Genomic DNA, 57069 nt, shown 5'->3' with positions numbered 1-57069 from the left:
CATCTACAATTTTCAAATGGAAATAATTTGTTTTTAAGAATGCAGAGGCGGATTTAGGGGGGGCCCAGGGGGCCCGGGCCCCCCTTTTTGGGAAAAAATTTGGTTGCTTATATAGGGAATCACTGAAGCGTGACTGGAGTGGACCCCCTCTTAGGTCAGTCAGTGGGCCCCCACTTATGAAAATTTCTGGATCCGCCACTGGAATGTGTTATTAAAGCTTAAGACATCGGCAAAAAGACTTTTGTATGCTTTCAAATAAAGGGTTGTCTTTGCATTGATAATAAATAAGCAATTAGCATTTAAAAACATTTAAACAGATCAACTTTTTTGTGATTTGATATATATGCTTAACAGCTTATACCCTTTTGTGTAAATAATGACATTAAAAATCAAAATAATTTGTACATTTATTGTAACAGTTATATTGATACACAGAATTTTAAACTGAATTTTTAGTTATTTTATCATGATTGTATGTGTCAAATACAGTAAGTCAATATTTTTTGGTGCAAGAATATTCTTTTATTTATTTATAATGAAATTTTTATGAAGTTGTTGCTGCATGGTAGTTGGATTTTACATGATCACTGTATATTGACCTATGCAATGACTGTGCAAGGGTTTTATAGCCAGTCAAGGTCATCAAAAAAACAATAAGGCCATAAGAACTTTGTAGAGTTACAGAAAAAAAAAATGTTGATTTGTTGGACTTAGAAATGTGAAGGGTTATATAAGATGTTATCGTTTAAACTGTATCATGTTATGGTATGTGTGTTCTTTTATTAAAGTATTTGAAGAAAGCAAATGTAAATATTTTATGCTACCAGCCTTCAGGGTATAAGAATAAAAAATATTTATTATTCCAATCAAATGCCCTTGATTGGCAGCATGACCATGATGACATATATACACACGAAACCATACATTGTGATTTGTAACATACAAACATTAATGTTAATTGAATAATTTTAAAATACTTGGGAATAAAATAAGTTCCCTAAAAAAGTTTTAGTTGTTAAATTTGGGCATAAATGTGCATGAATGTAGTTAAACAATTTTATTAAGAGAGGTTTCTTGGGAGAAAGCAATATTTAATAATCAGAAAAAGATTATTAAAAAAACAATTCAATATTTTTACAGACAAATTGTGATGGTTTTGATCAATAGAATTAAGTTGAAATTCTATTGATAATTTATTTTTGTTAGTTTCACAACACAAAGTGTGCTTTCTTTCTCTGCGACAGCAAACACAAAAAATAAAATATACACATGCAATGAAAACAAAGGAATTGCAACTTGTAATGAATGTTAATAAATTATTTATGATGATGTTACTGAGTAATAAAATAGTTTCTGATTGTTTATATTTATATGTTTTCATTGAACAGACAATTGTGGAAAGAATGCACATTTTATCAGTCAGATAGTTGTCATATAAAATTGAGAATGGAAATATGGAATGTGTCAGAGAGAAAACATGCCAACTAAAGAGCACAAAAAGGCCAAAGGCCACCAATGTGTCTTCAACACAGCGACACCCCCTCTTTTCAGCTGGTTTCTAAACATAAATGTGTAGTAGTTCAGTGATAATGGAGGCATAGTTTATCAATCAGAGATAGATTTGTCATTAATGGACATAATGTTATATGTTGATCTATCCTTAGTTTCCAGATTATGTATTATCTTCATTTTGTATCTGATATCTAAATTAAAAGATGTGGTAGGATTGTCAATGAAACAACCATAGGTCTCTTTAAGGTCTGTTGAAGGTAAGCAACCAGAGGACTGTTGAAGGTTAGCAATCATAGGTCTGTTGAAGTTCAGCATAGGTCTGTTGATGGTTAGCAATCATTGTACTTTTGAAGGTAAACAACCGTAGGTCTGTTGAAGGTTAGCAACCATAGGTCTTGTGAAGGTTAGCAACCATAGTTCTTTTGAATGTTAGCAACCATAGGTTTGTTGAAAGTTAGCAACCATAGATCTATTAAAGTTAGCAACCAAACGTTTGCTGAAGTTTAACAACCGTAGGTCTGTTGAAGGTTATCAATCATCGGTCTGTTGAAGGTTAGCAACCATAGGTATGTTGAAAGTTAGCAGCCATAGGTCTGTTGAATGTTAGCAACCATAGGTTTGTTGAAGGTTATCAACCATAGATCTATTAAAGGTTAGCAACCAAACATTTGTTGAAGGTTTCCAACCGTAGGTTTGTTGAAGGTTAGCAACTATAGGTCTGTTGAAGGTTGGCAACCATAGGTCTGTTGAAGGTGAGCAACCATAGGTTTTCAAAGGTTAGCAATCATAGGTCTGTTAAAGGTTAGCAATCATAGGTCTGCTGGAGGTTAGCAACCAAACGTTTGTTGAAGGTTAGCAATCATAGCTCTGTTGCAGGTTAGCAACCATAGGTCAGTTAAAGGTTAGCAACCATAGTTCTGTTAAAGGTTAGCAACCATATATCTATTAAAGGTAAGCAACCAAACGTGTGTTGAAGGTTAGCAACCATAGGTCAGTTGAAGGTTAGCAACCATATATCTATTAAAGGTAAGCAACCAAACGTCTGCTGAAGGTTAGCAACCATAGGTCTGTTGAAGGTTAGCAACAATAGATCATTATACTGTCTGTTAATCTGAACTTTGTTCATGCTCATCTTGTCTTTAAAGCAGGGTGAAAGATACCAGAGGGAAATTCAAACAAATAAATCAAAAATTAACTTACAACCCCATGGCTTAAAAGAAAAATACAAACAAACAATTACACAAAACAAAACACAGAACACTAAAGACTAAGCAACATGAACCCCACCAAAACTGTGGGTGATCTCAGGTGCTCCAGAAGGGTAAACAGGTCCTACTCGATATGTGGCACCCGTCCTGTCGCTCATGTTAGTACAAACCTAATAACAAGTCTTATTCAGTAGGTCACATTCGTGTAAAAGGACTAAATTGTAATTATCGTTATGGAGTCCGTAAAATTTTAGAAGAGATGATTTCAACCTCACCATTTAAAAGATGGCATGACTGTAAGGTATACATGGCATTTGACAGTTTCGTCTGGCCTAGCTAGAACTCATTTTCATAGTGCATTAGACATTTGTTGCTGTTGCATATTTAACGCACGTTTCAAGATCTTATAAAAGTTAAACTCCAAGACTATTGCCTACTTTTTGCAATTTGACATTGATTTTTTTAATGGAATTTGTGAAACAGGAATATTGTAAAATCTTGTAGGAATTTCTGATTTCGAATTCGTTTCAATTAGGATTGCAAATTTTGTTAAGGATTTCCATACAGACACTAAATAATTTCATGGGAATAATGACAATTATATATGTTTTACATAAATACACTATAAAAGAGAAATTAAAACATCAAAGCCGGCAGTAAGATAAATCAACCCGTTGTAGAGGAACTTTGGTCTTTTGAGGTTTAATAAGAATTGCTTGAAGTTATCTATTTTTTACCGAACCATAAATTTGGGTCATTTAGAGGTTGGTCCATGTTGTGTGTGTTGTTTGCCTATCTTTAAAAAATTATAGGCAAACATCACACACAGAGGTAAATGTTGTGTGTGAGCAAAACAACTATAGTGCCACATTTGAGCAACAAATTTGTTTGCCTTTGTAAGCACACGAGAATACTCTTGATTTTTCTCTCCTATAGACCTGATGTTCAGTCTTTCCCTTGTTTTCGTAATCATTTTAAAGACGTTTGTTTTTCCATTCGAGTTTTTTTTCCTTTTTTATTTGCTTTGATTTTGTTGGTCTCTTTTCGACTAATGAGGTTTGATTGGTTCTTTTTGTACTTCCGCATTATATCATTTTTTTTCAATTTGCGTTGTTGAGTTTAATGTACGTTTCATAGCTACTTAACTCATGTTTGTTTTTGAAACGTATATAGGCAAACAAAAATTGGGACACTAAATTTAATACGTTTACCATTTATAATCATTGAAAAACCTCTTCAGGATTGTATTAATCGCTATTAAATTATAACAGACAATTTGATTACTGACGATAAAACGGGGGACATATTACTGGAGCTCTTTAATAACGTAAAATGAAAGATATTTATGATTATTATTTTTTTTTTTGTTGGCTAAACCTTTATATAAACAAACCAAGTTTTGAAAGAATACATTTTTCTTCGGATATTTGCACTATATTATTTAATTAACTACAAAGTCATTATTGTTTATTGCTTCCTTGTTGAAGGTTTTGTATTAATGAAAAAAAAAAGATTAATGTCAAATTTCATGTCAATGATTTATTCAATTCGCCAAATCGAAATTAAGACACTGATATCTGCTATCAGAAAATTACACAAAAAGGCATACAGACAAACGGCACATCAACAAAATGAAAGACACGAATATAAAAAGTTATCATACAACAATAACGAGTGATTCCGGCTTTGAAACTCACACGAAGTTAGTGGCGGATCCAGAACCTTACATAAGGGGGGGGGGGGGGGGGGGGCGCTCACTGACCTAAAAAGAGGGGGCACTTCAGTCATGCTTCAGTGATTCCCTATATACATGTATATAATCAAACCAATTTTTCCCAAGAAAGGAGAGGGCGGACTTCCAGCCACCCTTCCCTGGACTGGATCCACCTATGGATTCATACAGAAAACGCGAAACATTTATTAATAATTTTCTACCATTGTCTCACATATGTTAGGTGAGACGAGATCTAGAGTTGGTGCTAAGAAACGAAAGTTTAACCCCGCGAGGTTCTGTACGTGTGTCCTCAGTCTGCAACCTGTAATTCAGTAGTTGTCGTTTGTTTGCTGTTTGTTTTTTATTCATTATTTTGTACATAAATCAGGTCGTAATTTTTCTCGTTTCAATTGTTTGTCACAAATAGTCATGTCATTTCGGTGTCTTTTATAGCTGAATATGCGTCTTACGGTTTTCTCATTGTTGAAAGCCGTACGGTGAACTATATATTTGTTAATTTTACTATCATTTGGTCTCTTGTGGACAGTTGTATCATTGGCAATCATACTACATTTTTTTTTATATATATACCATATAGAAAACTGATGAAGAAATTAATCAGTGCATATCATAGCTAGGTGTGCTCTGAAAACAAAACAATATTTTCCGAATGGTATCGATCATCTACATCAGCATCAGAGACATATAAAAGACAGTGTAAAAAAAGATGTAATGAAATTTTTTTTATTCAATATTTCAATGAAAAAATATTTTTTCAATATTTCAATTTTTTTTTTATTTATTTTTTTATCAAAATTTCAATATTTCAATACAAAGTATTTTATCAATATTTCAATAAAATATTTTATCGCTATTTTGTGCATTTTTCTTTTGATCTTTTTTTGTGATAATTTTCATATCATGCTTCTTGCTTGAGATGGAAAAATTATCGCTAGAAACTAAGGAGGCCACGTGGTGTTGCTAACGAAATTGACATGAAATTGACAACGTCGTCATAGGTAAAATAGCGATAAACAGATTATCATTGGTCATCTCAAGACAACTCGATTGCTTTTCTCACTTTCGCTGTACCAGCTCAAGCGAGAAAATCAATCTCGTTGAGATCGATGATCAACGATAATCTATAAGTATACAATTATCGTCTGTTAGAACTTAACATCATCACTGGACTACTTCTACTTCTACCGGATAATGGCCACAATCAACTAATTGAATATTTTGCCATGACTTCGGTGCGCATACAGACCCCACCCCCCTCCCCCCATATTGTTTGAATTTAGTTCAGCTTTGTCACCGAGGCTTTAAAAGCCTCGACTGACGGCGCTGACACTACCCCAGGAGGGAGACTGTTCCAATCTTTGATGGTTCGTGGAAAGAAAGAAACTTTCCGGTAATCATTTGATGCTGCTGGGATTTGGAAGCTTCTGTCATGCATATTTCTTGACAATCGTTTAGGTGGAATCAAACGATCTTCCTTTGTCACAGCAACTTTCTCGTTTACTATTTTAAAGAGCATGGTAATTAGTCTTGCATCTTTTCGTCTTTGTTCGAGTGATCTCCATTCTAGGTGGTTTAGCATCTTGCTTACACTTGAGTGATTTTGGTGTTTATTCATCACATAACGTGCTGCACGTCTCTGGACCATCTCTATTCGGTCTATTTCTGTTTTGTTGTATGGATCCCATACAGGACTGGCGTATTCTGTTATTGGTCTAACAAGTGTTTTGTACGCACTTTCCTTTACAGACTTGATCCGATGTTCAGGTTTCGTTTTAGGAAGCCGATTGTTCTATTGGCTTTGTTGCAGATGTTGTTAACATGGTCATTCCATTTCATTTCGGACGTGAATGTGCAGCCTAGGTATTTTGCGCTTTTGACAGGTTCTAAAGTGTGACCATGTAATTTGTATGATGTTGCAATGGTGTTGTTTTTCCGGCTGATGGTGAGTACATTGCACTTGTCTGGGTGGAAGGCCATTTTCCATTTGGTTTCCCATATTGCCAATTTATCTAGATCTTTTTGTAGGTCGTTGGAATCTTTGTCGTTTGATATTGTAAGGTAGGCTATGGTGTCATCAGCAAATAGGCGAATAGTAGATTTAATTCCATCAGGCATGTCGTTGATGTAAAACAGGAATAGCGAGGACTAAAATAGCTTCGCCTTTGTGTGCAATGATGTGCCACAGATGAGGGTTTCAACCAGATTTTTTTTTTGAATTATGTAACGTCCCGGCCAGCCTGGCCCTTTTAGGAGAATATCATGGTGCACCCGAAATCGATATCGGTATTTTTATTTATTATTTCCGGTTTCACTTTCGGTTTGTTTTAAACCAAAAGAAAAGTTTCCTACTTATTTTGTTAACATATAATGTTTTGTTAACTTGCATATTTAAGTTATACAATTCGTGTTTTCCGCAGTCTATATTGAATGAGACGACAAAATATATTATCCACAAATGCCGTGTCACATGACACACTTCGATGTTCCGCTAGCTAGAGTCAGCTGACTAATGTTATAGTCTTGTGACTTATACCTAATCAAATAATTGTAATAAAAACGTGTAAACATTATCAGAACGATACCATTGATTAGAAGATATACCAATAGGTAAGTTGACAATCAGATCATAAAGGTGAACCAATGATGTGTAAAGTATTGGTATTACTATTTATTGAATTAATAATTGTTTATAAACATGATAAATGCAAGTACCAATACCTGTTATAACATTGCATAACGATTAACGTATAATAACGCATTATTGCATTCATTTTGAATTATTGGCTTGACTGTTTGACACACATATATACATGATACAAGTTTGAAATATTTTCCATTGGACATTAATTGGAACATGAAATACATTAACAGTGTACCCTGTTGCAAGCCATATATATACTGAAAATAGCAAGTATATGCTCTGTTGAACGTGAACAGTTTAAATATATGTTGAATACTTATTTGGGATGCAATGAATATGAATTCAGACATGTCCGAGTAAACAAAGGGGGAGGGGGAGTTGAGACAGAGATGAATATTATTTATTATCATATGTTTCATGCAAAATATATATAAAAAAGGAAAATGAGCAAAATATATAAAGTAGAGAAAAATGACCTAAATTTTGTAAGGAATATGTAGAAATGAAGGACCTCCATAGCCCATTCAGATCTCTCTTCTGGTATACTGTAATTCATATATGGCTAAATAAATTCAAATAACATTGTACCAGTTTCATTTAATATTCACTTTACTACATTGCAATTTGTATATTTTATGATTAAAAAAAGTTAACTCTTCTAAGTATGAACTTTAGGTATTAGCTTTTGTATTTGCTCATGAAAGCAATTTAAGGAAATATATAACCAAAGATCATTGAAGATGCACTCCATTGAAAAATACCAAAACAGTAAGTGATACTGTAGCCATTTGGCAATTCACTCCAGCCTCAGATCATGCATATTGGAGAGTATTTGTAACAAAGCAAAGTCACTAGTTTGAATTTGTTAATCCATGATCCTGACAATAGACAATGAGCACTTGTACGGTCTTACTGTAGAATAAGTGGACCGATAAATTTTCAATTTCTCTTTATAATTGGTTTTATTTTTTACGTAATCAGGTAATAAACCACTTAATTTGAGCTTACATATACCATGTATACCGTATGGGTTTTGCTCAGTGTAAAAGTCCAATGACCTACAGTTGCTTACATCTGCTTCCTGTAAGTCCCTGATTGATAGTTGTCTCATCAATTGACCAAAATATCCCATCTCTTTTATTTATATCTCATATTTGAAGCATGTTAAAATAATGTTCGGACTGATACGTAACATGCTTAAGTTTAAACTGGCAACTTGATTTAATTACATTACCAGACAATTTCAGAAATTGTTGAAAATATACAAATGCTGGGTTTGAGCTTACATATCATGCATATAACATGTATAAAATTTAAATAGAGAAATTATATGTTCATACGATCAAATAAAACAATATGATTGTCAATGAAACAAGTATCCACTTGAGACTAAATGTATATTTATATCAAAAATGCAAGTGCAGTTTTTGACAAAATGTTGAGTAATCAATGGTAATGTAAATGTGACTTATCAGCTGATTGGAAGTCAAATATTCACAACAATTTAAAAGATAAAGCAGATTTGTGAAATATAGGTTATCTTGAAATCATGTGGTTAGATTCTCATATGATTTCTCAATCAGCAATGATCAGCATAATCTAATCCTTGACTGTCTTAATTCCAGGTGAAGTCATAGTACATGTAATAACTAAGGTTCAATTTCCTTTTAAGTTCTGCCTGGAAATAAACTTGTCCAAATATGACATAAAATATGTGAATACTTTACAATGCTTTACATTCAAATTTTGACCCCATCTTCTTTTCCATTTTTCATGCTTTTGAAAAAGTTGAAATAAAAGTTTTTCTCATAAATCAGTTTAGCTTTTAAAAATATAAAATGTGTGGTTAGTGCTGCTTTATTTATAATGCACTCTAATCTTAACTTAATGACATCCATTGATTTCAGTTAAACTTTCAGAAAATCTTCAGAACCATATGCAATGTATGGCAGTGATGGCACAACGTTCTAATTCTTACTGTTTATTTTATTCTTTTTATACACCGGTTTACGGGATGTATTAAGGTATACCATTGTCCGTCCGTTGGTCTTCAACACGTCGGCCAATAACTCACAAAGGCTTTAATCAACATGATCAACATGATCAATTTGCTTGAAACTTTGGTGAATTATTTATATCTGTTGAAGCTAGCTATAGTGGGTTCCCTTTTGATTTTTATAAATTTCAGATTTTATGTTTCAGAGTTATCAATGTTCATGGATGTTAAAAAAAATTATTAATAAAAAAGGGGTGATTTTCTGGTTTTCAGACATTATTGTTAACGTGCCTTGACAAAAAAATGTTTGAGCAGTTTTCATTTAACTTTGGTGACTGGTTTACATTGATTAAGATAACCTCCCTTTCGTAATAAGTTTTTCATTAATTTCTGATATGACTTAGAGAAATTATTCAACTTCTTTCTTTTTTTTATGTTATCAAATCCAAAAAATTGTCATTTCCATTATCGATTACCATGACTACATCACGAATAAGAAAGTTCTGCTCATAGATGTTTTTATGCAAAACAGAAAATGAGTTTGACAAACATTTGACATAAAGGGAAGCAATAGATCTGTTAGGTTTTGTATAATTTTCAATATATTAATTTTGTAGATAATGAAGTTACTAGCAGTTCTATGTGTGCTGGTTGTGTCAGCATGGGCTGTTCCATTGACAGAGGAGAACTTTCTCTACAATGACATAGTTGATGCTGTCAACATGCAACAAACATCATGGAAGGTAATTATATACACAAATGTATACAGAAACTGAAATCCATGAAATCTGAACAAAGTTAGGGAGCTACCATTTGATTTTTATGGGGGGGGGGGGCTAGGATGAAAAATGTTGTCCTGCATTTTTCTTTAGTTGTAATCTCTGTCCTGCCTTTTTATTTTTCACTCTATTCAGTCCTGCCTTTTTGTTTTTGTTTATCCTGACTTTTTTTTTTACCTAAATCATCATCCTGACCCCCCCCCCCCCCCAAAAAAAAAAAATCAAATGGTAGCTCCTTTACTTATTTAAATGATATCAGGAAGAACAACATACAAAAGTAAAGGGTCACATGTTCATATTTTTTTTAAGAAGTTTAGGAAGTAATTCTTTTTATGTCACATGATAATTTATAACTGATTTTAAAGATACCATTAACACTCCTTTATCATGTTCATGTCCTTTATCTTTTTAAAAGTATCATCATGATCATAGTTTGTATTTATAAAATTGTATTTTTATAATTGTTGAATACACATATTGATTTATCTTTTATTATACATGCACATATATCATGTATATTATGTATCATATATTCTGGTATGAATCTCATTCATGTATTGGAAAATGTATTGCCCAATTTTATCATATATCTTAAGTGATAGTATCCTTCCTGTTGTTTAACAGTTTAAGTACATATGTTTTAAAGGTCACCAAGCAGTCATACATGTATCTATCTTAGATAGTACTTATTTGTATAAGTGATAAAAATCACATAACAAAGAAGGAAGGGACTTCATAGCTTCAGCCCCCCTCCCTTCAGTTCCCCTCCCTTCAAAGAGAACACAAAAAAGCAAAAGAGACAACACACATGCCAAAAATAAAAAGAAAATAAGAATTAACTGTAAAAGGCAAAGGAGACAATGTTTTCTTCTTGAAGTATTTTCTTACATTTGTTTTTTCTTTCTTTCTTTCATTCATTTGTTTATTTCATTTATTGATTTGTTTTTTCTGCCATTGATTTTTTGTTCTTTCATTGATTTGTTTTTTTCTTTCATTCATGTATTTATTCCCGCTATCATTTTAGGCTGGTGAGAACTTTGAATTCATTCCAAAACAAGACAGACTTGCTTATGTAAAGAAACTTTGTGGTGTTATGCCAACACCAGAACACATGAAACTTCCAGTCAAAAATATTGTAGCTGCACAGGATCTTCCAGACACCTTTGATTCCAGAACACAATGGCCAAACTGTCCAACAATCAAAGAGGTCAGAGACCAAGGAGATTGTGGATCTTGCTGGGTAAGAAAAAAAAGATAAGAAAAATGATATGAAAATAGGAGATGTGGTATGATTGTAAATGACACCAACTATCCCGTACAGTTCCAACGAAAGGGATGATAATAAGATGAGGCAATGGTGCAGCCTTCAATAATGAGAAAAATCGTTAACATATACATGTAGTTGGCCAAAAATCTAAAAAAAAATCAATTGGGAATACTAAAGGCAAATTAATAATCAGAAAAACATATATGACAGATCAAGACTAACCAATGACAACGACTAAACTGCAGGCTCCGAACTTGGGACAGTCACTTCAATATTGTGGACCAGTTTTATTAATAGCCATAATCATGATAATGTCCATGTATGTTAAACCAAAAAAAAGAGAACTGAAACAGAAAAATTACCGAAAAATATATCTTAATGTAACAAAAATTAAAGACTTTTTGTCATTAAATTGTTTTTGAAATGATTCCCATGTTGTTTATTTCATTCAGCTTAATGTTAACAAAATAAACAGAGTTACAAAATTACACTACTTACACGACTTAAAGATATATAGCAATAAAGGTAAAGACAATTGTTTTTTGTATTTTTTAGGCCTTTGGTGCAGTAGAAGCTATGTCTGATAGAATCTGTATCAAATCTGCAGGAAAAGTTAATGCTCATTTGTCAGCTGAAGATATGAATGACTGTTGTAGAACTTGTGGAAATGGGTAAGAATAGTTTATAAATAAACAATGCAGGGGTTGCATTTATAAATATCTTGAATATTTGTTTGTAATTTTGATAATTACTAGATATAGCTTTCTTGTAGATGTATAATAGTTTCTATGAAAATATTTAAAACTTTTTTTTTATGACTTAGGTTTATTAAGAGTTTGACATAGTGTATCATGTGTATAAACACCTCTTTTCTGTTAACCTCTAGATATATTAGAGTGACTGTAAAAGCAGAAAATTTCGTTTATTCTGAGAAAGAATATATTCACTAAATTAGAAAACCCACCAAAATTTAACCTACATATAAAATCACTTTCTTTAATGAAAACCACGAAATTAAATCCCCCTGAAATCTAATATAGAGACAAAACTAGGCAATTCTAACGCAACGAAAATAAATGTTTCTACAGTATTCATGTTTTCTGTTTCTGTATTATTGTCATATGTACTCCCTCATCTCTATTCATGCTATTTATTCATATTTATTTATAAAAAGAAGAAAAAAAAACAATATAAACCATTATCTCTCCTCTTATAAAATAAATTCATTAAACTTCATGAACTTATAAAAAAAATGTCAAGTATCACTGTCAATCAACAAAAAAAAAGAATTATTTGAATTCAAAGTATATGTTGTACATAAGAGTTTGTTTAACTATAAACTTAGCAAAAATTAGTACATTTTATTTTATAGAAGCATAATACTTTATCTGTTTCTGTATAGAATTTTAATTTCTATTCATGGTTACATTTAATTTTATTTAAGATGTAATGGAGGTTTCCCCGAAGCAGCTTGGCAATACTGGGAAAAAGAAGGTCTTGTAACTGGAGGTCAATACAACACTAAACAGGTACTTATAAGCAACTGACATGTCTAATTAAACTGGTGAAAATTTTTACTAGCAGTCATTCTAGATGGTAGGAATGCCTTTTACCGTCAGGCTTCAAACGATCATTTTCAGCTACTGTTAGCGTCAAATTGGTTAAGACTTTACCGTGATTAGCCAAATTGTCATTATCCTGATTCGTTATAGGTCTCAAATAATTATTGTTATTATTTTTGGAAAACTTTTAACATGATTCGTCAAAATAAGTCGATTTTTATGCCCCATTTATGGGCATTATGTTTTCTGGTCTGTGCGTCCGTCTGTTTTTTTGTCCGTTCGTCTGTCCGTCTGTCTGTCCATCTTCAGGTTAAAGTTTTTGGTCGAGGTGGGTAAAAGTTTTTGGTAGAGGTAGTTTTTAATGAAGTTGAAGTGTTCCCTATGATATGATCTTCCTAATTTTAATGCTAAATTAGAGATTTTCCCCCATTTTCACGGTCCACTGAACATAGAAAATGATAGTGCAGCATCCGTGTACTGGGGACACATTCTTGTTTATTGTTTAAAAAAAGGTTTACATTTTATTGCCATGAACCATAAATTACTGTTTACATCATTTTGCAAGAATTTCGACATATATTGGTCATGAAGGTACCCCCAGTACGACCCTCATTCTATTGACTATCCATGTTACAGGTATTCTAATGTACAAACCGTAGTAATAAAGAACTTTGCCATGAGCACATAATACTATGTTTTTTTTTTCTTAAAAATATTCCATAACTTGGAAAGGTTTAACCTAACATTTATGAAAATCGAAAGGGACCTTACGTCAATAAATATAAACAATTCACCAATGCAAAGTTTCATGAAAATTGATGATTTTTTTTTTTAATTATCTTCTAAGTGTTATCAACAGATGAATGACTGACGGACAGACAGTGCTATATCATAATACGTCCCTGAAACGGGCTTAGAAAATATGGCAGCTGATATATTTTTATGTAAAAAAAAATCTTATTTTATCTCAATTCAAAAATATTGGTAACCACAAAATAATACGATTCTTCATTATCGCATATAATTTATTGTTGTTTGTCTTTTCCTCATGCTTATTGAAAAATATTTAATTTTATAGGGATGTCAGCCATACACCATTAAGGCATGTGATCATCATGTTGTTGGCAAACTTGAACCATGTGCAAAGAAAGATTCTAAGACCCCTAAATGTACTCATAAATGTGAAGCTGGTTATAATGTATCTTATACTCAAGATAAACATTTCGGTAAGTCTGTTACTATTGATATATACATGTATATACTTAGTGAAATTATTTTTTTTAGCAACAAATACTTTTTATATCATATTTCAAAAGACTATTTATTCTTGTAAACACAAAAACAAAGAAATTATTGTACAAAAAAAATAAATCATCAGTTGCAAATTCTGAATTGACAAACATTTTTTTATTAATCGTTTGCAAGCCAAATATATTATCTAGCTGCTGTTATGAAAGATCTCAGACATTTATTTTAACATGTTTGTTTCCAATACCAATCTTCTGAATTACTACTATTTTGAATCGTGGGTTGAAATTTACAAGGCTAGGTATGAATAGTTGTTTAATATGAATACATAGTAGTTTGTTTTTTCAAACTCCTTAATCTACTGTTATAACTTCAATTTCCATAGTTCATGACTTAGTGCAGATAATCTTGACATTTGCTGGAAATGGTACATTTGTATTCCATTTTGATTTTTAAGGAACTCAGGAAGTAGTCAATGCAAACATTCCTTGACGTCATTCAATAGTATTTGGACTAGGACTCTCTTTCATTCAATACAAACATTCTGGCATTAAGTTGATCAAACTAAAAGTTCTAACTGTAAGCATATTTATGCTTTATACTGGCTATAGACATCTAATTTGTTAATTAACTGATGGTTTAACATTTCTCAGATCTGTTTGGTGGAATTCAATTGTGATCTCATATTTCCTTGCTAATCAGCAGTTTAGTTTTTTTTCGACATAATGTTTAAGATTGAATGTTAGGATATCAAAGGAGAACCGCACATTTTTTCCCGGTTACTTGTACCATGATTTTTGTATCCTATTATTTTTAGATGATATTTTATTTATTGCAATTTATTTAAATTTACTTTACATGCTTTAGGTATGTCTGCTTATGCTGTCAAAAGAGAGGAGACACAAATTATGACAGAAATTATGACTAATGGTCCAGTAGAGGGTGCTTTCACAGTATATGCTGATTTCCCAACTTACAAATCAGGTAATTGTTAGTTTGTTCATGTAGTAATTATGGATCAGTCCCTATAGGGACTTAATATGTAAATAATTATAATGTGCTTGCATTTTTTTCTGATCTGAGCAATTAATCCTGCCTCAATCAATGTTATGTCAAGGTTTTTTTAAATGAATAACATTTCATTGCAGCCTTCTTTTGTTGGAACTTATAAATGCAAGAGAATTATGAAAAATGTGTTGATAAGCCATGAAAATAGGACTGCCAGTGTTCTCCTCAGAAATAGTTTCATATTCTAGCAATATAGCATCACATTACTGTGATGCTAAAAGGACCTGGGGAGAACACTGAAACTGCTATAATTATAAGATTTGGAGGATATTGATGATAAAAAAAACCAATACCTTGAAACAGGAATTATTTTTTTAAAACAAAAATAAGTAACTTGAACGTTGGACGTATGATCAGCTCACAATCACAAATCACAATGAATGGTCTGCATCTCTATGGAAATTTTTTAATGATAACAGATTTCATCATGATCATGAATTTTAAAAGATGAAATCAGTATGCATGCAATATTTTCTTCTAAGTATTTAGCAGCAATCAGTTAATCTTCCAATGATATTTTTCCAGGAGTATACAAGCATACAACAGGAAGTGCTTTAGGAGGACATGCCATTAAACTTATTGGATGGGGAACAGAAAATGGAGATAAATACTGGCTGGTTGCCAACTCATGGAACCCAGACTGGGGAAGTGCAGGTTTGTGCAATATTTAGTTTTTCTTTTCAAAATATTATGTATCTTTTACAACTAGAGGTAGGATATGTAGAAATATTGTCACCTAAACTTCGTCCATCTAGCAGTAAAATCCATGCTAATGAGAGGTGTTTGTTTGGACTTAAGGAACGTATAAGTAGCTCAGTGAGTTCCCATATGTAACCTGTGAAATAAGAGTGTCATTTTCTCTGCACAATTCTGAAGACTTACTAGACTGTTATGATCAAGAACAGCAATGCAAATGCTGTTCCATTGATTTATCAGTACTTACATAATTTGCCTGTTTTCAATTTTGAGTAGACATGAAATATCATTCATTTGTCCTTTCTTTTTGTATATTTACTTTTATTAAAATGTTGAATTATTCTAAAAGGTAAAAATTTTCTACCCCCAGACGTTAATTGATTTAGCCATATTTGACACTTATCTTAGCAAATTTAAACAATTTTCAATATCAAGTTTTAATAATCTCTGGCTTATCAAAGTATAAACCTTGTATCTTTAGTCAATAATACATCTAGTCATTCTAACACCATACATGTAATTGTCCTAAAATCTGAGCTGAAAAAGAGAGACGAATGATACCACAGGGACATTATAATATTATAATAAACTGACAACACCATGGCTAGAAAAGAAAAAAGACAAACAGACAAACAATAGTACACAAAACACAACATAGAAATCTAAACACTAAACAACACGAACCCCACCAAAAACTGGAGATGATCCCAGATCTGAAGGGTAAGCAGATCCTGCTCGACATGTGACACCAGACATGTTGCTCATGTTAGTTCAAACTTAAGGAAATTTTATCTTTACAGCCTTATTATGTGCACTTTGCAAAATCATACAGAAAATTAAACCTAAAATTCAATAAGGGAAGCAAATTATGATATACGGTCTCTTGGATATGAGACTGCCCATGTACCTTTTTCCTCATATAATTTCAATTCTATTTACAGGTTTCTTCAAGATTCTGAGAGGTAATGATGAATGTGGAATTGAATCCGGTATTGTAGGAGGCGAACCAAAATTGAGCTAAAAATAAAACAGAATAATTAGACTTTTTATAATTTGTTAAAAATTACTTACATTTATATGAAAATAATATATTTTTGTAATTAAAATTAATGTTTTGAATAATGTTGTTATTATGATAAACAATTCACAGTTGGTCAACAACAATCTGTACTGGTAACTTTAGGTTTTTTAAAGCACTTGACAGGTTTTAAGCACTGGACAAGGCAACTAAGGCTGACTTTCCAGTAATTTGCATAAATAATATTGTGCACTCAATGGAGAATATGGTTAGTGGCCAGACTCTTGCCAATTATTTGCAAAAATAATATTGTACATTCAATGAAGCATATGGTTAGTGGTCAGACTCTTGCCAATTATTTGCATAAATAATATTGTGCACTCAATGGAGAATATGGTTAGTGGCAAGACTCTTGCCAATTATTTGCATAAATAATATTGTGCACTCAATGAAGCATATGGTTAGTGGTCAGACTCTTGCCAATTATTTGCATAAATAATATTGTGCACTCAATGGAGAATATGGTTAGTGGCCAGACTCTTGCCAATTATTTACATAAATAATATTTTGCACTCAATAAAGCATATGGTTAGTGGCCAGACTCTTGCCAATTATTTGCATAAATAATATTGTGCACTCAATGGAACATATGGTTAGTGGCCAGACTCTTGCCAATTATTTGCATAAATAATATTATGCACTCAATGGAGCATATGGTTAGTGGCTAGACTTGCCAATTATTTGCATAAATAGCAAAATGCACTCAATAAAGTTTATTTATTAGTGGTTAGACTTGTCAAAATCATTTGCATAATAAACATTGTGGACTCAATCAAGTTTGTTTGCTAAATATTAGACTCTTTGAAATTGTTTACATCAATTACATTGTGCACTCAGACAAATTTATTTGTTAGTGTCAAAATCTTTCCAGTTTTTATCTAAGCTGTGACGAAAATTTCTATTGGCAGGGACACCATCAACAATTGACAAGTTTTCTAATTAGGTCAGTTTGATAGGAACTACTTGTAATAGATCAATGATATTTTCTTTAAAGTTGAATTACTATCAGTACATATCGGTTTAATGTCTTTTTAGAGGCCCCCCCCCCCTAAGTCATGGTCCAGTGACTTTCAATTTATAAGCAATTTTCAATTTTAAGATTTGTGCTCAAGTTAATTTTATAGAAACTACTTGTGATAGATCAATGATATTTTTTTTTATGAAATTGTATTTCGATCAGTTTGATGACTGTTTTGAGACCCTGCCCTCATGGTCCAGTGGCTTTGTATTAATAAGAGATTTTTAATGTTAACGTTTCTGCTTAGATCAGTTTGATAGGAATTTTCCGCTGACAGGCGATACATATCTCTGTGTCAACAGTTTATTTGCATAAATAACATTGTAGATGCAATCAAGTTTGTTGGTTAGTGACCAGACTTTTTCTAGTTATTTGCATGAATTGTAACATGCACTCACTCATGATTCACGTGACAGAGTTTGATGGTTAGTGGTCAAGTTCATTGTTTTCCAATTCCATTCTATATGAAATTGAATACCAGGAAAATGATCAAGTGTTTTACCTGTGTCATAGTTTGGAAGACCAATGGTTTGATGTAAGTATATTGGCACTATACTGAAAATTATGGTAAATATTTCAGATTGTTTAAAAATTATACATTACTCTTATATTACTGTCATGATACAAATATTTGAAAGGTTTGCCTCATTATTCAATAATATGCAAACTAGTTTGCTAAGGAAATCTGATTTTGAGATGAAGAACAGCAATATAAGAACTTCTCTGATTTTTTTTATCGCATGTATGACAGGATTTTGAGTCGTGAATTTATACATCATATTTCCTTTAAAGGGATGTACATGTAGTAAGTTTTGTTTTATTAAGAATAAAAATTTGTAAGGGTTCCATGGAACCCAGTGTCTCGCCTACTTTTGCTGTTAATCACACACTCAACAAAAATGATGAAAGAAATCAATTAAGATCTTCCTCTTGATACTATCTTTTGATTGTCAGAAGCTTCTGTCCAAGGTTGGTAAAAATCCAGGATAGTTAAAGGATCTTAAAAATGTTTTAAAAACTTTAACTGCAGACTTTATGTAATGTTAACTGTAAGAAATACTAAGTCCATTTATAAGTAAAAAACGGGAAAAATGGGAATCTTTTTTTTACAAAATTTACTTCTGGATACTATCTTGTGAACATAAACAAGCTCTATCCAAGTTTGGCAGAAATCCACGATAGTTCAAGAAAGTTATTAAAATTTCAAAAACTTTAATCACAGAGTGAATATTTGTGGACGCCGCCGCTGACGACGACGCCGACGCCGACGGAATGTAGGATCGACTAAAGTTGAAGGCTCGACAAAAATCGCCCTAAACATGCTTAGCAGTGAGGTGAGAGGTTTTTTGTTGTACTGTGTTAAAGGCCTTACTTTGAATTTGAGAGGAAGAACAGAAATAAAAGCGCTGTTCCTTTGATTTTTTGATGCTGTGCATGTACAGATTTGTTTTCATGGAAGAATACCAAATATCCTGTTTTTCTATTATAAAATATTTGCCATTGAATATTAAGCTCGATCAATTAAACATATACAATATCAACCATGGCATAAATGCTTGAAGAGTTAGACAACAAGCCAACAGTACAGTTCTAAAAAAATAGACATGCTATATATAATACATATAATCGCCCCATTATGTGCACATTACATAATACTATGTACATTTAAACAATAAATTAAAATAAGGAAGCAAAATACCAAAGAAAGTCTGAGAATTTAAGTATAGGAATATTCATTCTTGCTATACCATGGTATTTCCTGCATTTCACACATTTGTACACATTTAAAATCAAAGATGGCTGTCATTGTTGACCTTAGTATTTGTTAACCTAGTGACAGATTAATTTTTGCATTGGTTAAATCAATGTGTGCATTTGATCATACAGACGGAGAGCCATCATTGATTGTGTGTGGTTGAACTGACCAAAGTCCAAAGTTGTTATATTCAGAATAAATCTCTTCCTGTCATAATGCTGACTTTCATTCAGATGAGGACCCGTCATTGTTTCTGTTATATCTGAACTGATCCTAAGTCCGAAGTTACTATTTTTTTAAATCTTTTTTTTGTGACCTCCTGTTAAGATTTTTTTCTTATATAAGATTTAATTAATATGTAAATGCTTTCATTCAGAATAGGAATTTAAGGTCACTTTATTAGGTCTCTCCACTTTTGATTTTGTTCTGATAATTTTTTTCGTCCGCCAAATTTTTGTCTTGTGCTGTATTGTTTCAAAAGATGTAGCTTATATATTTGGTTTATGATTTTGAACAGTTTATCATGACTTTTTTTAAACTGACCCTTCTTAACCAAACGCTTTACTTTGTAAAAGTTATCTCCTCGAACCCTGTTTTACGTATGTGCACTACTTCTTCGCAACCGTAAAAGATTACATTGATTGATTGATTGTTGGTTGCTTTACGCCGCATTAGCATAAAAGATTACAAAAAAAATATTTTACCAGGTGCCCGTTATAGGCTCAGGTTGTTGAGAATAGTTGTAATCGAAGAGATCTGAAGAGTCCATATCTGAGTTATTTCCCTTTATATATTTGACATATTACATGTATTAAGTGAAATGTTATAGTAACTCATAAACCATAAGTGATAGAGACCTAGGGTCTTTTGTTTTGAGATTCTGGGTCCACCAAAAAGATCAAGGTAAAATGTAAAGGTCATGTTTTTTTTGCTTTTGCTTGTGTATGCTACTTCTAAGACACTGTTATATATTTTCAACAAATTTTTATTTGCGATATGTCGTAACAGGAAATTTTTTTTACAAAGCGGTATGGTTTCATTTATTTGGACTTTTCCCCCCTTGAATGTTAAAAATAAGATTTAAGATACTATATCTTATTAACAATACATAGTAGAGACCTGATGTCTTTTGATATGAGATCCTTGCTTGATGACCTTATAATTAAGGTCAAGGTCAAAGGTGAATTTTACGTTCTAGATTTTGACCTTTGCTATAACTTCATATTGATACAGGATAAAGGACATGATGGTATTTTGCATTTGGTAGAAATACAGATGACATTAAAAAGTCAACCGGAAGTAAAATTAAGTAGACCGGAAATAGTCGTTTTTTCGTTAATTTAATATAAAAGTATATAGAACCATATATTTTCGAAATCAGTGTCAAGTGACCTATCATATGATACCAAAAGTAACATTTTTTAAACCGGAAGTAACAAATTATCAACCTTAATTTCAAGCAAAAATGTATAGAAACCATATATTTTTGAAATCAGCTTTAATTAAGCTATCGTCTGATACTATCAACGACATTTTAAACCGGCTTTTAATATTTTCATATTCAAATATGTGTATTCGGGGTGGAGACATAACACATTCTGAAAAAAATCCCTTACATACACAAAGATATTTAAAATCCCTTAAAATAATCAAAAATTTGTATAAGAGGCTATATTGACACCCTGGAACATACTGGTGTAATTAAAAGTACTTATTGGTTTGAAATGCACATTTCAAATTGTAAGGTTAAACCAGGTTTACTCTATCATTTTCTACATAATGAAATGCCTGTACCAATTCAGGAATATGACAGTTGTTTTTCATTCGTTTGATGGTTTTGGTCCTTTGATTTAGCCAATTGTTAAGGGTCTTTTCGTTTTGAATTTTCCTGGGAGTTCGGTATTTGTTGTTTTACTTTTTAATCAATAAATTTGCATGTAATCGTAATTTAATCGATTACAGCCAAAAATATGTAATCATCGATTACTTTTCAATCGCATTTCGATTACTTTAGTACAATAGCTTGAAGAAAAAGAACCTAGTTTAAATGAAAGAAGACAACTACAGGTATTCTTCAGTTTATACATGTAGTACATAAAAAAACCAGAATGTATAAATTGAGACACTTGAAAGTTCTATCACATGTCTTATTCAGATCTTTTGTACTCTCAAGCTGCCTTTTAATAAACCAGATTTTCTGACAAATTTTTACTGTACTTCCAGATTTTGAAACAAGTGACTCCAAATTCTCGAATAAGAAAATAGATTTGAAATAAGAAAAAAAGTCGTATAAGTTAAGTTCTCAACTTCTTTGAAATAAGAAAATGAATTGTATTAAAATTCCTTAAAGCAATAATTTTCAATATCAGTTGTAGTGTTAGCTTACAATAGATTAACCTTTGATTCATTATAATGTTATGATATAAAAATTAAGAAAGGATACAAAATACTTTTGATAATGAACCAATGCATTGAAATTTTTGTTCAGTAATAGATACATGTACACTGTATAACATATTGACACTAAAATATATATTGCTTATAGATTTCAATAGAGCATAAAGAATTCCCAACTGCCTTCTGGTCTTTATAATAATGAGTAAAAGTAAAACAAAAGACAGCAAAAATGTGCTAAATATGGAACAAATGGCTCAAATATCCTCCTCTAAGTTACGATCGTCCTTTTAAAATCCAATGATAGTAGCTGATTGAAAAATTTCTCTAGTCTAGTCCTAAGATATTATCAAATACTAAGCCATAATCGGTACATATAAATTCTCAGACCCTTATGACCAATGTGAAAGATCAAGTCAAATTCCAGTTAATAAATGAGAAAAAAAGTAGACAATTCCGTAGCATAAACAAAACATATATTGAAATATTAAAACATCATAAAATACGTCACAGAAAAACTGAGGCAAAAGCAACACAGCCCATTTTAAAATACATATTCGTCCGAGCAGAATAGGTTTATTTCATCGTCTTTGTAGCTCATTCAAGTGCCACTGATACAGTCTTATGTTACCTAAATGCGCGTCTTGTGTATAACATTTTACGCCTGGTATCGTGACGAGTTTGAAATGACCCGAGCAAAAAAAAAAAAAAGGAAGTGGTTTAAGATTTAACAATATTCTTGTCAATTTATTATTCTCTGACGTTTTCCAAAGATATTTCATAATCCCCTAGCCTTGGACAGAAGTGGGTTATCCTCAAATAACATGGTAGAAATTCGAATGGATCATATCATCTAAACTTCGATCGTTCACGGCATGAATAATAACTATTATTGATTCCCTTTCATTATAGGATAACATTAACGGTTCCAACTTTACCAGATTAGCATTTAAGAAAATAATGTATATTCAGTAATTCACGAGACCTAAGTATTAGATCCCAGACCCTGCTTACTATATTATAAAGGTAATTTGGTATTGTGTATATGTTACAGTGAATTTGTATAATCAGGGATTATGTAGAATCCCTGATTTTTCAGGGAATATGTAGAATCTATAAAATCATTAGTAATTATATATAATCCCTGAAAATGACCAGTGATTTTACATAATCACTGAAAATTTTAATAATTATTCTACAAATTCCCTAATATTATTTCAGGGATTATGAATAATTTAATGATCCTTTGTTTAATAAAAAAAATTAATATAGACAAATTATATATTTTTTTCTTTAATATTCCTTGTCAAATGAAATAATTTGGCTTATAAACACAGAGGATGATATAAAAGATATAAACAACACAGGGTTTCGAGATAAAGTTTACGAATTAAAAATTAATAATATTAAGATTCCCTTTATAGCGATAACTTTACATGTATTGTTTGTTTATTAAAAGCCAGCGTCAAATGGATATGCATGTTCTATTTGTAAATCCACAAAGCATCTTATTTGAGACACATGTAGAGCAAATGGTGAAGAGTATCAGGGAACATCTGTTTTGTGGTGTTTTTTTTTTGTTGTTCAAATGAACAAGAAATTCAAACTGTGAGAAGTTAGGCATCTAAATGTATAGAAAAAAAAAACCAGGCAGAACTTAGGATTGACAAATAGAACAAAATTTAAGAGGAAGCTTGCATTTGGTGAAATATTCTCATAGCAATTCCACAGGGTAAAAAAGGTAAGGGAAACCCAAAAAACATAACCATGGCAATTGTTAAAAAAAAAGTCTGAAAAAGGATATCGCCTGGCCACAAAACATGGTATCTTTCTTGCACTAACCAGTTCAAGGTCACAAATTCCCATATTTATTTTTAATTATTTTTTTTTGGGGGGGGGGGGGGTACCTTCAGATGTTTTTACTGAACACTTATTTTTCTTAGGCGTGTCGTTAAAATCTTATTCGATATGTGCAGAAAAATGTTTTTTAAAATGTGGATATTGTGGTAAAAACAGATGTGAAGCATATTATTTTAATATATTGTGTTTCACATTTTAATATAGTGTGCCTAACATTTTGAACAATTGTGGTTATCATTTTTTTTTTATATATTGTGCTTAACATTTTACAATTTATGTTACTTTATAATGATAATGATAATATGTTTTTATTTGATTTTATCGGATAATTGTTTTTTTTAATCATTTTCTTTATAAATAAAACTTTTTCTTCATTTCAGTTATTATGTAGAATCCCTGATGTTTTTTGCTAGTGATTATACATAATCCCTGAAAATTTTAGTGATTATATATAATCCATAAACTACCCAGTGATTCTACAGAATACCTGAAAATTTCAGGGATTCTTCATAATTACTGATTATACAAATTCACTGTAACATATATACAGCTGCCATTAATGTGAGCAAAACAATTCTCATCATCCATAGTTATGATTATAACTTAGTTCACTTTTCTAGTGTTCACAACTATCTAATGACATAGTCTGATTACGAAGAGAGAAAAGAGATGCACCTTCAAGTATAGCCTACCACGTTTATTTGTGTTACCTTTACAAATTAACTATGATTAAAAATAAATCAAACAAAACACATTGATGCTGAAGTTCAAACTTGCTCTATCAACATGTAGTTCCGTTCAAAAGATAAACAAAATAAATCACAGACAATGGCTTAATTGTTTCAATCAATAATATATATATTATATACATTTTACAGCCAAGAGTGTTGTAATAACTATTGTATCGTTCTGTAATGTTAACTCCTTTATTCTCATTCAATGTTTCCAGTATGTTATATATTTAGTCTTTTCCCTTTGACTCGCACATTGGTTTCTGCTATCTGTCGCTCCGTCATTGAGATAGCAGTGATTGCCGTAGTAAAAGGTGCTACTTCGTTTCGGTTTTGTTTACTGCAAATTGCAAGAAAGTAATTTCTGAGTTCCCTGTTACCTATTCCATATATCAAAGGATTGACGGTCGAATTAAAATAAGCTATAAAGATCGCTGGTGTATAATAAGTGGCTATCTGCCCAGACATACATTCATCTATAACAGATACACTAAACGGAGCCCACGACAAGACAAAGTACATCACTGTCATTACTAAAACAATTAATGCCTTTAATTCGGACGATTTAAAAATCTTACCCTTTTGTTTCGGGATTCGAATTTTCCTCAATTCTTTGGCATGCCTGTATGCAATTTTCATAATCACCGTGTAAAGAATGGTCATGAAGACGCAAATCAAACCAATCATGCCCAGTACAGTATTCAAGTATGAACAAGGTAGCATGTCTAAGCCGGAACATGCGCTATCCGTGTTGTTAGTCGACCCCATGTTTTGCTAATAAGAAATGTGATAGCTCATCAAATATAATTAATGAAATACTACTGAATGATGTAAATAGAGAATATAAATCACAACATAAATGAAAAAGCATAGACATTACTTTATCAGAGCCTCCCTAACAAATGCAATATAATTATAAACTCATAAGGTAAACAAATAACTGTTTGCAGTTTTACAAAGGTATGTATCAGCTGCTTGATGTCAAAACAATCCAATAGCCTACCGTTTGAGATCTGCATTAGTAATGGAGGCCATTAATAGTATTGTACACAAACAACTCCGACATTTTCCTGTTCTGTATGCATCTTTGTTCCTATATCTAAACATTCCTACGAGTCTTTAAATTCAAAAGTTTAGAAACGCAAATACGTTATATCTCTATACTATATTATGTTTTCTTAAAAAAAAATATTGACCAATCATTGTAGATCCTTTATAAGGAGGTTTAATAGTATACTGGAGTTGGCAAATATTCCAATGTTCATTCTTTATTTCACGATGTGTATAAAATGTTTAATTGACTCTGCTTACCATGCTAACCAATGTACTAAAAAGCAAAAAGAACATGTAAATTTCGAGCGTTCGAGGCGCTTTTCTGGATATACCTTCACCAGAAATTGGATATTTTAATTATTGTCCCTTAGTTAACATTTTACCTACGTAGTGTTAATAAGAAATGTGATGGCTCATTAAACATAATTAATGAAATACTACTGAGTCATGTGAATAGAGGATATTATTAACAACATAGATGACAAAGCATAGAAATTATTTTATCAGAACCTCCCTAACAAGGCAATATAGTTATAAATTCATAAGGTAAATAAATAAAGGTTTGCATTTTTATAAAACCATGTATCAGCTGCTTGATGTCAAAACATTCCGAGAGCCAACCGTTTGAGTTTTGTTTTGAGTGAAGGCAGTTACACACCCATTAGTAGTGTTGTGCAACAAAAACTCTGACCTCTTCGATTCCTGTTCTGTATAAATCTTTGTTCATATATCTTAACATCCTTACGAGTCTTTAAATTCAAAAGATTTGAAACACAAATAAGTGCTCTCTCTATACTGAAGTCTACCTTCTTTAGTACAAATATTGACCAATCATTTGAAATACTTTTCAGGAGGTTTCATAGATACCTGGATTTGGCAAATAGTCCAATTTTCATTCTTTATTTCACGACGTATATAAAATGTTTAACTGACTCTGCTAACCAATGTACTAAAAAGTAAAAAGAACCAGTTATGAATTGAAAGCATCCGCCGCGCTTTTCTGGATAAACCTTTACCTGGAACGCTCAAAGCCAAATATTTGAAAGCCAAGGATGTATAAGAACCGAAACAGTTGAAGAGCTATATGACCAAAAAGGACCTAAAAAAAGGCTAAATCCATCCAAGGTCAACTTTGTCTGAGGGAGTTAAAACCTAAGTTTCTTAATAATTTCAAAATTTATAAACGGACAATTTTAGAAAGATTTGATATAAATCATGTCAGTTCCGAAGTAATGACAACTGTGACGACGATACCCTTGGGGACAGATAGTTCACCAACAGAGGTATCGACCCAGTGCTGTAAAAAATCAAAACAACAAGTTATACATATCATGTCTTCAGAGCGCTAATCTGCGTTAACATTCATGAGGAACGCTCATAGTCGAATATTTGAAAGCCAAGGATGTATAAGAACCGTAACAGTTGAAGAGATTTCTTTATAATTTTCAAAATTTATAAACGGAAAGATTTGAGAAAAGTTTGTTATAAATCATGTCATTTCCGAAGTACTGACAACTGAGCTAATGATACCCTTAGTGTTTAAGGTCAAGTAATGAGCTTAAAAATCTACATACATATAAACTCTATACGAAAGTCCACATGGAAACAATTGACTACTACAGTCCTCAATTGGTAAATAAACTTTCACTTGAAAGTGGTGGATTTAACTAAGTTTTATAGCCAGTTTACACGCATTTAATTGATTCTATATGCCTAAAATTAAGATATCTGAAAGACTAATCCTTTGATCATACATGTTTAAAATATGTTTTTATGTAGATTTTATATTGCAATGTGATTTTGGAAATTACGGACTGAAAAAAAAACCAGTGACAAATTTAAGAATTCTATACAAAGTCGATATACAAATTGGATGTATTTAATCTCATGAAAGAACCCAGGTTCATGATTTAGGATGCCATCAGCACAGTTGTTTACATAATTGTCATCCTTTGCGCTCGAATCAAAACAAGAGAAATATTTAGTCAATAACGAAGTTGAAGAGAATTCAAAAGACAAACATGAAAAAAGTGCCAAAACTGGCTAGAGTCGATTAAACTTGGAGTAGAAATACCTTAGTCTTTAAAACGTTTTTGTTTATACATTGACAATTAAAAAACAAGTTGGTCAAATACCGTCATAAGATGTGCTTTACACAAATCTTTTTTTAATTGTTGTCATATAAATGCAACGTGAATTCTTTAGTAAGGGAAACGACAATTTATTTCTCACAAATAAAATGACGATCACGATGACAATTTAGGTCATCAAATGTCATTGATGAGACCCAAACTTGAGCACAATGCTGATCCTTGTTCTGATTATCAGGTTGCCCATTCGCCCATTTTAGGAAAATTTGTCTTCCCAGCGTTGTCGCCTTTTGCCAATCACCCTCGCTGAATAAGTCGGTCAATCCAATAAAAAAATCGGGAAAACCTGCAAAAGTACATACTATACATTAAAAAACACTGATATAAGAAAATACTGGTCGGCAAAATGGCTTTGATGGTTATTTGTAAAGGTTTCATATTCCACTCTAAACCTTGCACTTTTTACCATGCATTTTAAGATTGGTCTATACACTAGTTTAATGCAATGGAAATACTATATAGTGTAAAACACTTACCACTGTACAGTCCTTGAATGGTGTAAAATTCCTAATTATACCGTACATTATTAGACCATGCATCATATAACTTTTCAGCCTACAACCCCCTCCCCCATCCATTACACCATATATCATCCACCCTTTCCTTTTAAAATCTCGTACATGATTTTTACTATACACAGCAATCAATAATATAACTTGTTTTGAGTTAGTGACAATATATTTTTAATCAAACGAACTAAAATTTAAAAGCAAGTCAAAATTCACAATGAACAACAGACTATTCCCGATGCACAATACACAGTTACACCATTTCCTATTACATCATACACTTTAACACCGCGATACACACTTTTTATTGAGACGTTTATGATTGTAAAGGTTGATATGTGACCATCAGATCTATGAAACGTTGAGTTTGATACCCCTTTTTTCTAAAATTCATGACATAATATTTTTGCTGCAAAGTCTACGGATTATTCTACTTTTTCAAAATTACGACGGTAATTTCGAATTTTTGGAATGCATTTATTATTGCGATTGTTGAACAACCAAAATAAATGAGAGATAAATATCCGACATATCTTCATGTTCGCACTTGGTCATGTCATATGGTTGAGAAATGACACATTTACTTACATTTCAACTATGGTTTGAAATCCTTTTCACTGATATTGATCGTCATATTTTCACATTATCAAAACGATGTGTGTGTTTATTGTTATGTAGGGATCTGTGGATTTATGTTTGTCTTTTGTTTTATTTTTAGTTTTGGTCATCTGTCGTTTTTCATTTACTAATTGCGTTTAGTAATTATATTGTTTCTCGATGGTTTTCTTGCAATTTTAACTATTTTCTTTTTGTAATATTTATTTTCATTTCACATGTTACATGTGTTTTCGTGGAGACATAACCCTATGAGAGCATAAAACAACTAAAACACATATTTCGGGGACGACCATTTAATTTTTTAGGGAGAGGAAAAGGGGGGGAGGGTTTTATTTTTTTTGGGGGGGGGATTGGAATCGCAAATATATCATGGTCTAGTAAGAGCTGAAAATTAACAAATTTGCCCAATACAGGATGAAATGAACAAAACACAAAATACAGGAAATATATGTGTATAAAAGTAAAAAAATGTAAATGAGTAGTCAATTCGCAATATTCCTCCCCGTCCAAGAATATCAAATATCCGTTCATGAAATTCAAGATTACATGAAATTCTTTAGCATATATTGATAAAAATGCAAAAAGCAAAACAATAAAGAAACATTTAAAAACCTCCTTATTTTTTTTACAACACAAACACTATCAATTTATACTTACGTCGACCCTGTACATGCCTTTTGATCATATCCCATTCGGATTGGTCGTCAATCTCAATCAATTTCCCACCAATTATTTTGCAAAAACTCTTACAAAAAAAAAGGAGAAAAAACGGTAATGCAAATATAAACATCGAATTGGACGGCTTAATGTTATAAATATTGCAAGGTCTACAGTCAACAACAGAATATTTATGGTAGTTTCTCGATCTAAGCTACTTAGAACTACATTGCACATATTTTTCTTATTTAATTTTACTCTGTTTGTGTTGTATATTTGTACTTTTTTCTCTGTCCTTGATACTAGATAATACAAAAAGCCAAATATGCATCGGGTGATTGTATGCTACTAAAAATAGAATATATAATGGCATCCTGTAATTATACTGAAGAGATGAGTAAAGGAGTTTTCATGTACACTTAAAAAACTTCATTTATTGTGTTAGATGACCTTGTTTAATTCCTACGAGAAGGTAACACCGCCCGGAACAAATGCTGATTTGTAATCAGCTATAGTCAGAGGAGGGGATAAGGCGTCTGCGCAATGCTAGTTGGTGTTGTAGTAAAATTGAAAAGAATCGGTTCCAGCGCGCTCGGGGAGGAAGAAAAGAGTCAGAGCTACTCTAACATTGTTAGGCTGATTTTCTAGGCTCTTTAAAATTGAAACAGTAAATATATTAATTGTTTACTGAATTCTTGGAATTATAAAAGTTAAATAAGAAATGTTAAGATTTAATTACTGTAATTCATGTATAACTGTGAAATTTTTGTGTTTAGATATTTCTTTTGATTCATTTTTCGACTTTTTTAGTATATACATATTATTTTGGAAATGCTCAGCTCTTCCAGAAAATTGTGTAGATAAAGAAAATAGTGTTTGTGAAAATTAAATGAACACATACCAGTGCCGTGTAAAAGTTTGTAGCAAATCGACTAAAGTAGTAACATGACTCGAGTCCCCAACTAATATCGCAGCTCCTTAAAGCACCTGGAAATTGGAAATATAAACATTTATTTGTTTTTATCCTGCTATCTACCTTTCTACTGTCCAGTTACAGGGTGGTAGATAACATGAACAGATACACATATACTATACTTATATCCTACTTATGTTGCAAGGGAACGGTTATGTACACATTCATGTTTACGTAACAGTTTAATTTGAGGTCTTCGTTGCGGTTCCTAATAAATTAACATGTATTATTTATGTATACGTGCTACGCTACGCTTTTCTCTCTGTTTCAAAAGCTAAATGTTTTAAGTTTCAACATTGTACAAATATTGTATATATTAATGATAGGACATCGACATGATATACCTTAAAGTTTTAGATACAACAATAAACTGTTTTTGCAGTTGTACCTAGTTTTGTAAAAAAGAAATACTGAAAATGTACAGAACTATGATGGTTGTCTTCTACTTCAAATTATTGTACTAATTAAGCATTTGTTAAGCACCATATAGTTTTATGATATATAGATGCAATTATAATTTTGAGAAATGGTTTTGTACATAAAGTGTGCATTTCTATGAATTTTCAAAAACTATTCACATATTTCTTTAATATTTGATAAAAGTTACTCAAGACAAAAGTGTTCTTAAACTAAAATTGGTAGCGTACATGTACTACAACGGAAGTGTCTAATAGTCTTCACCCGCGAGAGACCCGTACGGTCGGAACAGTCATACATTTACGCTAGTGTCATTGATTTTAGAAAACCGGAATCTTACGAAATAATTCATATCCAAAACCAATACCACAAAAGAGTACCTGACATATAAAATGTAGTTTATATATATTTCAGAATTTTAGAAGTATATATCAAAAAGTATAAATAAACATTTATCATTAGTGATTATAAAGAACAAAATAATTAAACAACTAGTCGAAAAGTAAATACGAAAATACGAAAATATAAAACATGTCTCTAATCGGTGCAGATGAAGGTATCTATTTTTTGCATTAAGGTTCACTTAAACGATTGTGCATATGAAATATCTCACAACGAAAACGAAATAAAGCTTTATGAATACAGGACTTACATGTAGTGTACAATTTGGTTAAAATTGTATACTGATTATTCACTAAGATATATAGGTTGTCCGTTCTGTTTATCGGTCAAACGTTGATTTTAGTGGTAACCGGTATTGTATGTCGCGAAATCGCTATTGCGAAACCATTCCATTTTTTTTGGTGTCATTCGATAAGATACTAATAATCAACCACATGATACATTTTCGGCTAAATCTGTTTGTAAAACGTATGTGCTGGAGTTGTCCATGTGATTATTTTATTGGTAAACAATTAGATAAAAACACCAGAATTACTTTACAAACTTAAAATAGTTTATATGATATTGATTCGAAGTTAATGTTTTTCAAACTGATTGGTCATGTTTTATGTCTTATGATCTAATAAAATAATGAATGTAACATATTTGCATATCTTATTTTTAGTTCTGTAGACATTGAAAAATAATCAACAAACTGATTAGTACGTGTCTGTTCTTGGTCTGTTTAAATCATACCGTTAAACTGTCATAAAACCACAGAACAACCAAGAGCATGCTTTGTGAGCTAAAAGTGAAGAATCGTATACATACGACAAAAACAAAAATTAGTAATCAATAATAACAACCCCCACACACAAGATTTGCTACAATATTTTGCATTTGCATTTACAAACAAGGTGTTGTAAAAAAGTACTGGATTTATGGAGCTATTTTTCATTTATCATCCATATTTCAAAGCTGACCAATGTGGTTGTCTGGCAATTATAATGGGAAATAGTTTATCATCTGAAATTACGGATCTGAGAGTTTATGATGTCTTAAATAGTATTTTAAGGACTTTCCAACATAAACAGAAAATATCAAGTCTCTATAGATTTAGGGACGATGGCTTTTTCATTTACAATGAAGGTACAGATGATGAAATAGCACAATTGCTTGAACATGCTAACAGACAACATGCACTTTTAAAATTTACACACGAGAAATCACAAACTAAAATGCAGTTTTTAGATGTGTTGGTTTTCAAAGGCCAAAGATTTAGAGAAACAGGAATCTTAGACCTCACGACATTCCGAAAAAAGACTGAATATTATCAGTATTTAGAGAGGTCCTCATGCCACCCATCTTCTACTTTCAGAGGCATAATGAAAGTAGAAATGTTTCGCTTTAAGAGATGTACGAACGATCCAGTAGATTTGCAAACAAAATATGCGTTATTTTCTGAGCGCCTTATTAAAAGGGGATATAAAAAAAAGTAATTAAAACTGTTATGCAGGAAGTGACTGCAAAACAAAGAAAAGTCACATTAATTGTGAAGCCCAAATCTGTATTACAGTCGCCTTCCTTGGTATTCTCCACAGTGTTTTCAAGACAGAAATCACACATAAAGAACAATATCTCAAAACACTGGGATAAATTGAAGGATGACGAAAAGGCAAACTTTTATTTGATAAAAGACCTCTGTTTGCTTTCCGTAGGCATAAAAACTTGAAAGACACAGTAACATCAGCAACTAAGGGTAATTAATATGTTGCAGATTATGAAAAAAGATTCTATACTTTGTTCGTTAAATTGATCAACAAGGTTAAGTAGATAAAGAGTATAGAAAAATATTAGTCAGAAAGATCATGCAGTGTCGAGCCCCTAATAAAAATTACAGTATTTGTATAATAAGTGTCACTATGCAATGGCTTGGGTTCCAAACGATGGACATGGCCATGGTCAATTAGTTAATTCTAATTGGTCTAAATAGATGTTCAAAACACCTTATGATCTATGGAGTTGGTGTGCTGGGATAGGCTCTGACAACGATTTATTGAATTATCGCCGACTTCACTTTATTGAGATCACCATGTACTTCAGGGAAACTTCTGACGGAGATGGAAAATACAAATCTATAATTTAAGACGATCGTAAACTCTTTTTCATATTGGTTTCCGCATCTTAAAGGGTCCGAATAACTTCGAAAACACTAATTGAACTACTGAAAATCATATTTGATATGCTCTGTTCTCATTTATTCTAAACAACAATGTTACCACCGTATCGATTTTCTAGTTTGTGCTGTAGTTTAGCAGTTGTATACTTACTAAATATTTCTTCTGGAAGAACACAATAAGATGTATCTAGCACATTATACGACAATGAAAATGCTTTGTTTTCAAAAGCAGATCATCGTAAAGACTTTGTGTTAGTTTGTGGAAAGCAACAACGACTCATTTGAAGCATTACAATCAAGTTAAATATTTCCCTTCAGCAAGTAATCAACATTTCATACTGAATGATGAGGCGCCTTGTCCCTGATCTATACAGAATACACTTACCTTTGGATATTCAGACTGGTGCTGTGTAGCATATTAAACATAATCGTTACGCTCAATCGACTCGACATGCCTTAATTGCTTATCTCGTTTTAATGAATTTTGTCTGTAACATAAACATTTAGACCAGTCTGATGGTAGCGTGTTTTAGCGCAGGTGTATTTATCCGCGGAACGTTTTGCACATGCTGTTGAGCATTTGTATTCAAACGTATACAAATATGTCTTGACTTGTACATGTATAGGCTTCATAACACGACCTATGATACTTTATTTCATCTAATGGAATCAGGATTGACAATCATTTTTCGGATTAATTCGGATGTGTTCCAATGTGGTTTAAAATAAGTCTATTCGAAAAACTCAATAACAATATAAACACCCCAAAACTCCACTAAGTCAAACATCTAGACACAAACATTGCATGAAACAAAATAAACTCATCATAGATACCAGGGCTAAATTAAGTATATACGCCAGACGCGCGTTTCGTCTACAAAAGACTCATCAGTGACGCTCGAATCCAAAACAGTTAAAAAAGCCAAATAAAGTACGAAGTTGAAGAGCATTGAGGACCAAAATTCCTAAAAGTTTTGCCAAATCTATAGTCCCACTAACAAAACTGAAGAAAATGCACAACATAATTCATTTTGAAAAACACAGCAAAACAAAAGTCAGGGAAGAATAGGAAAAGGGAGCAGGGATGGGGTCGATTACTTTAAAATGTAATCGATTAAATTACAATTACTTTGCTTATAAAATGTAATTGATTACATTAAAATTACACCTTATTTCAAATGTAATTGATTGCATTAGATTACTTTTCTTTAAAGTAATCATGATTATTTGTGATTACTTATGATTACATTGTATATTGCAATATGAAAGAATTTCTAATAACTTTTTATCCTCACGAAAAAGCTAATTTTGGTTATTTTTTTAAAGCCATAATTTATTAATCTTATTTAAAACAAATTAGACAAGTACAGTGTAACATGTGTAATTTGATAACATAGCTACAGACAAGTGTCCTTTCTCTATGTAAAAGATATCACTTTGTTTTTTCTACAAATTTTAACCAACTGCCCAATTCACAAAAAACCTGGACAAATAATGGAAAATCAATTAAGTATAGTTTTATTGTCTGTGAAGACATAATTGACACATCCATAAATGTTTTAAGAGGTGTTAATCACTACTTCTATTTTCTGAACAAACAAAAGGTGAGCTTGGGTATTAAAATTTTATTGTCTTAATTGCAATATCAATAAAGTTATAAGTGGTTAATTAATTGTCATAATTTGTTAGAAAATTTTGAATACATATATATCATATATGTATGGAAAACAAAATTTATTAAAATTGTCAAAAAATGAAATATGGTTTTAAATTCCATTTTGAATTAAAAGGGCTTATGCATTTATGTATGTCGACCCTCAAAGTCAAATGTGAACTAAATGTTTTCTGCTTTTGAATTTCATTGTAGTTTTATAAAAATATTGGGCATACTTATATGAAATTTGAGTTAATATCAGAAGTGATCAATCAATGAACAAAACTGCTTTTAAGACATACTCTTATATCCTAAGAGCTCAATCTCACAAACACTAAAAAGCAAGTGCCTTTAGTAAACTTTTGACAAAATAAAACACTTGGTTATACGAAACTTGTCATATAGTTGATACTATTTATCACATTAAACAAGGTTCCATCATAGTGAATACTAGTTTCATGATTTTTTTATTCATGCTTTACATTTTCATATTGTCTATCAAATACTATTTTCCTATATTCCAGTATACAAGATTTGTAATCAGCAAGTAATCATATGAATGCAATCTTAAAGTATTCTAAAAGTAATTATAATGACACCTGTTTTTGGCAATGTAATCGATCACATTACGATTGCTTGTAATCAGAAATGGCATGATAACTGATTACATAGGATTACACTGCAAAATGTAATCGATTACAGCTGATTACGATTACAAATTACGATTACCCCATGCCATAAAGGGAGTGGATCTTGACCTATTGCAGTGAACATTGAATACTAAAACTGCTAAATGATGAGTATTATAAATACGCTTGTAAAAGTTGATTGGTATTTTCTTTCAAACTTTGAAATATTAAAGCGTCTTAAGCATTGGTTGTTCCACTATTTTTTGCTAACATCGACTACGACTGATGTATGTACGACATTTAATATACTTTGACAGACGGTAAGATTGAAAAAAATGTCACATGCAATTGAAGTTCATCAATTCACTCGGTAATTAGTTTCAAAGGATATTTAAATTTGATACTAAATGAAATCTGATACATTTCTCTTTCATTCTATAGCAAATATTAGCTGATATTTTTTTTTTCAGAAAGCGTTCCCGTGTTAAATAAAGAAAAAAATTTAAAATAATATCGGAAAGTCACGCTTTATCGCCAAAACAAAACAAACCTCTGAATCGTGGGAAAACTTTACGACAGTGCCAACATGATAGTATAATGTGTGTTACTCTATCATCATGTTGATTTTCAGCCGAGAGGTACGTACCGGTATGCCGGTCCATCAAACTCTTACAATAAGCGACTTTTTCTTGATTTGTCACTCCACTTTTAGTGTCTATAATTAAAAAAAGGATTGAGTGCTGTTTTTCATTTTAATGTTTACAAATACTTGACACAGAAGAATACAGTATGCATGTTACACTGGAGTGCAAATCAAGATAGGCGTACCTTTCATTGGACAGCATACCTGCAGATTCCAGATAAAAAAAAAATTGTAAAATATATACCTGCCGAAGGCGTATTGTTTTCTTTAGACGTAATTTCTGAAAACATAAAACATAAACGAAAGTGAGGTATTTATCAGTCTATTAATATTTCACTATAAAACATACTTCACATATAGCTAGATCAAACTGTACACATCTGAATATTAAAATTAGAGCTGGGGTCAATGACATGCCAATGAACCTATAAATACCTATATACTGGTATATTTATTTTTAACAACGAAAACATTCGAACAAGATTTGTTTTAAAAAAAAGTTTTCAAATTTCTAACGTCATTGTTACATTAAACCACCATTAGATTTTCAATGCTGATCATTTGATCGCATTTCTTATTTTTATAGGAAACCAATTATAAAGATTTATATTATATACCAATTATAAAGATTTATATATATATATATATATATAACTCGTCTAAACATTAACCCAACAATGTTAGATCTGTAAATTTGCTTTCCCAAATTTTTGATTCTTCCCTCGCCCGGATTAGAACTCATGCTACTGTGATATCGTGACACCAAATCGCCTGCACTGCAGTCGTCCCGCTAGTCCACACGACCACCTGGGCTCTCAAAAAAAGAGCTTTCGCTGGCCGTGTGTTACCTTTCCACGTCAGTTTTAATCTAACGGCGTACTACAGTACATGATATATAAGGCATGAAGATGTTATTGTTACAGATCAGCTAAATTATCTATAGTAAAGGATCCTACAAATTAATGTAATATACAGTCACAGAAAATAATTATATTTATAAGTACATTGTACGTTTGAGTCAGTGACAACGCTACAACAGATGTGTCCATCGGATCGCCATCAATGATGGCGATACATGGCTGTGTATATATATAAAGATCCAGATTAATTTATTTCTTATTCTTAAGATTTATTCTTAAAATTGCAAGTTTCTACTAAAAATGTGGATTTATATTTTAATGGTTTTCTTATGTACCTCATATGAAATTTAAAGTAACTTTAAAGTTTCCATTTATTACAGAAGAGTAATTGTAGCATTTTCAGGACTTGTTTTATAAAAAGTCAAACTGTCAATGCAAGTATATTGGACTCCATTCTTGTATGTTTTGACTGTTGTATTTAAAATTTTGTAGAAAGTGTTTAAATAATATCCATCTGGACAGATTTTAACATATAAATATGATAGATTAAAAAAGCGTTGCCTTTGGTATTTTAATCAAGGGATATTGTCAAACTTGTACTTCAAAATCAGTTAAGTGAAAGGAATAACCTGAGGCTAAGATTATTGTTAATAGTTAGAACAACATATTTACAAATTGTATGTAAATAAATTGGTATTGTTTTTATTTTTTAGATTTTTTATGTAAACGTGTGAAAAATTAATGAATTAAATACAAATGAAGATCATTATATATACTTTAATGATTAATAAAATATCTTGAGGAATGTTATATTTTTTTTTCTAATAATGATAAATGTTTAAAAAGTATTGAGAAAAATGTAAGTACCAAGTGCATACTAAGTGAAGGGAAAACATTTTACAAGTTACACCAGAAAAATCTAAACGTAATCGTTGCAAGGTTGAAAGGGCTTTTTTATATATACATATGAGTTGTCTTCCTTTGCCAAAATTTATTAAATTTGGATCAAAGTTGGTAAACGCGGATGGACTATTGTGAATTAGTGTATTATCGAATTTGTTTTCTTACCTTTCTTAAAATCGTTGAAAGCGTTATCGTAACGGGTATACGTTTCCTTAAGTAATATAGTCACGTTTTGTTTTGTCTGATATATTTCATTTCTATAAGCATTGTCTTTTTCTTGCAAGTGCGATTTTATCTCTTCCAATTCATCTTTAATTTTCCTCATTTTCTTTTGGTGTTCAATTTCTGCTTTTACCATTTTTACACATTCGTTTTTAATTTCTTCTTTAATATTTTTTTCTACGGTGTGTCCATATAATGCAATAAGCAAAACAACTACAGATAGAAGCAAAATTACAAGATTGTTCTCCATTACTGATATATTTAAAACCTGTATACGTAACAACATTCATGGGTCACTGACTTTATTAATCTTTATTAGCTATAAAGCACGTAAAGTTTAAATACCTTGCACATGTACACGATGGTATTGATTAAAATATTGTGTGTGAAATGATATCTCCGGAAGCGTATTAGGCCCATCCTGTTTTTTTTTTAAAAAGCTTTGTTTATATGTCATTTTGTTTTTATTTTTGACACATTTCTTTTTTATAGTGGTTAAGATTATAACACAAGGTTGACTGCTGCACCCTTCTTTTTGACATTTTTACCATTTATGTCTGTTTAGTTTGTTCACACATTGTTGTCAATTGAATTTATGCACCTGTCATTTAGGTGTAGATTTAATCCACCATTTTCTACATAAGGTAAAGCCTGTACCAAATTAGGACTTTGGCAGTTGTTTTCCATTCCATGTGTTTGATCAAGGACTTTGTTCGGTATTTTTGTTATTCTACTGTTAAACACAAATTCTTTTATAAACGACGAAAAGCTGGTTTCATAATACATTTCATAAAATTTCATTTGATTGGTTTTAAGTCAAATCAAGACAACTTGTTGATTTTTATATCAATTTTAAGATTTCATTTTGCGTGATTTTTTTTGAAATTATTACCTGCTTCTAAAAAAGTTCTTAAAAGGTTATAGTAAGCATATCTGTTCTACTATGTGTGAAATACGGTCCTTCTTCATGTTCATGTATCATTTGCAATAACAATAACGTTGTAATAATTTGATTTTTTCCATAGAACATCTAAATAGGTTTGATAAGGTATGATTCATGATTTTTTTTTATTCTATATTAAAAGTAACGAGTAGCACTGTCAGTTATTAAGAAAAGAGAAAGACGATTATTATAGATGCTTTTGTATATCAAATGCATATCAGGATTTTGTATCGTGAATTAATATATCATATTCGTATTTTCTTGTAAGTGATGTAATTTTTGTTTTATTAAACGTATACAGCCTTCTGAAAATGCATGGAATATTTGCCATGGGACGTTAAGCAGCCAACAATCAATTAAGCATATACAATGTACAATGCCAATGATTGGCATAGATAGTCTCAGGGTTAGACAACAAGAAAACAATACTGATCAATAAAAAAGACATGCTATAATACATTTAATCGTCCGTAAATCCAATCTTCTATGTTCATTTATGCAGCTGCATTATGTGCACCTTTTGTAATTCTATGTACATTTAAACTTAAAATTGAAATAAGGATGTAATATATCAAAGAAAGTCTAAGAAATCAGGTAAAGGGATATTCACTCCTGCTATACCAGGGTATTTCTTCCATTTCGTAACTGTATACATTGACAATCAAAGATGGCTGTCATTGTTGACCTAAATATTACTTAGCCTAGTGACAGTTAAATTTTTGCATTGTTAAATTAATATGTGCATTTGATCATACAGACGGAGAGCAATCCTTAATTTTGTGCGTTTGAACTGACCAAAGTCCGAAGTTGTTATATTTAGGATGATTTCTTTATTAATTGTCCATTTTTGTAAACAGATATTATCTATTATTTTCTATTGCAAAAATGTGCGAAATATGGAACAAATGGCGCACATATCCTCCTTTAAGTTACGACCGTCCTGTTAAAATCCAATGATAGTAGCTGATTGAAAAATGTCTCTAGTCTAGTCCTAAGATATTATCAAATACTAAGCCATAATCGGAACATATAAATTCTCAGACCCTTATGACCAATGTGAAAGATCAAATCAAATTCCAGTTATGAGAAAAAAGTAGACAATTCCGTAGCATAAACATAACAAACATTGAAATATACAACATAATAAATAAAATACGTCACAGATACATATTCGTCCGAGCAGAATAGGTTTATTTCATCGTCTTTTTAGCTCATTCAAGTGCCAATGATACAGTCTTATATTACCTAAACGCGCGTCTTGTGTATAACATTTTACGCCTGGTATCCGGACGAGTTTGAAATGACCCGAACAAACAAAAAAAAAGTGGTTTCTGATTAACAATATTCTTGTCAATTTATTATTTCTGACGTTTTCCAAAGATATTTCATAATCCCCTAGCCTTGGACAGAAGTGGGTTATCCTCAAATAACATGGTAGAATTGATCATATCATCTAAACTTCGATCGTTCACGGCATGAATAATAACTATTATTGATTCCTTTTCATTATAGGATAACATTAACGGTTCCAATTTTACCAGATTTGCATTTAAGAAAATAATGTATATTCAGTATTGCACGAGACCTAAGTACTATATCCCAGATCCTGCTTACTATAAGATAAAGGTAATTTGGTATTGTGTATATACAAGTGCCATTAAGGTGAACAAAACACTTCTCATCATCTATAATTATGATTATAATTTAGTTCACTTTTCTGGTGCTTACAACTATCTTATGACATAGATTGCCTTTCCAAACAATAAAATTATCGAAGTCTGATTACGAAAAGAGAAAAGAGATGCGCCTTCATGTAGATATAAAAAAGAAGATGTGGTATGATTGCCAATGAGACAACTATCCACAAGAGACCAAAATGACACAGACATTAAAAACTATAGGTCACCGTACGGCCTTCAACAATGAGCAAAGCCCATACCGCATAGTCAGCTATAAAAGGCCCTGGTATGACAATGTAAAACAATTCAAACGAGAAAACTAACGGCCTTATTTGTATGAAAAAATGAACGAAAAACAAATATGTAACATATATACAAACGACAACCACTGAATTACAGGCTCCTGACATGGGACAGGCACATACATAAATACTGTGGCGGGGTTAAACATGTTAAACTTAGCGGGATCCCAACCCTCCCCTAACCTGGGACAGTGGTATAACAGTACAACATACCACGTCTATTTGTGTTAAACTATGATTAACAATAAATTAAACAAAACACAATGATCCTGAACTTCAAACTTGCTCTGTCAACATGTAGTTCTGTTCAAAAGATAAACAAAACAAATCACAGACAATAGCTCAATTGTTTCAATCAATAACATATATATATACATTTTACAACCAAAAGTGTTTTTAATAACTATAGTATCGTTCTGTAATGTTAACTCCTTTATGATCATTCAATGTTTCCAGTATGTTATATATTTAGTCTTTTCCCTTTGACTCACACATTGGTTTCTGCTATCTGTCGTTCCGTCATGGAGATAGCAGTGATTGCCGTAGTAAATGGTGCTACTTCGTTTCGGTTTTGTTTACTGCAATTTGCAAGAAAGTAATTTCTGAGTTCCCTGTTACCTATTCCATATATCAAAGGATTGACGGTCGAATTAAAATAAGCTATAAAGATCGCTGGTGTATAATAAGTGGCTATCTGCCCAGACATACATTCATCTATAACAGATACACTAAACGGAGCCCACGACAAGACAAAGTACATCACTGTCATTACTAAAACAATTAATGCCTTTAATTCGGACGATTTAAAAATCTTACCCTTTTGTTTCGGGATTCGAATTTTCCTAAATTCTTTGGCATGCCTGTATGCAATTTTCATAATCACCGTGTAAAGAATGGTCATGAAGACGCAAATCAAACCAATCATGCCCAGTACAGTATTCAAGTATGAACAAGGTAGCATGTCTAAGCCGGAACATGCGCTATCCGTGTTGTTAGTCGACTCCATGTTTTGGTGTATCCCCATAAAAGGTAGCAGACTCACAGAAAAGGGAAATAGCCAAGTGAAGATAATTAAGATTACTGCGCGGGATCTCGTAGCTATCATGTGATAATGCAGAGGGTTTACAATCTTAACAAATCGTTCAACTGCAACTAACAACAAATGTACGATGGACACAAGTGGCAAAAAAATCATTACAACTTGATGGGCTAAGCATCCATATCCAATAACGTCAAAGTCTGGCAACAAATGATGCAAAGGAGATACTATAAACCCTAATAAGAAATCACTTGTAGCCAAACTCACAATGATAACATTTGATATTGTTCTGAAATTCCTGTTTCGAAGAATAATCCATATTAGGGTTGCATTGGCCGCACACGAGGTTGTTCCTAGTATAATAAAGCCATTTTTCCTTTTGGTGCTGTCCACACACGCCCTTTAGAAATTCATCAAAATTTCAATATTTTTAAAGGATTTTGAGAACTTCAGAATCCACAACTTTAACATGGGTATCACTAGTTGCGAAGAGTTTTATGATAGTTTCAAATGCATGTTATATATGATAACATTGCTGTTTTACGTTATCAAGATGCGAACATCTTAATTATGTTATTTGAAAACATTTATGAACGATAAACTATCTGCATATTATAACAAAAATGTTCCTGATGATGATAATAAAGGCATTAATATCTCAAAATAACGTGAAAAATCCTTAATTATTTTCATTAATTTCATTTTTAGCCATGGCGTTGTCAGTTTGTTTTAGATTTATGAGTTTGACTGTCCCTTTGGTATCTTTCGTCCCTCTTTTAGCTACATCATTAGTTTATTCTTTTGTATTGAACGTTTTAGTTACTGTTTCTAATTTAACCCTTGGCTTACGTAGTATTAATATCAACAGTTATGGCTAATCAAATATAAGTAACGAAATACTGTTGTATCATGTGAATAGGGGAAATTAACAACATATATGACAAATTATTGAAATAACTTAATCAGAGCCTACCTAACAAAGGAAATATTGGTAGCGTTTAACATGTTAAATCATAAGATAGATAAACAATTGTTAGAATTTTGCAAAGTCATCTACAACTTACTTGATATCAAACAATCTGACAGCTAAATGTTGGGATTTTATTTGTAAATCAACTCATCATAGATACCAGGACTAAATTTTATATATAAATTTTATATATAAATTTTTATATGTAAGCAAGCCTCGCATTTTAAATTTGAAGATTTAAGTGGCTCGATCGAGTGAATAAATCTCGTATCACACTCGATGCAGTTGTAGAATTTATATATCTCTATACTGAAGTCTGCTTTCTTAAGAAAAAAATGAAACAAAGAGGTTTAATAGATTACTGATTAGATTAGTCAAATAGTCCAAATTTCAAATCGTTATTTCATGATGTATATGAAATGTTTGATTGACTCAGTTAACCAATGTACTAAACAAAATAAAAATAAAATACCCCAACAAGTTATTCTTTCTTGCATTCAAAGTATTTTTCCATGTTTATTTTCATTATGAACAATCACGGACGAATATTTGAAAGCCACATATGTATAAGAACTGAAACAGTTGAAGAGATTTACGACCAAAATGGATCCTTTTCATACAATTATTCTAAAAGGTTACCAATTCAACACTGTAAGTAGTTATCAAAGGTACCAGGATTATAATTTAGTACACCATACGCGCGTTTCGTCTACATAAGATCAGTGACGCTCATATCAAAATATTTATAAAGCCAAACAAGTACAAAGTTGAACAGCATTGAGGATCCAAAATTCCAAAAAGTTGTGCCAAATACGGCTAAGGTAATCTATGCCTGGAATATGAAAATCCTTAGTTTTTTGAAAAATTCAAAGTTTTGTAAACAGGAAATTTATAAAAATGACCACATTATTGATATTCATGCCAACACCGAAGTGTTGACTACTGGGCTGGTGATACACCCGAGGACGAAACGTCCACCAGCAGTGGCATCGACCCAATGGTGTAAATAGTTATCAAAGGTACCAGGATTATAATTTAGTACGCCAGACGCGCGTTTCGTCTACATGAGACTCATCAGTGACGCTCATATCAAAATTTTTATAAAGCCAAACAAGTACAAAGTTGAAGAGCATTGAGGATCCAAAATTCCAAAAAGTTGTGCCAAATACGACTAAGCTTAGGTAATCTATGCCTGGAATATAAAAATCCTTAGTTTCTCGAAAAATTCAAAGTTTTTTAAACAGGAAATTTATAAAAATGACCACATTATTGATATTCCTGCCAACACCGAAGTGTTGACTACTGGGCTTGTGATACCCTCAGAGACGAAATGTCCACCAGCAGTGGCATCGACCCAGTGGTGTAAATAGTTATCAAAGGTACCAGGATTATAATTTAGTACGCCCGACGCGCGTTTCGTCTACATAAGACTCATCAGTGACGCTTATATCAAAATTTTTATAAAGCCAAACAAGTACAAAGTTGAAGAGAATTGATGATCCAAAATTCCAAAAGATGTGCCAAATACAACTGAGGTAATCTATGCCTGGAATATAAAAATCTTTAGTTTTTCGAAAAATTCAAAGTTTTGTAAACAGGAAATTTATAAAAATTACCACACTATTGATATTCATGCCAACACCGAAGTGTTGACTACTGGGCTGGTGATACCCTCGGGGACGAAACGTCCACCAGCAGTGGCATCGACCCAGTGGTGTAAATAGTTATCAAAGGTACCAGGATTATAATTTAGTACGCCAGACGCGCGTTTCGTCTACATAAGACTCATCAGTGACTCTCATAAGGACATAATTGAATATTGTTTTTATCGTTATTAATATTGATTTTGTCACAATTGATTAAAAGCAAACTAAATATTATTGTTATATACATATACACATTCATGGATTTACAATCTGTTGATACCTGTATCTTGACATGACATTGCACAAGTTCATGTTTTTTCTCTGAGTGTTGATGACGTCGTAAACTTAATCTATTGGACGTTGTATGTGTACTGATTGATAATTTATTCTTATATGCATGATTTTTTTTATAAGTTGTTAGAAGCTTTGAACTACCTGTCAGGAACTGCAAGTACTCACAGATCTGTACTAAGTGTCTTTTTGTTGTTGGGATATACAACTACCCGGCCACGTCCACTCTGTGTAGTATTTGTATTTGTATGCATCTGATGAGTTAAGCCTTTCTCAACTGATTTTTATAGTTCGATCTTATGTTGTACTGTTACACCACTGTCCTAGGTTAGGGGAATGTGTTGGAATCCCACTAACATGATTTACCCCGCCACATTCTGTATGTATGTGCCTGTTCCAAGTTAGGAGCCTGTATTTCAGTGGTTGTCGTTTGTTGATTTGTTACGTATTTGTTTTTCGCTCATTTTTTGTTAATAAATTATGCTGTTAGTTTTCTCGTTTGAATTGATTTACATTGTCGTTTCAGGGTCTTTTATAGCTGACTATGCGGTATGGACTTTATTCATTGTTAAAGGCACTATGGTGACCTATAGTTGTTAATGTCTGTGTCATTTATCTCTTGTGATGAGTTGGGTTATTGGCAATCATACCACATCTCCTTTTTTATACTTACATTAGTCAATTCCATTCGAGGTAAACTTAGCATTAGGGAGTTGAAATCTTAGTTTAAAAATTTTAAAACGGACGGTTTAAAAATAGCTGCTATAATTCATCTCAGTTCCGAATTACTGACTACTGATCTAATGATACCCTCGGAGGTTTACATCACGTTTTGAGATTAACAATCAACATACATTTACACTGGTTATTGATACAAATAACTGTTACAGTCTTCAATTGGTGATACCTAATCATTTCTGGAAAACAAAAGCTGAATCCCATCAAATGAATGGATAACAACTATCCCATTCCTGACTTGGCACAGACATTTTCATATGTAGAAAAAAGTGGATTAAACCTTGTTAATAGCTAGAAAAACATCTCACTTGTATGCCAGTCGCATCAAATTCCATTTTATTGACAACGATGTGTGACCAAAACAAACAAACATAATAGGTTAAAATGCTAGAAATAGGGGTATTTCAATACTAAAGTAGCACAACAAAACAATGCTGAGATGAAAGTAGAGAATTGATACTTTTGTATCGAGCAAATACGCATTTAATTTTATTTTATTCACTAAGATAAGAAAATGATTGAGCAACAGGCCAGGCTATATAAGCTCTCTCTATATAATATGTACAAGAAATTTGCATTGAGGTATCGAAGATCAAATTGATTCGTTCATTGTGTATTAATATGCGGTTTTTTTTATTGAGTAAAGCCATCCAATTGATATTTTATAGTGTGTTGTTCTATATTGAGATGTTACACTATTGTTTAAGAAAAGGGAGAAGGTTTGGTACCATTAAAACGATTAATCCCGCTGCAAATGTTTGCACCTGTCCTAAGTCAGAAAACTGATGTAAAGTAGTTGTCGTTTGTTGATGTAGTTCATACGTGTTTCTCGTTTCTCGTTTTTATATAGATTAAACCGTTGGTTTTCCCGTTTGAATAGTTTAACATTACTAATTGTTGGGGCCCATTATAGCTTGCTGCTTGGTGTGAACCTAGGCTCCGTGTTGAAGGCCACACGTTGACCTATAATGGTTTACTTTAATAAATTGTTTTTTGGATTGAGAGTTGTCTCATTGGCACTCATATCACATCTTCCTATATCTATATACAAGGTATAATTCAATTATTAACAACTGTATAATATAATTTTGTGGAACATGCATAGTAGTTTTGAGCACACACTAGCAAATATATGTTAACAGTGTTACTTACTAAATGTAAAGTATATTTTTATACATGTATAGGCAATTAATCATCATTTGTTCAAATACCTTGAAACATGCAAATATCCTTTACAAGTCATTCAATATATATATATATATCTGTTGTAGGGTTGTCACTGACTCAGACGTACTTATGAATATAATTATTTTCTGTGACTGTATCTTACATTAATTTGTAGGATCCTTTACTATAGATAATTTAGCTGATCTGTAACAATAACATCTTCATGCCTTATATATCATGTACTGTAGTACGCCGCTAGATTAAAACTGACGTGGAAAGGTAACACATGCCCACCGAAAGCTCTTTTTTTGAGAGCCCAGGTGGTCGTGTGGTCTAGCGGGACGACTGCAGTGCAGGCGATTTGGTGTCACGATATCACAGTAGCATGGGTTCGAATCCCGGCGAGGGAAGAACCAAAAATTTGCGAAAGCAAATTTACAGATCTAACATTGTTGGGTTGATGTTTAGACGAGTTGTATATACATTATGTACACAGCCATGTATCACCATCATTGATGGCGATCCGATGGATACATCTGTTGTAGGGTTGTCACTGACTCAGACGTACTTATGAATATAATTATTTTCTGTGACTGTATCTTACATTAATTTGTAGGATCCTTTACTATAGATAATTTAGCTGATCTGTAACAATAACATCTTCATGCCTTATATATCATGTACTGTAGTACGCCGCTAGATTAAAACTGACGTGGAAAGGTAACACATGCCCACCGAAAGCTCTTTTTTGAGAGCCCAGGTGGTCGTGTGGTCTAGCGGGACGGCTGCAGTGCAGGCGATTTGGTGTCACGATATCACAGTAGCATGGGTTCGAATCCCGGCGAGGGAAGAACCAAAAATTTGCGAAAGCAAATTTACAGATCTAACATTGTTGGGTTGATGTTTAGACGAGTTGTATATATATATATATATACAACTCGTCTAAACATCAACCCAACAATGTTAGATCTGTAAATTTGCTTTCGCAAATTTTTGGTTCTTCCCTCGCCGGGATTCGAACCCATGCTACTGTGATATCGTGACACCAAATCGCCTGCACTGCAGCCGTCCCGCTAGACATATATATATATGTCCTGTGCATTTTATTATTTTGTACAGGTTATTACTTGTAAAAAAACTTTGTAAGAGTAATTACTGGTATGATGCCACCATACAAGTTATTACTTGTACAAATATAATTGTACCAGTAATTACTTTTACAAATTTTATTGAGAAAAAGATAATAACTTGTACAACACAACACCTTTGAGTTATATTTGTTTCTTCTTTTGCCTTAAATGTTTTATTCAAAAACTCCTTTCTTTTGGTTTGTGATTTTTTTTGTCAATTGTTGGGTATTTTGTTTTACCAATATTTATTTGTTTTTTTTATCATTCAACGTATGTTTTCATAAATCTATATTGTGTTTTTTTTTCAACTATGTACATGTATTAGTATTATTTTTTGTGTGTTAGAAGATTACAGACAAACGACAGATATAACATGATAAGCTAACATGACTTCATGAGCAAATTTAGCAAAACAGCGTGTTGCCACATACGGATGTATGGTGCAAAGTGACAAAGTCGTTAGAAGCAAAAATAAAATAAAACCTTTCTACCATTTATTTTCAAAGCATAATAGATCAAATAGTCCATTTGTTTGTACAAGACAAAGAAGCATGACATCAGGAATTACACAATAAGATGCCCAATCTTTTGCAATTACATTTGCCTGTCTTACAGCCACCGGACAACTGCGGTAAAGATGGCCTTGGTCACCACTTAAAATCAATTGAACTGCTTTCATGACATTAACCTCAGTGTTCTCTGGTATGTCTAACATTGTCTCTGAATCTTTTAGATTTCCTTTAATCATCTTTGGAATTCGCTGTTCTTATCATAGGGTAAAGTTCATCAATTGTACAATAATAAATAATATCGTCTCCTTTGCGATTTTTTCAATGTTTGCTACATTCAAAACAACAGACTGCTGTAAGCAATATCTTAGAAGGGCTGTCTTTTTGTAACTTAATTTGACTTCCTTTACATTACAAATATTCTCTCGTGTATCTTACGCGTGTGAATACCAAATAATTCGAAGAGTTTCGTCAAGTTAATTATGTCATCATGATATTTTATTCTACACTGTTTTCCATCTTTACACTTTAGTTTTTACTTTTTTGAAGTTTTGCTCATATATTTGTTATACAAAAATTACAAAAATGTTGAAAATTCATACCATTAGGTTTTAGTCATAAATTATTTGTTTAAAGGAAAACGATTTGTTGAGAACATCAAATAGGCCAAGGTAGAACAATGATTTGTACAAGTTATTATCTTTTTCTCAGTAAAAACTGTACTAGTAATTACTTGTACAATTGTTAAACAAGTAATAACTTGTATGATGTATGATATAAGTAATTACTTATATAACATGTTTCTACAAGTAATAACCTGTACAAAATAATAACATGTACACGACATATATATATATTTGTCTTTGAAGAGACACTAAGCTTGCTTTGTGGAATACATGAATTATCATCGTGTGATGTGTTTTCGTACTAATAACAATTTTCACTGCTTACGGTTTTCACTGTTGAGTTTTTATTCATGTGTTTACTCAAATTTAAAAAGTATGTCCTGTAGATTGATTTTAGGAATCTAGTTTTTTGTCAAGGCTTACTACGATTTTTTACTGTTTCCGATTACTTTGCGATTTTTGTATGCAAAAACAACGGCGTCATATGTTTTCGTATGAAATGAAAATTGGATCAGTACACGGACAGGAAATGACTATAAAATCCGGAAATTGATATTTTCCAAAGTCGTGGTTCTGGTGATCGCTTGAATCATAAAAAAGTTATTTAATACTTTTCAGTACTAAATATTACTAGTAAATAGTTTTAGGTTGAGGTTTCCTGTGCTGAAATTGTTAGATTTTGATTATTTTCAGATTGGCACCTGGTTAGTACAAAATACATTTGTACATTATTTTTTTCTAAAATAAAATGCGGTTTACAAAATTTAGGATTAAATATAAAAAGTTAAGACTGTTTTCATCTTCATGTATTAAGGATGTATAAAAAAAATTGTCAATAAAATATTGAATAATTAGATTTTGAACAACCATTTTATATAAGAACCCTGTTAATTTTAACTCGATGGTTTGTAATTAAAACGCCAAAAAAAAAAAAAACCACATGACAGTCACATATCTTGAACATCCGGTGACTGACAGGCAAAAAACTTACCTGGACTTTATTTTAACCCTTCGGATTTTTTTCCACAAGTATTCTAGTGATGCATATTTTTAACATTAAATAAAAATGGCTAAGTAGGTTAGTTTTATTCAATTTGTTCTAACCTAGCTCTTAAAAAAGCGAGTTGAATATGTTTTAAATTTGTAAAGTTGTAGTGGTGTTGTTGTTCTAAATATAGAAACCGAAAAACACGCCACAATGTACGCGTATGCAGTCGAAACCGACGAAATGTGGTTGATACGAAAACATATGACTTACGAAAACATATGACATACGAAAACATATGACGATAATGTTGAAGTGGAGGAGAAAGAAAAAAAATGAAAATAACACTGAATAAAATTGCAGAAATTATCGATATCTCATATAAATATTATCTACGAATCAGGAATATGTGACATTCTTTTTTGCTACATAGCAATCATGGGAAGTTAAAGTAAACAAAGTGCAAACTGATGAATAGACTCGTATACAGAATGACAATAACTTTTCTCGTTTTAGAAATATTCACATTTCAGTCAAAGTCCATGAATTTCTGGAAAAGTGCAAGATCATTAACATGATCAAGAGAATCCTAAACGTATATTTCATAACAAAATTGCCAACTGACATCCTTAATAACACGGGAAGTACTTGCGCGCTATGCGATCGACCATTTCTAGATGTATACGTACATGCGTGTTGTAGTTGTTGTGGTAGTCAAGATCGACACCGACAGTTTTCTTAATCTGTGCCACGTACACGTTGCACTCTCTGTTGCGGAGTATAACAGAATTACGAGAGGGATTATCCGGTACTATCGTTCATAGTGTGATTTTTTTTCTTTTGGTAATACACCATAGTTATTTTATATATTGTAATATTGTATTGTGTTGTTTGTTTTGTAAACTTTTGAAATTTAATCTGTTAACATATAAGTTGTTAATTGAATCTCTTGATAGAGGAAATAAAGAAATGAATGAGTGAATGAATGGAAGGAATGAAACTATACAAATAAGATCTAGTTTTAAAAAGAGGCGGGTGAAAAGTGTTATTTTCATTCCTCTAAGTTCCTAAGGAGTTTGTCTGGAAAGATATAATGAGTAACTCATATAAGTTTGCAGGTGTTATCCCAGCCGCAGTTAATTCAAACTATATGTCTAATACTCAGACATTGTCAGATATCTGAAAGAGTACAGAAACTTTCATTTGATCAAAAATGTTGAAAATATGTCATTATATAGATTTTATACTACTGGATGATTTTGGAACTTCACAGACTAAACAAAAGTGGCATATCATAGAATTTTTCTCAAAGACGATATACAAATGTTTAAACTCAGGTTTATAATTTAGAACGCCATAAGTGGATTTCTTTGTACACAACAGACCAGTTACGGGATGGTGTAGTTAATTGAATCTGTCATTTGACTTCTAACACCATATGCATGTGGCTAAAGTGAAGGCATTGTCATTTCCCGCACATGTTGAATTAATGACTGCACAAGTTTGATATTATACTGCGCAAAACAATAAAATTAAGATTTAATAAGTTGGTAACCCTCCCTTAGGAAGCATAGGAATAAGAACAACGTACAAATGAACTTACGGAACATAAATTATTTTAAAACTACCATGCAGAATGACGATTCTGAAAGTGATTGAAACTTGAATAGAGCAGGGATACAGGCACGCCTTCTATCTAGAAAATGACGTCATAAAGACGTGAACAAATCAAAATAGAATAATTCTGATTATCAAGTCAATAACAATGCTGAACAGGATTCAAAACACAAAAATGAAAAAAGTGTAAAATCTGGTTAAAGTCCCTTATGTCTGGAGTTTAAACACCTCACAAATTATTTGTTAATGCATTTTGACCGACCGTGCAAGGGCTGTATAGCCAGTCAAGGTCGTTAAAAACTTCTATTTGTTGTTGATACATTGACAATTACAGATTACGTTGGTCAAATGGCGTCATAAGATGCTTATTATAGAAAACTTTCATATTATTGTCAATTCTTTAGTAGTGAATTAACACTTTATTTCTCGCAGATAAAATGGCGATCATAATGACACCAAAGGTCATCAAATTTCATTGATGAAGCATACACTTGAACACAATGCTGATTATTGTGCGAATTATCAGGTTGCCTATTTGACCATTGTAGGAAAGTTTGTCTTCCCAGTGTTGTCGCCTTTTGCCAATCCCCTTCGCTGAATAAGTCGGTCACTCCGATATAAAAGTCGGGAAAACCTACAAAAAGATCAATCAAATTTTGTAACACTAATACAAGAAACAATGAATGAAAACTGTCAGTTATGTTTGACAGTTGATTTTGTAACTTCCAATGGCCAATATGTCGTGCCTGTTCACAATGGGAACATCAACTTTGTAACAGTTCACCAATGGACTCCTTAAAGAAATATTATACGAACTGAGAGCATAGCATGTTTCTACAAAAGGATTGAATTTAAAGTATATGTTCTGACCGATTATTACACGGATGGTTTAAATTGTCACTGTATAGTCTTGTAAATTGGCGGAAATTCCAATTAATAGTACCATTATCTTCTGCACAAGGAACCATTTGCCATTATATAATGCATAACTGCGCAATTGCGCCAATACTGTTTGTCGCTCAGTCGTTTTACCTTGACGTGTTGAATTCTATTTATTGAAAAGGTTTTCAAATGTTTATATCTTTTTACAATTGAACGTTTATTTTATTTATTTCAAGTATATCATGTAAAACTTGGTATTTATAGAAGAACTAACACACTTATTCAAGTGCTTTCAGATTAAAGCTTCTATATATTTATACGTATGTTTCAATAGAAGATATCTTTATAAAATTTCTCTGTTTTTCAGTGTCTAAACCAAACCACCTATATGAACAATGCTTCAAACAACAAGCTTCTCATTTTCACAACTAAAGATTATTTTTGATAATGATCTGCATAAAGGTATAGCAAAACAAATTCCATAACAGTATTCGATTTTTAAATTTTTAAGTCCGAGTCAGCCTTTTCCCGCCATATTTGAAAAATCAAATATCGCGAAAAAGGAGCTACATGACCTATCAATATTTTAAGCTTATTTTGCTCTTCAGACGTATAGTATCAATTTTAAGTTCTTGATTTTTATTTATTTTTTAAATGTATACTTACGTCTTCCCTGTGCATGTCTTTTTATCATGTTCCATTCGGATTGACTGTCGATCTCAATCAATTTCCCACCAATAGTTTTACAAAAACTCTAACAAAAACAAAAGTACCACAATGATATATAAACATTGATGACAATTTTAATATTACGACCTATATATCATAAACTAATATACTCACAGTATATCTATTTTTATCGAAAACGAAATCATACATGCAAATGGTTGTTCTCTGTTACACCAACCTTATTTATACGACCAGGTTAACTCGATTTATGACAGCATAACCCACGTGTTACGTAGGTCAAGCTTCAAATACAATACGTTTTTTTTCTATTCTAACACAAAACATTGATGTGTTAATGATGTCTAAATAATTATTCGTTTTCTCTGTCAAATAAATATTTTACAATACAAAACAATACTCGTCCACACAAAAAAAAAAAAACAGAAGTTCAGCTTCATATATGGTGGGTATAACGGGTCAAACCAGTATCGTGGGCTTTCATGGTTATAAAATTTCCACAGTTTCCCTATCATAATCAAAATAGTTAATGGCAGCAGTAGATTTGCTTTTATTTAACTATGGATTTGGCATTTATATTACAATAGGCGAATAAAAATGCCCAACCCATGGTTTAATGAAAATGAATCCATTTCTTCAATATAATCATTGAATTTGACCTTCTGGAACATATTCGATATATGATAATGGTTAATGCCTGTCTTTACAATATTTCACTTTTGCTGTTGTAGTGGTAATCATTATTTTGGACATGACTCTGCTCTTAGGGAGAAAATGTTTTGATAAACCAAAACGATATTTTTTAAAACCAATGAACACCTACCAATGCCGTGTAAAAGTTTGTAGCAAATCGACTGAAGTAGTAACATGACTGATTTTCATAAACCCAACCAATATCGCACCTGCTTAAACCACCTGCAAATGAGAAGTTCTGATATTCATTCAGATATAGTAATGAAATGACATAGATATTTTAGCCATGGCGTTGTCAGTTTATTTTCAATCTATCAGTTTAACTGTCTCTCTGGTATCTTATGTCTCTCTTTTGATGAATACATGCGTACTTTAAATAAACAGAGTATACCACCTGTTAGAAATAATCAAAGTTCTAACGTGTCTTTTACATTACTGACATTCAGTTGGTTGGCTTTGGGCGTTCCTGACGCACAATGTTTATACTCATATTTTCATTTTGCTGTTAATAACTTTCAATAGTTTTACTTACAGACGCTTACGTAATTAAGAAGTATCAACTTTTTTGTTTCATTCATTTAATTTTAAATGTATAAGTATGATGTAACCTTATTTATGTCATTGTTCGAAGGTGTGTTTCAAATACTAGTTCGTTACAGATCACTTTCTTAAAAAAAGTTGTTTTGGGTAATTCAGTTTTGTAAAATAATTTACTGTTATTATATCCATACAATCAAAGAAAATTGTTACCAACGGACAGCACTAAATCAACGGTATACAAAACAAATGTGTAATGTTCAAGATGTATTTTTTAACTTAAAATTAAAATATACATATACAAGTTTGATGAATTAAAAAAATCCATGTACCGTAAATTCGGATTTTTTGCATGTACGTATTTATAATTTCGAATGTTGAACTACGGACACACACACGAGACTAATTATAACAATTTAGGAAAGATGTGGTTTTCCAAAGCTACTCTGTTAGTAGTAATATAATGCCTAAAAATATTTCTAAATTTATAAATGTAATGATTACAAACCTCTAAAAAACGATATCATTAGAAACAGAGTAACAATCTTTGCTGAATCCATCCTAGCAGCTAGAGCGTTGACAGTTTAAACCAAAATATTAAGGTCGTGTCAAATGACGGATGTGTTAAATATGTTTTAAAAAAGGACGCTTCCGATACATTGAAGGCCACTAATTGAAAATTGACAATTGCGTTGTAAAAAAATAGAAAAATATATTACGTTTTATATTGATATACTAAAATTCAAAATTTTCATACAAATTTTTCCTTCACCTTGCACCAAATTATCAGAGGTTATACCATGTATACTGTAAGAGTATTAGCTAGTTATCCTTTTAATAAGAAATACATCGAATAAAATTAGTAAAATAAACCTTCCCAAATTTATCTAGATTGCATATTTTAAATTTGTTCATATGAATTATTAGGATTTCATTAGAAAATTCAAAACTGTATTGAGTTGATAAAAATATTTTCACTATAATAATTTCTATCTAAAATATCCATTTCAAATGGATTTTGAAAATGACGCACATACGGTAGTACGGTATGTGATCTATATTTGTTATTCTCGCACCGCGGGTAAATTATCACAATATGATTGGTTTTACGCCGGCACGTGGTGGGTTAGTAAATTTCATAGGGGGTTCATGACGCATAATGGTGACGTCATCTATTAATGTTGTCGTGTTTCATTGTTTATTTTTCAACAAAACGTAGCAGAAAAAGATCAGCGTGCGGGCCTCAACCTCTACGGATCTTACTAACCCTCTATGGATCCTTAGGGGGTCAGTAGCGAATCATATTACTTATAATATCTGTGTGATTTGGTCTCATCGGTGCTCATTGGTGGAGAGTTGTTTCATTAGCATTCATACCACACCTTCTTATTTCAATAGGGCATCAACACAATTTGCTTTAACTCATCGTAATTTCATAGTTTTATAGAAGTTATGGGCATTTAACTCGTCCCTTTTTTAAACTTTGGGTTTCTTTTTTTTCCATTCTGTCCTTTAGATGTGGTGTCCAAATGAAGAATATTTATTTTTTTATTCTTTAAATTCTAATTTCATGTCCAAAATTCTTTTCTCTATCCACTATCAAGACTCTCATACATCGTTTTTCCATAGAAACCCCAAGCAGAAATAGTTTGTTTTGAATCGCACAGTGTAAAAAGAGCAGGTTTATTTTGGGTATTGTGGAAAAAAGAACCCTGGCCAGTTTTGGGATTTTTTTACGCGATTTTCAATTGAAATGTGGAAAAACAGTCGTTGGAGGATCACCAACCGACCTTTAAACCTATTTAAATATATTCTGTCATAGCATTCAGTTAAAATAACTACACATTTGCAGTTAAACTCATGATTTACAGCATGACAGATTCCATTAATATGAGCATGTCAACGAGAAAGTGCAACTGTTGTGAAAAATAATTTGAATATTTTGGAATCAAAATTAATTATGTTAGTATTGCTTTCTATGTTAATTCCCCCTCCCCGCCTAGATTTTTGCATTGTTATTGATGAATACTTTCAGACGAATTATATTTCACTTTAGAATTAATCTAGAAACTTAAATCATCAGTGACATCATATGGCAAAGTCAAAGGTTCTTTATTAACATGATGTATGCCACGTGACTTTGGCCCTTTTGATTGAATTACATACCTTAGTTTAAGATGAAAAATATAAATTATATCAAATTTGCGGATATTCCAGTCCTTTTCCGTCAT

At 31.8% G+C, this 57069-nt stretch overlaps 3 protein-coding genes across 3 annotated transcripts; 1 reads left to right on the top strand and 2 right to left on the bottom strand.

The window, feature by feature from the left end:
* The first annotated feature begins 6765 nt into the window (after positions 1 to 6765).
* Positions 6766 to 16834, top strand: LOC139498445 (cathepsin B-like). Its single transcript, XM_071286827.1, has 9 exons — positions 6766 to 7062; positions 9710 to 9835; positions 10896 to 11111; positions 11694 to 11809; positions 12583 to 12667; positions 13779 to 13926; positions 14816 to 14932; positions 15542 to 15670; positions 16654 to 16834. Exons 2-9 carry the CDS (start codon positions 9713 to 9715, stop codon positions 16731 to 16733), a joined length of 1014 nt encoding a protein of 337 aa, XP_071142928.1. The 5' UTR covers positions 6766 to 7062; positions 9710 to 9712; the 3' UTR covers positions 16734 to 16834.
* A 10631-nt stretch (positions 16835 to 27465) lies between these two features.
* On the bottom strand, positions 27466 to 38675 carry LOC139498444 (C-type lectin domain family 4 member E-like). The gene is made up of 5 exons (XM_071286826.1): positions 38341 to 38675; positions 36657 to 36692; positions 30438 to 30523; positions 29537 to 29624; positions 27466 to 28038 (listed from the first exon to the last, which is right to left on the bottom strand). The coding sequence occupies exons 1-5, from the start codon at positions 38645 to 38647 to the stop codon at positions 27824 to 27826; spliced, it is 732 nt and encodes a 243-aa protein (XP_071142927.1). The 5' UTR covers positions 38648 to 38675; the 3' UTR covers positions 27466 to 27823.
* A 13743-nt stretch (positions 38676 to 52418) lies between these two features.
* On the bottom strand, positions 52419 to 55483 carry LOC139498441 (hepatic lectin-like). Its single transcript, XM_071286825.1, has 4 exons — positions 55347 to 55483; positions 54432 to 54523; positions 53588 to 53675; positions 52419 to 52673 (listed from the first exon to the last, which is right to left on the bottom strand). Exons 1-4 carry the CDS (start codon positions 55396 to 55398, stop codon positions 52459 to 52461), a joined length of 447 nt encoding a protein of 148 aa, XP_071142926.1. The 5' UTR covers positions 55399 to 55483; the 3' UTR covers positions 52419 to 52458.
* Between the last annotated feature and the right edge of the window lie 1586 nt (positions 55484 to 57069).

This window comes from Mytilus edulis, chromosome 12 (genome assembly GCF_963676685.1).
Source record: "Mytilus edulis chromosome 12, xbMytEdul2.2, whole genome shotgun sequence".
NCBI classification, from domain to species: Eukaryota; Metazoa; Mollusca; class Bivalvia; order Mytilida; family Mytilidae; genus Mytilus; species Mytilus edulis.
This window is presented reverse-complemented; position numbering and strand designations above follow the sequence as displayed.

Bases quoted from the DNA above. Each gene is read 5' to 3' on its own strand.
- LOC139498445 (XM_071286827.1), top strand. From the start codon at position 9,713: ATGAAGTTACTAGCAGTTCTATGTGTGCTGGTTGTGTCAGCATGGGCT. The intron at 11,810-12,582 runs GTAAGAATAGTT...ATTTTATTTAAG, and splicing joins TGTAGAACTTGTGGAAATGG to ATGTAATGGAGGTTTCCCCG. The intron at 12,668-13,778 runs GTACTTATAAGC...TTAATTTTATAG, and splicing joins GTCAATACAACACTAAACAG to GGATGTCAGCCATACACCAT.
- LOC139498444 (XM_071286826.1), bottom strand. From the start codon at position 38,647: ATGGAGAACAATCTTGTAATTTTGCTTCTATCTGTAGTTGTTTTGCTT. The intron at 30,524-36,656 runs GTATATATTTTA...TCCAATTTCCAG, and splicing joins AAACAATACGCCTTCGGCAG to GTGCTTTAAGGAGCTGCGAT. The intron at 29,625-30,437 runs GTATGTGTTCAT...TTTTTTTGTAAG, and splicing joins CAAACTTTTACACGGCACTG to AGTTTTTGCAAAATAATTGG.
- LOC139498441 (XM_071286825.1), bottom strand. From the start codon at position 55,398: ATGGATTCAGCAAAGATTGTTACTCTGTTTCTAATGATATCGTTTTTT. The intron at 54,524-55,346 runs GTTTGTAATCAT...TCTCATTTGCAG, and splicing joins AATGATATCGTTTTTTAGAG to GTGGTTTAAGCAGGTGCGAT. The intron at 52,674-53,587 runs GTAAGTATACAT...ATCTTTTTGTAG, and splicing joins AAGACATGCACAGGGAAGAC to GTTTTCCCGACTTTTATATC.